Raw genomic sequence first — 62,358 nt, 5'->3', positions numbered from 1 at the left:
TGCTGCACAGAGCAGTGGGTCGCTATGCTGTGCAAACCAAGAGCAGCAAACTGCACTATCACCACAACCCCGCTATGCCCCTGCAAGCCGGGGCCCCAAAGGTTTGCATTTCAGGGGGTGCCTGTTGAGCCCATGCAAGGTCCCACCCCCGGCTCCACAACTCTTGCCACCTGTGAACAGCCCTCCTCTAAACAGGTCCAGGTTTCCACCCTGTAGCTCATGTCTCTTGCTAAACGTAGCGAAAGGACCAGCCTATGGCTGGCGCCATCTCAGCCAAAGCAGCTAACCACCCGAGGCCCCATACTAAATCCAAGCGAGAAACCATCATCGCCTCCTCTATCTCACCATCTTGGTCAGCCCTGCAGCCTCTTGGCCTGTGGAGCAACCCCAGCCCACAACATGCTCAGCAGTCTAGGCCAGCACCTACAATACAATATACGTGTCACCGGGAGGAACAGATCCAAACCAATACCACTCCAGAGAGCCCTGCACAGAGAGCCCAGTTGTGTGGTGCACTGGGTTGGGACTCAGGAGACCTGGATTCTGGAGCTAGCTCTGCCACTGGCCTGCTGGGTGACCTTGGGCAAGTCATGTTGCTGCTCCATGCCTCAGTTTCCCCATCTATAAAACAGGAATAATGATCCTGACCTCCTTTGTAAAGCGCGTGGAGCACTGCAGCGGGGGGGATGATCCCAGCCTATTTGTCACACCCACCTCCCACTTTCCAAACTCTGGGTTGGCGGTTCCTCACGTTGCCTCCTCCACCTCTTCTGCTTCTGGGTTCATGCTGCATTTGCCAGGTATCCTTAGGAAATGCCAGGTGTGCCCCTGCCTGACTCTGGGGGAAGGAGAGAAATAGCCCCGACAGCATCATGTTCTCGTCTCCAAGAGTCACAGACTCATAGGTCAGAAGGGACCATTGTGATCATCTAGTCTGACCTCCTGCCCTTCGCAGGCCACAGAACCTCACCCACACTCCTGTAACAGACCCCCTAACTCTGGCTGAGTTACTGACGTCCTCACATCATGGGTTAAAGAGGTCAAGTTATACAGAGAATCCACCATTTACACTAGTTTAAACCTGCAAGTGACCCATGCCCCACGCTGCAGAGGAAGGTGAAAAAACCCCAGGGTCTCTGCTAATCTGACCTGAGGGAAAATTCCTTCCTGACCCCAAATATGGCGATCAGTTAGACCTTGAACATGTGGGTGAGACCCACGAGGCAGACACCTGGGGAAGAATTCTCTGTAGTAACTCCAGGCTCTCCGCATCCAGTGTCCCATCACCGTCCATTGGGGATTAGTCACCGGGCAGGAGGGGCCGTTGCTGAGATGGGAGTCCTCGCCGAGCGCAGTGTGCGGGCCATGCTGGGTGGCTCGTCCCTGCCTCGGTTGCACACCTAGGGGCTCAGTCCCGTTTTTACAGCCTCCACACCTATGTTGCTGTGCTAATAAAGGCGTAGGATTGACTAGAACAGGGCTCTGCCTGGAGGTATCAGACTGTTGCTTTTTACTGCCACTGTGAGGCTAGATTGGGGAAAGCGATGTGGGTGCAGCATAGTAAGGAAAGAAAGGACTTGACTGCCATCTGCTGCGGAACACTTGTGTTGTTTTAAGCTAAGAAGCGCTCACCATCAGCTGGGTCTTGGGGGATATGGGCACTACAAGCGCTATGGCAGAACAGCGGCACTGCGTTGCTCTGGTGTAGACACTTGCTACACCGGTGGAAGAGGTTTTCCCATCGATGTAGTTAACCCACATCTTCAAGAGGTGGTAGCTGGATCGCTGGAAAAATTCTTCCATCGACTTAGGGATGTCTAGGCTGGGGTTTAGGTCAGCTTAGCTACCTCTCACAGGGTTGTGAATGTTTCACACCCCAAGCGATGTAGCTAGCTCAATTTAAGTTTTAGCTGTAGACTGGACCTAGTAACTTCTCAGGATAAGAGAAAAATTCAAAGTTAAGGCTCCCTGGAAAATCCCAAGCAAACCTCCACTGTCAACTGGTGATGGAGTGCTAATGCACCCCAAATAACTTTAACGCCAACCTCTTCACCATGGCGGAAAGAACAGAGGGGACAGGGCAGTGTCCCAGCCAGTGCATCTCTGCAATGTAACAGATTTTGAGGACTCCCGTGAGAAATTCACTGACTGTAGATGTAGCTGAGCACAGAGTCGGGCCTATGAACTCCAGCAAGTGTGCACAAGTACAGCTCACAGCAGAATCTGATCTTGAAGAACCCCAAGAGATTGCAGCCGCAGGGCTGACACATGGGGTGTGAAGAGATATTTAGAAGTATGGCTGATCTGCAGCGGTAGGTGTAATTTCCAGCTTGGGTGAAGGTACAAGCGCTAGTCTGATCAAGCTAGTATGCTAGAAAGATCAGCGTAGCCCCAGCAACGTGGGCAGAAAGATGGGCTAGGCCTTCATACTTAGAGTCTCTGAGGGATTTGTATGGCGGGGGAGGGGGGAGTAGCCCGAGCCACCCCAGCACTGCTTTAGCTTTGCTGCTATTTCTAATGTACTAGGTCAATCAGAGCTCGTGTGTGTATGTCTATTTGAGCTGGCTGTTACTGGCAGCTGCAATGTGGACCTACCCTAAGATACACGGGACCCAAACCATAAAGGGCTTTGTAGCTCATTGGGCCCACAGTGGGCACTGGAGCCTTGTGATGCCCTCAGAAACCAACAGGAAGCGGGAGCAACCCATGGAGTTTCATGTGTGAAACCCCACAGAGCCAGCCAGCATGGAAAGGTCAAGCTCTAGTCTCTGGGGGCTCCTCAGGCTAGTGCACAGCAGTTATCTAAGCATGCCTGGCCCACAACATTTTGGCATCTGAGGTGGGGAGCTCAAATGACATCCCCATGCCCCCTCGTTTGGGCCAAAACTTTGAAAGGTCTCAATTCTGCCTTCTTCCTGTTCTACTCCTCTCATGGTAATGCTCTGCTACCTACCCCAATAAAGGAGAACTAAACAACTTAAAATGCCTTATCCAAAAATTTTAAACACTTACATTTGCTGTTTAGGAGTTTGAAAGTTAACTTTTCTTATCTGCATAGTAAACAATGGCATTTTTATCTGTTTGAATAATCAAAGTGGTGCTTTCCACTTCTTGGTTGCAAAGATTTGAACTGCTTCCTGAAGGTCCACAGCCTGGGTCAGCTCATGCTCTATTGAGATGGTTGCAAGGCCGACTAGCATCTCCTGTATCATTGTGGACCATAGATGTGTTTTTATTAACTTCAGCTTGGAGAAGCTGCATTCTCCACTGGCAACTGTTACAGGAAGTGTTAGAAGTATGCGCAGAGCAACAAAAGCATTTGGAAAGAGGGTGGTCATCTTATTTGTGCACATATATTCCAGAACTGCCTTTGGAGTTGATCCTGCGGAAGTGTATCTTGAAAGGGCTTTCAGTTCATCACCTAAATCACTCGCATCAATATCACGTATGTCATCATGTGTCAACACTGTCTCTAGTGACCTGCATTGCTGGTGTAGGTCTTCTTCATGTATAGTGAGGAGTTTTGGAATATCATACAACATCCCAAATATACTGCTGTGTTCCTTGAGCTGATTGAAACGTTCAACTGACTGTATTGCGCAATCTAGCACCTGGTTAAAGAATTCAACTTTGAATTGTTGTTTGGGATCTATTATGGGATTATCCCGTGCCTCAGAATCAAAGTGTCTTCTTCGGTGACTCTTTTATTCTTGAATGGGTGGGAAAATAGCTTCAGTGTGAAGTTCCTCTGCCAACTTCTGTGCACTCTTCTGAACGTTTTGAAATCCCCCATCTGACTGGTAAGACTGTAGGTATGCCCTTTGCTTTGTCCAGTTGTTCCATTGCTCCAGATATATCAAGGTCAGCACCTTGGAGTCTCTTGCTTACAACATTTATTTCAAACCGTATGTCATGCCACAACACTAATCCACACAGAAATTTGAAGTTATGTAGGTTTCTGGTGATTCCATTTCCCTCTGCCACTGTTCTCCCACGAACAGTTCCTGTCATAGCATTATCCTCCATAATGGCAACTATGGGATCATCTATTTTCCCAATTTGGTGTTTGATAGGCTTTATCGCCTCCACTCGACTTTCCCATCGTGTGGCACTCAGTGATTTCAGTGTCAGAGAGGATGTTCCCAGATGTTGCTTCAAAATTTGCCATCGATGAGTTGATGCAGAGAAAAATACATAGATGCTTTGAATTACATTAAAAAATTCAGCAGCCTCACTAGAAGCTGATGCTGCATCACTGACCACCAAGTTAAATGAGAACTGCATGGGACAAAAAAAGCTCGAGGGGTTAACTCTCGGATCTGTGTCTGCACTCCTCTGTTCTTTCCTCTCATGTTGGCACCATTAACGTAGCCCTGACCTCTCATGTCAGCTATTGCAGTTCCCGTATCTTCCAGCTTTTTAAGAAGCACATTTGTCATACCAGCTCCTGTAGTGTCATCAATGTCAATAAATTCTAGAAAATGCTCTGACAGTCACCATTGCAGGGGCATTTTCACTAGGTTCTGTTGCTGTTACAAAACACACCATTAAAGTCATTTGTTCCATATGGCTGATGTCAGGTGTGCAGTCCAGAACAGAATAATATCTTGCTGACTTCTGATCTACCACAATCTTCTGTTTTACTGGTAACAAGTCACTGTATGATCTCATTTTGAACTGTTTTTCCAAGGTAGTGGTGTGTGTACATTTCTTGAGTGGTGACTCTTCTTAGATGCTCCTGGAATACAGCATGAAACTCAGCCATCAGCTCCACAATTTTAAGGAAGTTTCCATTGTTTGGCACATACAGCTGATCTGAAGTGCCACGCAGTGCTAGGTTTTGGGTAGCAAGCATTCTCACAATGGCAATGAGCCTTTATCAGAACATATTGCCAGTAAAGAGACTCTGATGCAATCTTCTCTTGATGCTGATCATCTATGGTGGCCTTTAACCTTAGTCTCATCTCAAGGGTCTTTCCACCCGTGGAATGCTCTCTGGTGATTTGCTGCCTTCTCATGGCATGCCAGATTTCTATCCAGATTTTTCCAGTCCTTTGTTCCTGTAGAACCCAGTGTGGCTGGAACATTAGACTGGAAGGGTTTGCAACAAAAACAATATGCAGCATTCTGGATTTTTGAGTACATAAGCCATGGCCTCTCCACTTTGTCGCCATTGGGGATTTCACACCAGTAACGTGTTGGATGGAAACTTCTATTTTCATTGTCTTTGGGGAACATGAAGTTTTTCATTTGCTGTGGCCCATGCAGTACAAGGAAGTCCCTCAGGTTACTGCTCAAGTGGGACAACAGTCCTGGATCACCTAGACTTAAGGAACTACACTCAGCAGCAGCTGTTTCTTGCGCCTCCACCACACTCTTCTCTGATCTATACTTTTCTTCAGGAATGTGCATGGTTACATCCATTTGAGATGGAGATATGGATGCTGCAGTAGCTGTCAGGACACCTGCACTCTGACTAACTGGAAGATCAGGCATCTTGTCACCACCCACATCCTCACTGGGGCCAGAAGGCTCACCATGAACATTTGTGTCTATGTATCTCAGAATAGCTTCCTGCTTAGATAAAAAAGCTTCCTTTACTTTCTTTCTTTTTCTGAACTCTGCCCCAGAGGGGCATGTCACGGTGCAGGACTCACCCCTGCGGCACCTCCTGCTGGTCTCTCAGGGAATTAGCTCTTCCAGCCTCCAGAGCGCCCTTTGCAGGCTGGTGTCTCACTGCCGCTGGCCCCCATGTCCCTCCCAGACCCTTGTGCCCCTTTCCCTAGGGTGCTGCCCCCTGGCAGTACCCTCACAGATCTGGGTCTCCCCTCCCAGGGGAACCCCCACCCACTAGCCCCACCTTGCCTCAGTCTTTGGCTACTACCAGTCACCATTTAGCCCCCACACACTAGGGCAGACTGTAGTGTATAACCCAATCAGCACTGGCAAGGCAGGTTTGGACCTGTTGCCTCTGCCTACCCGTGGGCTACCCTGTACCAACCCAGTACCCAGTCTTGGTCTGTCAGCTAGGCCTGCAGCCTGGGGCTTTTCCAGTCTGGAACCTCCTAGCTCCTCTGGCCTTCCCCAGCCCTGTTCTACCTAGGATACCCTGGCATATTCCCCAGCAGCCAGACTCATCTCCCTCCACAGCTAGAGGAAACTCTATCTGCTCCTGGCCCACTGCCCTCTTATAAGGGCCAGCTGAGGCCTGATTGGGTTTGGCCACAGCTGAGCCTTCTTCCCCCAATCAGCCTGGAATTGCTTGCTCCCAGCCACAGCCCTCTCCTGGGCTGTTTAAGCCCTTCAGGACAGGAGCAGGTGGCTACCCTGCTCTAGGAGGGAAAGGTCAGTCTGCTTAGGCTTCACTGCTGGTTGGAGCTTTCTCCCTTCTTGGGCTGCTGTTGGCTGGAGTTCCCTCTTAGGAGTGTTACTGAGTGTGGGGGGCATTGCCAGCCTGCCCCCCTTCTCCCTCTGGTGGGAGAAGCCAGGACCCCGCCACCATCTATGGGTCCCTCCTGCCTGGCCAGCTGATTGCTGCTTGCTGCTGTGGGAACCGTTGCTGCCCTCGAGGAGGAGAAAGAAGAGGACTCCTGCAGAAGGACATTGTGGAGGGGGTTTATTCACAAACTGAGTGACTTTTGACATCTTTGCTCCTGGGGGGGTGACTTTATTGCTGCTGTGGAGAGCAAGGGGGAGAGGCATGGAGCCTCTGCTCCCCCCTTATCACCACCCCCACCATCATCTCTGCCCCCTCCACCACCCCACATACCAACTGGACCTGCTCTTTGCCCCTTGACGTGGCTGTTCCCCCCCTTCACCACCTGGGATTGTTTGCAGCAGTGAGCGCAATAGACGGAGCTACACAAGAACATGTGGGCGCACGTGTCTCCTTACCTTAGACTTTACTACCCCCCAGCTGTGTTTGGCTGGTGGGGTCCCCTCCCTGCTGTGCCCCCCAGCCCCCCTGTGCTAGTTTGCCCCCACTCTGCAGCCTGCCCAGCCCGCTACTTGCTTTGCTCCCCTAGGAGTTCCCCTTCTGTTAGTTTTGCCTCTCCCACCCTGGCCCTTCAATGTTTGCTACCTGTCCTGCCCCAAACTTTGGGTTTTAGTTTGGTTGCCTGCCCCGCCCTTTTATTTGTAGCTTCCATTTGTGACTTGCCTAGCTTTTCCCTTTTCCCCCTGCCCTCTCCTCCACCCCGGTTCAGCTTTCCATACGGGCACCCCACGCTCACCCCATAAGCGCTTGTGTCCTTTTCAGATCCCCCCACCCACAGCCCTCCTGATGAAACTCTAGTCCCTCCCCCGCCCTGTGCAGCCAGAGGAGCCGGTATCCCTGCCCCATAACTGTGTTCCTTTTCCACCCCTGCTGGCGCCCTCCTCCCCTGCCTGCAGCCTAGCGGGGAGGAGTGGTTAGCGTCCCCCACATTCCCCTGCCTTTCCCACTGGACCCTCCTCCCCCGCATATTGCTTAAGCAGGGAGGAGCGGCTGCCCTTCGCGCCCCCACCTCCATATTAGGGCTTCCTCTTGCCATCATGGAGGAGGACCCTGTCCCAACCCTTGTCCCTGTTTCTATTCCTACTCCTGCTCCTGCCTCTGCTGACCCCGTGGTTCCCCCCTTGCCAACACCCCCTGCCCACCCCAGCGGATGCCCTCTCGACCACCATTAGCCTAGACTCTGCTGCTTTCCCTTCTACTGGCAAAAAGGGCCAGGGGAATAAAAAGAGCAAAGGCCCCACCCGGAAAACAAAACCTCCCGTTGGTGGGGCTGCCCTCCCTGCTGTGGCCCCGACATCTGCTGCGGCCCCTTCCTCCCTAGCTGTTTCTTCCACCAGCTCTGGGGGCACTCCATCCCTAGCCCCCAGAGTGTATGCCCAGGTGGCTACCACCCCCCCCCCAGCGTGGCCACTGCACCATCTGCCCTGACTGCAGCCTCTGGTACCATTCCTGGTGGCCAGGGTCCCTTCCCCTCGCTGACCTGGAGGCACGGTGTCTGCTGCCTCCTGGTGCCTGCCTCGCCCCACGTTGAAATGTACATGTCGGCGCTGGCGAGGGTGGTAGGGCCCACGGCCATCGTGGCGGCCTCCAAGATGTATGGTAAAGTTGTATTGTTCCTAGTGTCGGAGGCTGCCGCTCAGGAGGCGGTAGAGAAGGGCCTGTCGGTGGGGGTGCATGTTCATCCCTCTAGAACCCCTGGAGGACTTGGGTGTACAGGTGGTATTGACCTCCGTCCCGCCCTTCCTGCCCAGCACTGCCCTGTTGCCTGCCTCTCCACCCTGGGGAAGCCCATTTCCATCATCAGCCCTCTCCTGCCTGGCTGCAAGGACTCCGCCCTCTGCCACGTTCTGTCCTTCTGCTGGCAGGTGCAGATCCAAGTGCTGCCGGCGGCGGGTGGCGCTCGAGGGGTCCTTCTTGATGCCCTATTGGGGTCCATTACCGGGCCCATTATTCGATGAGGGAGGCCCGGTGCTTTCTCTGCCAGCCGCCAGGGCAGGTCTGGAGGGACTGCCCCCTGGCCCAGCCCGGGGGAGCGTTGGGGACCCCTGAAACCCGGGAAGGCGCTGGCCCTATCACCGCTGGCGACCCTGACAGCCCAGCTGCCGCTGCCCCTCCTCCCATGGAGGAGAGGGCAGCAAGACCCTTGCCAGCTGAGGGAGAGGGCCTGCCCCAGGGGGAGGTTTCCCTTCCCCCCGTTGTCCCGCCCTTGCTGCCGCAAGCCCTGGAACAATCGCCCCTGGCCCTGCCCCTGCTGACTGGCCCTCCACCTCTGCCTCTGAGGGCTGGGCGGTCGTCCAGGGGAAGCGCAGTGCCTGTAAATCAAGGGCTCGATCCCTCCGCTCCAACAAGGAGGGAGAGGAGGCCCCCAAAAGATGCTGTGGGGGGCTGATGCTGTTACACCTTCCGCCACGCCCTTGGATGGAGCCCAGCAGGAGGCACTGGCCATGGAAGCCATGGCAGTGCACGGAGGTGATCCTGCCCCCCTTGTCCAGTCCCCACCTGAAGAGGTCTCTGCACTGGTTCCTCCAGCCTCTGTGCCACTTGTGCCCCCCGCCGCTGTCAATGCTGGGGCAATTGCTGCCCCGGTTTCTGGCGGGGAGCACTCTGGGGCCCTGGGTACTGATTTTACGTCTATTTTTGAGGAGATCAAGATGCTGGGTCTGACCCCAGTTACCCAGGGAAAGGATGGCCCCCCGCCAGCTGGCCTCGATCTGGGTGGCGGCTTAGTTCCACCGCCCCCTCCAGCTTCCTGCCCCTCACCCCAATCCGTCGCTCCCGCTCTAGTCTTTGGGGCTCTACCCGGTTGCCCGGCTGTGGATGGCATCTCGTCTGAGGATGCTGAGGGTCCTCGGGGCAGCGGCCGATGCCGAGCGGCCGGGCCCCAAGCCTGTGGACGCACCCTCTATCACCAAGACAGGGCGGTTAGCCTCCCCTCCAGAGAGAGGTGCCACTGAAGACCCCAGCAAGCCTGACTCTGTATCTGTGGGCAACAAGCTCGTAGTAACGCCCATGTCCGGTGTCAGCAAAAGCCACCCTTCTGCCCTGAGCCCTGGTCGAGAGGAGCCGCACCCCCGCAACTCAGCTACTGGGGACCGAAATCCCAGCTCTATCCCCATTCCTGTCTAAATCCCTACCCCTTCTCCTGCTTCCGCCGCTGATCCTACGTCAGCCCTAGCCTCAGTCCCTGCTCGATCTCTACCCTAGATCCAGCTCCTGCTCCTTTTCCAGTCCCTGTTCCTGGCCCTGATCCCACTCCTGGCCCTGCTCCTGCCCTAAAGCACTGATTGCCCCTCTCCCCTCCACCTCCCATGCTATTGCCACCCCCGAGGTTGTCTCATTTCCTCTGTCTACGGACAACTCTCGGGCAGTTTTTGTGTCCCCTCTTCCCAATGTTATGGGGGCAACACTATTCCCTCCTCCGCTCCCTCCCGTGCCGGGGATGGGGATGGGCTGCCCGGCGCAACCACACCAGGGCTCCACTCCTTGCTTGCCTGTCTCCGCAGGTTGCAAGGATCTTTCAGGGGCTTCACTGGAGGATGGCAGCGGGTTGGCTGCCGCATCCCCCTCTGCGCTGAGGGAAGAGCTGCGCTGTTTTCTACTGGACACCCGTGGCTCAAAGGGCAAGGTGCAGCTCGCCCTCCCATGCTGGGGGGACTTCCATCGTGTCCTCTGGGCCATGAAGGCCCTTCTGGGGAAGGAAAGAGGAACCAGGAGGCAGGGCATCGTGACCTACCGGCGGGTCCATAAGTTCCACAACTCCCTGATTACCTTTGGGGTTGAACATGGGTTGTTGCGGGGCCCACTGGAGGCTGTTGATCACCCTGCCCATGGGGATTTGCCCCAGCCCTCCCGATGAAGGACACCATCTTTGCTACATTGAACACCAGGGGCTGTAGTGTGGGTCTCTGCAGGAGCCAGGTGCTCTCCTTCCTTCGGGAGGGGGGTACTCTGTGATCTTCCTGCAGGAGACCCACATGGCTCCAGCCGTCGAGACTAGCTGGCTGCTGAAGTGGGGGGACGAGGTTTATTTAGCCACCTCAGTGCTCGTTCAGCTGTGGTGGCCGCCCTGTTCTCCCCCGAGCTACTGCCCGAGGTGCTGGGGGTAGCCGATGTCGTGCCAGGTCACTTGCTGCACGTCTGGGCCTGTGTGGAGGGGCTGATATTAAACCTGGTCAACGTCTATGCCCTGAACGCGGGCCCAGAATGAGTGCATTCCTATCGGCAGACGTCGGTCTTCCTCGGCACCCTGGATCCTCACGAGTGGCTGGTCCTGGGCGGGGACTTCAACACCACCCTTGAGGACTAGGACCGCTCAAGAGTTGAGACATCCCAGGCAGCCGCGGGTGTCCTCAGGGAGATCGTGGACCATCACTTCCTGGTGGATGTCTGGCGCGACCACCGCCCAGACAATGATGTCACCTTTACCCATGTCTGGGTGAAGGAGGATCGGTTGCACCACTCCCGGTTGGACCGCATTTATTTTTTGCATTTCCATCTGGCATGAGCCCATGTCTCTGGCGTCCGGCCGGCCCTGTTCTTGGATCACCACTTGGTGACCATGACGGCCTCTCTCAGTTCAGAGAGGCCGGGGCAGACCTATTGGCATTTTAACAACAGCTTGCTGGAGGATGTGGGCCTCATGGCATCCTTCCGGGAGTTCTGACTGGTCTGGCGGGGGCAGCGGCGTGCCTTTCCCTTGGCGAGGCAGTGGTGGGATGTGGGGAAGGTGTGCGCACGGCTCTTCTGACACGACTACACCTGGGGTACCACCCAGCGAAGGGATGTGGTGATAGGGCAGTTGGAGCTGGAGGTCTTAGAGCTAGAGAGACATCTGGCCTCCGGCCCCAAGGATCCACCCCTCCGCACAGCGTACCGGGAGAAGCGGGAGGAGCTCTGAGCCCTGGAGGACCATCAAGCCCGGGGTGCTTTTGTTCGATCCCGCATCTGTCTCCTTCGGGAGATGAATCGCGGCTCCTGCTTCTTCTATGCCCAGGAGAAAAGGAGGAGAGCTAAAAAGCACGTCACCTGCCTCCTGGTGGAGGGCGGTATGCCCCTCATGGATCTAGAGGAGCTGCATGAAAGGGCCAGGGCCTTCTACGCTAGCCTTTTCTCCCCGGATCCGACCGACGCCAAAGCCTGCAGGGTGCTCTGGACCGAACTCCCGATGGTCAGCGTGGGCGACCAAGACCGGCTGGAGCTGCCTCTCTCTCTCAGAAGCCATTCACTGCATGCCCACCAATAAATCTCCAGGCATGGATGGGCTGACCGTGGAGTTCTACCGCGTGTTCTGGGACATCTTCAGCCTGGACCTTGTCCTTCCTTTCTCGGGCAGGTGAGCCATGCTCACCTTATTGCCGAAGAAGGGGGACCTCTGCAACCTATGGAATTGGCGTCCCGTCTCCCTCCTCAGCACAGACTACAAGGTCATAGCAAAGGCCATCTCGCTGCAGCTGGTATCCAGGCTGGCGGATGTGGTCCATCCCGACCAGAACTACACCATCCCAGGCCGGACCATATTTGATAACTTGTATTTGGTCCGGACCTCTTGGAGCTGTGGCGTAGGGATGGTCTGTCGTTCGCCCTCCTGTCCCTGGACCAGGAGAAGGGGTTCAACAGGGTGGACCACAGATATCTCCTGGGCACCCTGCGCGTATTTGGCTTCGGGCCCCAGTTCGTGGGCTTTCTCCAGGTGCTGTACACTGATGCAGAATGTCTGGTCAGGCTCAACTGGACCCTGTCCGTGCCAGTCAGTTTCGGGCAGGGCGTACAGCAGGGGTGCCCCCTCTCAGGCCAGCTGTATGCTCTGGCAATCGAGCCTTTCCTCCGTCTCCTCCGCTAGAGGTTGATGGGGTTGCTGCTTCGGGAGCCGGAGCTGCAGCTCGTCCTGTCAGCGTATGCCGATGACATGCTCCTCGTGGTCCAGGGCCCAGTGGAGGCCTGCCAGGCTGTTTACTCGGCTGCCTCCTCTGCCAGGGTCAACTGGGTCAAGAGCTCTGGCCTGGTGGTCGGGGACGGGGGCAGGCGAGCTCCCTCCCAACCACGCTTCAAGCCATCCGGTGGAGTGCGGGTCCACTGCTCTATCTTGACGTTTATCTGCCATGCATCCTTCTCTGCCAGAGAACTGGCAGGATTTGGAGGCCAGGGTGGATGAGCGGCTGCAGAGATGGACAGGACTGGTCCGGTGTCTCTCCCTGCAAGGGAGGGCGCTGGTGCTGAACCAGTTAGTCCTGTCCATGCTCTGGCACCGGCTCAACACCCTGAGCCCAGCCCCGAGGATCCTGGCCAGGCTCCAGAGGATGGTTCTGGAGTTCTTCTGGCCAGGGCTGCACTGGGTCTCTGCAGGGGTCCTGAGTCTTCCCCTGGAGGAGGGAGGACAGAGCCTGGTTTGCTTGCGCAGCCAGCTCCATGTCTTCTGCCTCTAGGTCCTGAAGAGGCTCCTTTACGGTGCAGGTAGTCGGGCGTGGAGCACCTTGGCACACGCCTTCCTCCGCTGCCTCCAAGGGCTCCAATATGACCGGCAGCTTTTTTCTCTATCTGAGAGGTCTTCCGAGAGACCTCTCCGAGCTGCTGGTTTTCTACCAGGACCTCCTCCAGACCTGGAAGCTTTTTTCGGCGACCAGGTCCTTTGGCCACCAAAGGGGTGCACCTCCTCGCGGAGCCCCACTACACAACCTCGATCTACATGTGCAGGTGGTGGAGTCTCCCTTGGTGTGTCGGAGGTTGGTCCTGGCAGAAATCACTGGAGTCAGAGACCTCCGGGACTATGACGGGGGGACTGGGTGCCGCCCTGCGTGCTCGGTCAACGCATGGGGCTTTCCACCCTTCCGACCCCTAGGCACGTACTCCTGGAGGTTAAGGCTGCCTTGTCACCCGATTCTCTCATTTTCCTCTGGCGAGCCCTGCGAGAGTGCACTCACCGCCCACCCCTCACCCCTGGCCCTCTGGACATTTTTCTTCAGCCCCTGTTCCGCTAGCCCCCCCGGCCTCCCCGCTCCCAGACTTCGAGCCGGCTGCATACCCTGCAGCTGGTCCAGTTTCGAACCGCACCCAGAAACCATCTGTACACACTCGTGCTCCACATACTGCACTTCCTCACTCTCGTTTCCCACCCTGACACCAATGGTGGGACTATCTTCCACCTAAAGAGGGTGTGGAGCCTCGGTGGGCCAGCCTTTATTCCATCTTGGTGCCACAGCCCACCGGGGACATCAGTTGGCGGTTCCTTCATGGAGCCATGAGCATGGGAATGCACCTGGCGCTGTTCACCCCTACACCCAAGGCCTGCCCCTTTTGCAGCGTGAGGGAGAACCTGGTACACGCCTATCTTGAATGCGCCAGGTTGCAGCCTCTGTTCCGGCACCTCCAGAACCTCTTGTGGAGGTTCTGGTTGCACTTCTCCCTGCACTTATTCCTCTTTGCACACCCTATCCGTGGCCCTACGACATCGCGAGACCTCCTTGTCAACCTCTCCCTGGCCCTGGCCAAAGTTTCCCTCTATAATATCAGGAGGAGGATGTTGGACGCGGGGGTGCTCTGCGACTGTGGGGTCTATTTCCGCTCCTTCCTAGTTTCACGTATCTGGGCAGAGTTCCACTGGGCAGCATCCACTGACTCCCTTGACGCCTTTGAGGAGCAGTGGGTGCTGTCCGGGGTTCTCTGCTCGGTGTCCCCGTCCGGTATCCTTGTTTTGAGTCTATGACCTTCACTCCGACCCCTGTGTTTCATTAGTTGTCCCCCACATTTACTTGGTCCCTGGGTCCAGTGGTCCGTCCCGCTAGGCTGGGAGAGGGGCCTTTAGAAGTGAACGGGCTTGTGCCCACCCATCTCCCGGGTTTTCCAATACGACCCCGCTACAGGGCGTTTTCTTCATTCACTCATGACTGCTGTTCTGTGCCAGCTATAGTGGCTCTCAACACTCAGTTAAAGGGGACAAATGAGCTGGCTGTTAGCAGGGCCTGAGTGAGGGAAAATATCAGCGTCTTAAGGGCCTAACTGGCTCCTACTATGGCAATTGACTGCCTGGTCTCCTCAGGTGGGTTCTGGGAAGCAGCAGGAAACAGGAAGCTCCCGGAGAAGCTGGTGTTAATCAGGCCAGGCTCCTGGCGGTGCTAGAGAGGTACATAAGAGGCTCCTCCTCTCTCTCCCTACATCTCCTGCAGCTTTCTGTTATTCCCTCTCACCTTTTCTCCTGCCTGCCTGTTATGTGTCTTGCGCCCTCCTTCCTCCAGCACAGCACTCCACCCTCTCTGTGCATCTAGAGCAGAGACAATACATATGCACCAGCAGCAGACACAATTTTCTACACTCTGGGTCCTAGTGGCATCCCCCTCCCCCCCCCACAGTCTGGCACCTGAGGCTGCCACCTCAGTTTGCCTCATGGTAAGGTCAGCCTGTATCTAAGCCAAGGAGAGTGAGGCCTATTTCCCCATTTCCTTCTGGCATGCACAATTCTCCATCCCTCTCAAGCTGCTCTTTAACTTTTATCACACACTGTAAAACCATGAATCTCCTGGCAGGCAGGTGAGTGACTTTCATTAACCCCAAGATTAAGTGATTTGCTCAAGGCCATGGAGGGGGGATGACAGCGCCCGGGCTCCTGGCTCCTTGGCCCGTGCTCAGGTCACTAAGGCACTGCCGCCAAATTCCCAGCACTGGAGAACTGCAAACGGCCGAGCAGCCGGAGAACACGAGTGCACTAGGGATGATCGGAGCAGGGCACTGAGGGGTTGAGAGGCAGCCAGGGAAAGATTGCAGCAGCAAGGAGTGCCAGTGTGTGCCCTAAGCTCTGGTCATTCCCCAGTTCCTTGCAAGCGGGTGGGCGTCCTGTCTCTGCTCTCTTGTGATCCCATGTCTGGCAGCCTGTAGAAGAGATTCTGCACATGTTGGGGCAGCTGATTGATTGGAAGCTCTTGGGGACAGGCGCTGTCTCTCACTATGGGTCTGCCCAGCGTCTAACACAGTGGGGCCCTGATCTTGGTGGGGGCTTGTCACAGGGTGGCACCTGGCCCTTTAAGAGGGAAGAGGCCAGAGTCCCTTTGACTAATTTGTTCACCCCCAATTGGGCTAGAGAGAGGGCAGCTGGGTGAAAATTGCCTGAGACCAGAGGAGAAGGGGAGCAACTGGAGACAGAGGAGTAGCAGAGAGCTGGTGAGACGTGCTTGGCAGAGACACGAGGGTGGTACAGGGGACCTGGGAGAGAAAGGGGAACCTGGTGGGAGCTGGAAGAGAATGGCTGGGCCCTCCTGAGGAGGGTCAAACAGAGTGCTGGTAGATGCTCACATGGGTGACCTGGAAGTGACCCCTCCACCTCCCGGCATGGGAAACTGCTGTGGTTCAGGTTACTGTGGGAATTGGAGACTGGTTTTACTACAAGGATTTGAGGGAACTATTGTCCTGGTGGAGATGAGTAAGTTGTGCCCAAAGGTGGGAGGTTGTACTGGATGCTGTGAGACTATGCTCCTTTCATGGGTGAATGGAGGGGAAACTGAGGCAGACACACCTGTTCTGCTGTAGCCTGCCACAGAAGGGCACTCATGGAGAAGCCACCAATGGCAGGGCCTCTAATCTACAGTAACACTGCTGGCCCAGGTCTCTGACAGACCATTAAATAGCAGTCTTGTGTTTTTAGCCTCCTGCATAGAGTGAAAGCTACTTGCAGATCTCACACACATGCTTCCTGACCATGTGACGATTAGCTAGACAAGGGCTTGTGGCTCAGGGGAGGGGTCCATTCACGCAGCTGCTTAAAAACAAACCAACCTTTCTCTTCAAGGTAAAAAAATAATGGCACATTAGGGGAAAGAAATGGCCGGCTCCTCCCACTAAACCTCAGTGGTCCTGCTGGCAATATACATTCAGCCATCCTCCTGTGTTGGCCAGATAGCTGGGCTGGGGAGAAGAGCCCCGATTGCTGACTCGCTCTCTGTATTGTGAGGGGAACTGCCAGATGTTTGCAGTTGATACGCCGGGGTCTGGCGTACATGTACAATGTTCCGGCCATGATAAAGCCTGTGTGAAAGGAACGGTAGCGTGGGTAGAGGGCTGGGGCGCAGATCAGTCACTGACAGGGGTCTGGCCTAGTGGACGCTGCTGAACTGAGCACTTCTTTGGAAGCAGCTCCAAGATATTCCAGTACCTGTTTGCTAACAGCATGGCAAAGCCCTGCCCTGGAGGTGGGGCTGCCCTGGGGTGAATCACAGGCTTACCTACCAGAGGCATGTTGCTACCCTAAGGCAGCAGCAGAGGCATGTGCTGGCTGTAGGGGATGACAGACCATGCTCCTTGAGGCGTGGTAGTCCAGCCAGTTTGATGCCCATCCCTAGAGGTGTCTTGAGTGCTCGGCTGGATTCCTGCTTTGCTGGAGCAGAGGACAAGAGGGACGGAAAGTCTCTCTCTCTCTCTGCACCAACGCACCTGCTCATTGTGGCAGGATTGGCGCAGGTCTGCAAGGCAGGGCAGTGGTTCACTGGGGCTGATTCCTGCTCTACCAGGGTATATCAGGACTAAATGCACTGAAGTCTATGGGTTACACCTCAGTGGGAGTGAGAGGATGACCAGGCCCGGGTTTAGAGAGGGAGTGGGTTGGGGGGTAGAGGGGGAAAGACCTATGGAAAACAAACTCCTCTGTGTTGCTGGCACAAAATGCCTGAGGCAGGCAACAGCTGGATCCGTTGCCCGGTGTGTGTCGCCCAATAATCACAACGGGGTGGAGAAATAGAAAAGTTTATTTGAAGCTTCAAGTGGTACAGGAACACAACAATCTCAAATCCTGCACACCAGTGCAAGCAGTTACACATATTTTATACATTCATTCTTTAGCATGCTTATCCAATAGCAAGCTGTCCTAAGTATCCATATAGCCAATCCGGTATACCGGGCAGTTCCCCTTTTTCCTCTTATCATCTATTCCCCCATATATGGAGTTGTTTGTTCAGCACTATCTAACATTCCTGTCCTGCGTGACCTAATCTTGCTCCAGCCAATCTGTGCCTGCAATACACTCTTGCAAATTTCTCAGCCTGAAGGCTGTGAGTATCTCCAGGCAGAAGAGGGAAGGGGGGGCATCTGGGCCTAGAGCGAGGGGGCTTCATCGACACTCGTGGTCTTCCATCCCCTTGAGTTACCTAGTGGCCATGCCCGGTGTCCCCAACATCTGTGTGCTGCTAAAGTCAGAATGGGTGCTAAGTGCTGGCCTCACTCTGCTCCCACTGAAGTCAATGGTAAAATTCCCCTTGCCATCCATGGCGCCGTGCTAGACAAATGCTGAGGACCCAGCCCTATTGTTAAACCAGAGCCATCTCTTCTGCTCATGGGGCCTGATCCAGCCCTGCCTCCCCCACCTCCCTGGGAACTGGGAGAGTCTGGGTGCAGAAGAAGTTGTGAAAGTTTGCAGCTCCTGGGGGAAGGGAACCTCTTATGCACTGATGAGCTCAGCTCCTTTGAGACGCCCTGCACCCCAGGGCATGGGACTGGGAGGGGCACAGTTGGTGGCTCTATGCCAATGCACACCACTGCAAAATCCCTGCAGGGCCAGTCTTACTCTGAATAGCTAGTTCCACCCTCCACTGTGGAGCTAGTGGGATCTCTATGGAGACATGAACTGTGTTAACCCTTTGGACCCTGGACACCCAACGAAGCACTGACTTGCTTGGAAAACACAGATGTTTCTATGGTTGTGGGCAGTATTGTAGCCATGTCAGTCCCAGGATATTAGAGAGACAAGGTGGGTGAGGTAATATCTCTTATTGGACCAACCTCGGTTGGTGAGAGAGACAAGCTTTCGAGCTACACAAAGCTCTTCCTGGAGAATCATTTTGACTTTCTCATTTCATTTCAATAAGCTAAAAATGTTTTGACTTTATCCCTTTGCTTAATTTCATTTTGACTCTTATGATACTAATTGTAATACACTATTATGTTATGCTGCTCATATTCAGTATTTTATACTGGAATATTCATTTTAATGCTATCTTTATATGGTATGTTGAAATGTAAATATACATGTAGATGGTATCAAAACAAAAAGATTCAATGTTATTTAAACAAAATGTTTCCACATTATCAAAATTAAACTTTTCAGTGTGTCTGAATCAAAATTTTTTGGGGAATTCTGTCTTGTGAAAACTGTCCAAACTTTGACTTTCTGTTCTAATTCAGAATGAAAACAAATGTTGGCATTTCCTGCAGATGGAAGTTCTGTTTTCCAACCAACTCTACTAAGTATAATGACAGGTTTCAGAGTAGCAGCCGTGTTAGTCTGTATCCTCAAAAAGATAAGGAGTACTTGTGGCACCTTAGAGACTAACAAATTTATTAGCGCATAAGCTTTTGTGGGCTACAGCCTACTTCATCAGATGCATAGAATGGAACATATAGTAAGATATATAGATAGATATACATACAGATAAGTTGGAAGTTGCCATACAGACTATCTGTGTGTCTATATATATCTTATTACTATATGTTCCATTCCATGCATCTGATGAAGTGGGCTCTAGCCCACGAAAGCTTATGCTCTAATAAATTTCTTAGTTTCTAAGGTGCCACATGTACTCCTGTTCTTTCTACTAAGTATATTATTCTGGGGGATCGACCAAACTCCTGTCAAAGCCAATTCCATGGCCACTCCATCAGTCACTGGAATCGTTCCCTTGCCTATGTGCTCAGGCCCTTGCGGAGGGGGCATGCAGCTGGAACAGGAGCATGTGTCCATGGAGCTGGACAGCTGATGGCATGGGGGACTGGCCCACCCCTGAATCCCCAAGAGGGTTAGTGCAAGTGCTTGGAAGCTTGGCCTGTGTTAGGGAAATGCTCCCTGCCAAGTTGAGCTCAGCACTTGACTGGCTTTGTCAGAAATAAATAATGAAAGGGGAAGTAACGAGCCAGAAATCAGACTGCGCTTGATACGGAGAATCCCTTGATCAAAACATCTAGGTTGCGTCGTCAGCAGTTCCGCCATCGCAGTGAGAGAGGATGCCTTGTGGCATCACGTTGCCGTGCATGAGGGGGCAGATTTGCTTTTATGTCTCTAACATCACAAGCTAATGGCCCATCAGTGTTTCACAGCCTGCCCAATAAATTGATTCCTGCACTTTTAGGCACTCTTTGAGCAACTTTAGTCTTTGTGAGAGTCTGAGGCTATTTGCCTTATTAAACAGGAGACTCCTGCAATGTGTCTGACACCAGGTCATTTGTTTGCTTGTGTGGATATTACCTGCAGGTAGTAGATTTGCACCTAAGGAATGATTCAGCCAGGGCTTTTACACTAGAAAGGTGGGCTACTGATCTAATATAACCCCTTACATGGCACAGTAATATCAGTATAAATGTGCTTCATACTGGAATAGCTGTTCCAGTATATGTCACTCTATACCAATATGACTGCATCCCCATTAGGACTTTTACCAGTATAACTATTTCAGTAATATATATATAATCACATTAGTAACTGATATATTTATGTCAATAAAACTTTCAAATGTAGCTTAGGACTTAGGTAGTGAATATATATTTTACTGGTGCTATGCACAGTTTCTAAGAAGAATTGCACTCCAACTGGCAACAAGCATTTCTCCAAGATTTAGCTGCCGATGAATTCTGTTAAATAGACTTAGTGCTATCCCAGAAAGTCTCACAATCTGGTGACTCTCAGTAATGACATGCTTCTGCCTCAAGGGGCTTTGTGTTGTCTATGCACCCGTTACAGACAGCATTCATGGTCCGCTTTGTCTCAGTCACCCGAATTTGACAGCTTGTTGAACATTTGAAACTTCATGGATCTCCAAAGTAATTGTTCTCTGCCTTGCTCCATGGAGCTACCCAGCCCTCTGTGACCTTCCTTCTGCAAAATGTATCCCTCCTTCCTTGTCCCTATCTCCCATGAAGTCCCACATTCAAGATCTAAACTCCCTCCTGCACACTAAATACCAGCCCTTAACACTTGGGCAAGCACCAGGTGCTAGTCTCAGCTGCCTGCAGCCTTAGGTGTCCTATTAATTCCCTATCCCCTCCCTCCCTTCAACTCCGGCAGTAATATTCAGTTTCCTAGCAGCCTCCTCTCCCCACTGTGGCATTCAGAGCTGTTATCTGTGCCGGGAGGCAGAGAGCATCCCCTGGACTGTAGCTGCACTCCAAGAAGAATAGCATTTACAGCCATTCCCAACAATGGGCTGTGCCACTCTCTGAGCCATGTCACCAGATGAGCTAGTATAAAAGAGAGAGAGAGACCGAGCCTACACGCATCCAGTGCTCAGCCAGTCAGGACTCTCCTGACAAAGGGGCTCCCTGACTCTGACAAGTTCCCTTCAAGTTACCCGTCTTCTCCAGCTTTGAATTTCTGTCTCCAGGCAGTTTGCACCAGCGAGTGAATTAAAAGCACATCACTCCCTGGTGAACCGCCATGAGCTCCTCCCGGTTAAACAACAGAGCAGAGAGCCACTTTCGAACCCAGGAGGAGCACGAGCTAGAGACCCTGGGGAAGAAAGCATGGGACAATCCTGTTTACAATGGCTCCCCCTCTGCCTCTCTGAAGATCCGAGCCATCTACAACCCCAAGACCATTCTGGAGAACCCCTACGAGAACATTGAGAAGCTGGGGGACTCCCTTCCCTACCAAGAAGAGAGGAAAAAGGCGGAGGATGTAAAGAAGAAACCCTTGTCCAGGTGCTGCTTCTATGTCTTCAAAGGCATCCGAGGTAAAACTTTGGGGTCTGGGTAGAATGTGTTTATCAACCCATATGAAGAGCATGAGAGTCATAGAGCTGGGAGCCATAGAGCAGCTGTGTAACATGGAAAGCTGCACATAGCCATACTGAGCACTCCTAGACTAACGTGCTCTGTCTGAGGTCAGGCAATAAATCTGTGTCAGCTCCAGGGACAAAACCCAGGAGTCCTGATCTCATGCTCCCTGCCTTATCTCTGAGGTGTAGCCATTGTCCCCATTTTACAGATGGGGACACCGAGGTGCAGAAAGGCTAAGGGGATTGCTCGGGGTCACAGCCTAGAATAGAACCTAGGTGTCCTGATTCCAAACCCTGACTCTAGGAATTAGACAATATGCCCTCCCTAGATGTTTTTATTCTGGAGGGGACAGTCATGACCCCTATATCAACACTTTCTATATATATTGTATATAAAACTGGAAGATGAAAAGCCACCACACTATTGGGCTGTGGGGATTAATCTATAGGGACTGAGCATAAGAGCTATATGTACATGGCTTTGCTAAAAGATAACTGAGGCGGGGGACACATAGGGAGAGAGGAATTGTTTAGGCTGGCACAGATGGAACAGGAAGGGGGCTAAAAGCTAGAAACACTTATTTAGGCTGCATCTTGGGTCAGCTCCCGGCAGTGAGATCTAGTCGATTTCCGAGTATCTCCCAACAGAAGGGGTGAAGCCCCATGGCTTGAGAAATTAAATACCAGGCTGGAGAATGCATTAAATTGTAGGGAAAATTCCTGCACTGGTGGCTAATGAACTGGCAACATAACCTAGCAGGTTTTCCCCCCACTGTAAATTCTGTGGTGTTCTAATCACAGTTTCTAATACAACCCTTGTGCAAATGTACTCACTGTAACATATGGGTGTGTAAATCATGGATATGCAGGGCTGGACGGGACCTCAAGAGGTCATCTAGTCCATTCCCTGCACTGAGGTAGGATTGAGTACGTCTAGAGCATCCCTGACAAGTGTTTGTCTAACCTGTTCTTGTCTAGACAAGTCATCTGATGTCTATAGTTTTATATTATCAAAGATTTCTGGGCTGCCATTTAGAGCAAGATCCAACACCCATTGAGTCTTCCCACTGATTTTGATTTGGATTAGGTCTCTAGAGCAATTGATAGCATCCCTCAATGGCACTGGGATTAGATCTCCCTTGGCCCAGTAGCACAACTGGAAACAGAGGCTGAGAGAGGAGGAATGTGCCTACAGGGGATGGTAGGCTAATGCATTATTTACTTTGTTTTATTATGAGGTCTGCAGTCCCCACAGGACTCCTCCTTTGTTCGGGGCGCTGTGACATAATTACAGTGTGATGCTTGAAAATCGAGAGATCAATCATTCCAAAACAAATCCATTTCCAGATACAATCTCTGTGTCATGCTGATGTCAAAGAAATGAGAATGAAAACCCCTATGGTACCATCATGTCCTTCCCTCCCTGACTAATCCAGTACTTCCCCCTGTAGGCAAAGATTACCCATGTACAGAGCAGTGCCATCAGGATCTGATCCAAAGCCAGAGGAAATCAAAAGAAAACCTCCCATTGACTTCAATGGGCTTTGCTCAGCCCTTAATGTATAGTCTAGTAATGACACTTGACCTGCACTTAGCCCTTTGCATCCTCACGGCACTTGCAGATACTAATTAATTAATTCTCAGTGCACCTTATACATGGAGAAACTGCTTATAATGCAGGGCTCACCTGGACTTGAGTCTCCTTCCATCCTGTCCCCCGGGAGGAAGCTGATGATGTGGAGAACAATTTAAATTTTTTTATTAAAGCTAATGTTTAAAAAATTATATAATACATAGGTTGGGAAAAGAGTGTCTGTACATCTGGGAATAGTGCTCAGATTATCCACAAATATAAATTTAGTTTTTAAAAGTCATATGATACATAGAGTACATAATCAGCAATAACCCAAATTTAGGTGACTAGATTTAACAATGCAGTTTAGATATTAGAATCCAACTACGCGGGTACATCACTCAAGAAAAGTTGTACAGGAATTTGGTTGTGGGAAGCAAAATATATCAATGAGTGGTAGTTGTCCCACAGTAATTGAGAATTAGGTTGGTTGTCTATTTAGAAAATACAATACACAGGAAAACAAAGTCCTGATAGAATTCAGTCCTGGACACAGCCATCTCGGCAGCTTTCCAGTCAGCAGAAGTGTCCAGAGGAGAGCTAGGCAGTGGGACAGGCCAGGTGGTGGGTGACTTTCCTGCAGCTGGGGAAAGGCGTGTTTTCTAAGCCATAGGTTAAAGTTGGGACTTCGCTTGGATGGCTTTAAAACTCGGGGAGAGGCCATATCCTTGAAGAAGCTGCTCCCATCAGTGCAAACATCGTGTGGGAAGGAGTTCTGCTACGTGGCTTTGTTCCAGAGAGGGAGGATGGGCCAGTGGTTTGGGGGCCAACCTGGGATTTTTGAGATCCAGTTTGAATTCCAGGTTCTCTGACAGACTTCCTGGGTGACTCAGGCAAGCCACATTGCCTCTCCAGGCCTTAGTTCCCCATCTGCAAGGTCGGGAGGGTGGCCCTGCCCACCAGGAAGGGGGAGGATTGTGAGGTGCTTGGACACTGGGCTAATAGGAGCCTTGGGTAAGTAGACCCCTGGGGATAGGAGCTGAGCCAATCTCCAAATCCTAGCTCTTTGGTTGCACTGGGGATCACGCTCATCTTTGACTTGACGTTTCTTTTTCTGGGCCATATCCTCAGCTGGTGTAAATCAGTGTTGTTGCAATGACTTCAGTGCCAATTGACCCCTGCTGAGGAGCTTGTCTTCTTTATCTCCCCACCTCTGCCACTCTTTCCTTAATACTCCTCTGTCTCTTCTCCCTTGTTCCCCACTGTCCCACGATTTCGCAGACTCCTGGGGGATCTCTTAGCTGACAAACGGGCATAGTGTTATTGACCTTCCCCACCCAAACACGCACCGGAAGGTACGTCATCCTGCCTGGGAGTTAGCTCAGCTTTTCCCCGTTGAGGGGCCCTGGCATGGGTTCTCCTTGCAGCTGCCATGTCCTGTGCACCCAGAACCCAGTGTTGGGTTGGTGGTGGTGTTTGCAGATGTATTGTTCTTGCTGAAAGGGGAGCTTTAGCGGAAGAATTACTGAGCAGTGCACAACCTGCTCTGGGATGCAGGGGAGAGAAGATCCCCAGCTGGTCTGAATCAAGGTAGCTCCAGTGAAGTCAATGGAGAGGTCCCAGTTTACATTAGCTGAGGATCTGGCCCATTGACTGAATGGGTTTTGGGGGGAGGTGAATAGCAGACTTTTGGGATCCTTTCTCTTCTACCCTGTTCTTAAGCCCCATGGCCTGTGCCCCAGCCTGTGTTTGAAGCCATGGCCACAACTCCGTACCGGACCCCTCAGGATAGATGTGTCATTGACTAGGGTCTGGTCTCTTGAGAGCAGTGCAAAGTGCTTCCATTCCCTGCTCTCCAAGGATGAAGCAGCCCACTGGCTTCTCCTGAACACTCATACTGCGACAGGTCCATTTTCTGTCACACCATCCCTTTCTGCTGAAGTCATTACACTTCACAGAAACATAGAGGTTTTGCCAAAATTTCCCCATGGGAGGGGAAAAGGGAGCAGGGTGGAAGAGTCTGGACAGTGTTGAAATGTCATGTTTTGATGCTTTCAGAGTGAAACATTTTGATTTTTCAGTTTGCAGAGAACTTTTGCTTCAATTTTTGTAGCGGGTACATTGTAGCCTACACATTTTAAAAGGTGACATCAAACCGGAACATTTTGATCAATTCAAAACAATTTTTTTCCTGGGAATTTGCGGGTTTGTTCCTAATTGCAACAAAGACAAATGTCAAAATCTCAATCCTTCGGGAAACAGGTATTCATGTCCTCGCAGCTCTACTTGCTCCTGTTATTAACATTATCTGTAGCAATCCTTTTGCCTCTGACATCCAAAGATTTCAAAGCACTTGAAAATCATTGAGTCACTTCCCTGTGAAGCCGCTAAGGGAGATATATGGACTGACACTTGGAAAGTGATCCAGAGCCCTCCATGGCAACTCAGGAGCTATCTCAGAGGAAAGACCAACCCTGTAGTCCTTATTCCAGCCCACACTGGTTTGAGGGGATGTTTAGCTTGAGTTAGGATGGAGCAAACCCCACATCCTGTGCACAGGAACCTGTTGTGGGTTACCAGAGCAGATTGAAATGCCCCACTGACCCTATTGCACTTCTTCACATGTGCACAGAACATTAGGGCAGCAAGCAAAGGCCTGGGGGTGAAATGAGGCCTTTAAGGCCCCTGGGGGTGAGATGAGGTGGAGATCCAGCCCTTTACTGCCTTGTGGTGTTTGTTGATTGTTACAGTAGGGCTTAGTGGCCTCACTGTGCTAGGTGCTGCACAAACACAGAAGGTATCCCAGCTCGAGGAGATATACCCATGCTAGCACAGTGAAAAGAGAGTGTGGCCACTGCGGTCCCAGTAGCTAGCTGCCCCAAGTACATGCCTGTGGTCTCCGATGAGATTGTACTTGGAGCAGCTAGCCTGTCCTGTCACTCATGCCACTGCAGCTACACCCTGTTTTTGGGGCGCTAGTTCCATCAGAGCTAGCACAGGGAAATTCCAGCTTGAGGAGACGTATGCTCCCAGCTCGCAGCACAGACATATCATTAGAAAGAGCCAGTCCCTGCTCTGAAGAGCTTGCAGTCTAAATAGACGAGACAGACACAGGGAGTATTGTCTCTATTTCAGAGATGGGAAACTGAGGCACAGAGTGACTTGGCCAAGGTCACACAGAGAGTTTAGGGCATAGCCAGGAATTGAACCCCAATCTCTTGAGTCCCTCTCCAGTGCCTTAAGCGCATAACCACTTTTCCTCCTTGTGGCTGAGCTGTTCCTCACATCCAGGGTTTTGTTTGACCTGGTAAAGCTGTGAAATTTTGCTCCGGACGCAGATTTGGCTTCCACTCCCTCCTCCGCCCCCCATAGCTCAGGGGTGTTCGCATGCAGGGTTTTGATGTGAAACCCATCTCTGGCTTGGAGACACCTCAAGACACTCGCAAGCACAGTAATTCCGCTGGCCTCAAAGCGCATGTGACCCTGTGAGGCAAACAGCAAACTGTCTGGGCTGCTGCTCTGAAAGGCAGAGACCAGCATGTGACGATGCAGAGCAGAATGCTCTCCACTCTGCTCAGCGGCCATGAACAGCAAGGAGCGAGTGCACGGCACTGCACCATGTTGGCATACTCCAGCCCGAATGCCAATCCGCTTTCTGTCAGAGAGCACTCAGGGTATTCAGGCTTTGATCAGGTGGAGCTGTGCCCATCTCTCTGCCCCAGGTGTGTACAAGGGCTGGGACCATATGAAAGGAGCGAGAACCATTGTGATTGCTGATTTGGATTAAGCCGCTCAGCTTTCAAGTGGAAGTTTAGACATGTTTGAGTGATCACACAAAGGACCCATTAGAGAGAGAATGAGCAAGTGCTTTAATGGACTCAGGCAGTTCATTAGCTGAGCGCTGTCAGGGTCCTTGGAGGAAAAAGCTCTATTCGTCCTGATCAAGCATTAGGCAATGCTCAGTGAGCTGCTTCCACCTTGTCAAGTGCACAGGGGCTCAAGACACAGACTTAGCTCCTTGGGGCCAGCCCCTCCAAGGTGTAAATGGCATTGAAGTCAATCGAGCCACATCAATTGACATCTGTGGAGGAGCAGGGCCTTGATTTCCTGCAGCCCCAGGATTTGGGGTCAAGGTGTTTGATTCAGGATCATCTCCTCCAGGGGCTCCTCAGGGTTTGTGCATTGCCCAGGCCCAGAGATTTTGGGTGTCGTCGGAGAGACGCAAGAAGGCCCGTGCTGTCCCTGGATGCAGTTCAGCTAGAGAAGTCCTGCCTGGATGGCCAGTGTCATCACATGGACATGTGAGGCTGCCTATCAGGTGCCCTCTTCCCACCCTGCCAGGCACTTGCTCTTCCACATATACAGACCTGGCAGGGCCAGCGTACCACTGAGCTGCCACCACTCAGACTGACGGGGCTTGGTCTGCCTCCTGCCAACCCCCCTACCTGTGTGCTGGCCATCACACAGGGAGAATATTCTCCTGCGGCCTTTGCGAAGTCCTGATGGGGAGGGCAGGGGACAGAGAAGAGGCAGGAGGGAGGGACTGACGGGGCCTGATGGAGACAGGGAGAGGCACTGAGGAGCTCAGTTGAATGGGCGGAGTGGTGTTGTGCAGACTGATGGTGCAGATGGGGACATGATTACCAGCAGGGAAGAGAGGGTGACTGACTAGACATGTCCCACTGGATCAGGGCTGAGGCATGCTGTCAGCATGGGATGGACAAGCTTGTCAGATGGCCCCACTTGGGCTGTCAACAGTAGGGCCTCAATGAGGCCCCTTCAGCATGAAAAGCATGAGTCTCCACCACGTGAGCTAAAGGAACAACCCCCTTCAGCTAGCACGTTAGTAGATTCTTATCCTCTTATGTGGACCAGCTACTAGATGAGCACAAAGACCCAGGCTGTACTGGGATAAGTGACACTTTCACCGCCCTGCCTGTGGTGCATCACTTTAGTCAGTGGTGATGTGATGCCAACAGTTTCCAAGGACCTTTCTATGGGCATTGAGCAGCTAACTCCTCTGACAATCTCACCCTAAATTCACCTGGTGCTGCTTTATGCTTAACAGGCCTCTGGGGGACAACTCTGACTGAGAATACTGCTGAAGACCGAGAGCTGTATGTAAAGACCACGCTGCGAGAGCTGCTGGTTTATGTCATCTTCCTGGTGGATATCTGTCTACGTGAGTAGCTGTCCAGATGGCTCAAGGGTGGGTCTGTCTGTGGGTGTAACTCTGTTTAGGAGGGTTTATGTTTTGGACATCTTGGCTCTAATTTATGGGATGTTTAATATCTTGTATGTGCACTTAGAGCTCTGGAGGGCACATTCTTAACTAAATCAGTAAATATCAACATCATATAATGGTAGAGAGAAAAATACACTAATTTATTTCACAGCTGGTCAATGCCAGATCTTGGTAATCTTTAGAACAGCTTGGAATTTTTTCATCAAAATGGTCAACATACAAATTTTCTTGTGCGTTGACCTTTTACAGGTTTTTTTTTGGTTGGAGGAGGAGAGAGAAACATTTTTGGCTTTCAAAAAACTGTTCAATTTTTGAAAAAAATCCTCACAGTTTGGGGGTTTCGCAATTCAGTTTTTCACTGACACAAAAATTCATAGGAAATTTTGGGGGGAAATCAAGAAAAAATTTACCTGGGGGAGAGGAGAGGGCATTTTTGACTAGCTCTAGTGGTGATTCTCTAAGCTCCCATGGCACCATCCATCCAGCGTTCCCAACGGCCTCTGCAGACAATTACCTAACCCTCACCAAGTTGCCTGCATGGGTGTTAAGTACCACCAGACCAAGTCATAGTTAGTAAGTAGTTAAGGGGTCTGAGTTTCAGAAGACTGAAACCCACATCTCCAGGTGGCTTCTGCAGGACCAGCGGTTGCACAGGACCTCTGAAAATGGTGGCCTAAGCACCGTGTCTGAGTTCAGACCGCAAATTGAGGACAGAGAACCCAGGAATCCTGGTGGCCACTGCCCCACTCTAACAACTCCAGTGCATTCACTGATGCTTCTTTCTGGGATTGTCAGAGAGGCAAACCCCCAGCTGGCTCCTGAGAGAAGCACATATCACAGGGGAGTCCTACACAAGATGAGCAGAAGGGTATTTCTTCACTTCAGAGTTGCCCAGGCTCTTACCCAGGTGTCTCCCCTAACTCCCATCCACACACAAAACCCTCGCACCCAACTTTGGTGGTGCTTGCAGTCAGGGCCGCCCAGAGGATTCAGGGGGGCTGGGGTCTTCGGTGGCGGGTCCTTCACTCCAGGTGTGTCGGCGGCACTGAAGGACCCGCCACCGAAGTGCAGCCGAAAACTCTTGTGGGGGCCCCTGCGGGGCCCAGGACCTGGGGCAAATTGTTCCACTTGCCCCCACCTCTGGGCGGCCCTCCTTGCAGCCTGAGCTATCTTCCCAGCCAGGGCTATTGGCTAAAACCCGAGTGAGGCTTTCATGGGGGCTGCTAGCCCGCCCACTTTGCAGTGCAGACACAGGCTAAACCATTGCAATGCTGATTAGTCCTTCCTTCAGCGCCTTCCTGCGATTTCCTCCATCTAGCCAGAAGGACCAACACATTCTCCCACAACTCACTGGGAAAGAATCAGAGCAGCTCAGATAACTGCAGCACAAGAAGCTATGGAGTGTGCCGATGACACATCCAGGGAAGCACAACCCCCATGAGGACACAGAGTCTCGGGTATGGCTTTGAAGTGTGACTGCTCACACCCAGGTGCCACTTGCCCAAGAAGACATACCCTGAGTGAAGGGGGCACTCGGCATCTGAGACTGCACAAGGCCTCTGCACTAGGTGACTTGACATCTGTTGCTTTAAAGCCATGCTTCCCAGACCTCAGTGCAAGCTCTGGCCATTAACCTCTAACAAGCCACTGGGGATTTGCACAAGAGCCCCTCCTCAGATTTGCGCCAGGAAGCTCTGTAAGGGCAAAGGACAAATGGAAACAGCCAGGTCTCGAAGCTTCCTGGAATCTGAATCACATTGTTCAAACACACACAGGGAGCTGATGTTTCCCCTTTAAATCTCAATGGGCCATGCGGGAAGGGTGGTTAGGATGATAACGGGAATGGCAGCTCACATTGTCCTCCGGGTGGATTTAATGCAGCTCTGTACCAAATACTAATGTACTTTGTGTGGGCAGAACAATTGCTGTTTGCTTTGGGAATGTTCATTGTTATCTCAAAGGAGCACCTGTGGCATTGCATGGTGCAGTGGATTATATTTCATGCACCCCATGACAGAACAGATAGATACACAAAGGTACCAAACGGGGTGGTTATCGCTCAAGCGCAGGGGCATCCCAATCAGTCTTCCAGTGTGACTGAGACATGCACCTATTCTGAGTCATGCAGAAGTCAGTTGTTGAACATTGGTGGCTTTTTTAGGAAGCCCTTTCATTGGGGGACAGGTTTTAGGATTTGCAGTGTTTGATTCCTTGCCTGGGAGAGAAGTGTGCGTGTGTTGTTTGTGTTAGATCCCATTCAAAGGTCTGGATCCTTGTTGAATGAAAACTAATCTAAAGCTTCCCACCAAGGGAAGTTCCTTGAAGTCTTCAAATCCAGGCTGGATGCCTCTCTAGCCAAGCATAAGTTCTTGGGCTCAATACAGGGGAAACAGGGTGAAATTCTCTGACCTGGGATATGCAGTAGGTCAGACTAGATGATCGAACAGCCTTGGAATCTATGCACTTATGACTGCTAGGACTTGAACGATGGCTACGCACAGCAAAATGTCTGTGTAAGACAGTGGATGAGTAAGCAGAAAGAAACAGACCTGTAATCAGCAAGGTTTCTCCATCAACGTATAACCACCATCTACTTAGTCATCACCAGGGATTAAACCCTGGTTCCTCAAAAAGCAGAGACCATGAGCCTCTGCAGCGGGTGCTAAATGTCTATGCCACTTGGTACATATGTAACCCTAAGGAGGTAAGGAGTCCCTTTGACTTCCTGGGTCAGAAGGTGGAGCAGGTCCCTGGAGCAAGGCCAGGAGAGCTAGAAAGGAATGGTGACTGTGTCCCATTTCCTTTCCTGGGCTGCTTTGCAACAGGCTGCCCCTTATTCGGGGTGAGCTGTAAAGTCCCAGCCCTGCCCACACAGCAGATAGTTTGGCTGCTGCTATTTTCAAGCATTGTCACCCTTTAAAAGTTTAGGTGCTTCTGTATAGTAAAAAGGAGGCCCTTTTAAAACTGTCCATCTGGGGTGCTTGCATACAATCTGCTGCTCTGGAGAAGCCCAGCAAGTCAAGCCACTGCTGCTCTGAAATAGATTTCATCCCCAGTGAGAGAGGCCTCTCTGAATTAAGAAATATATTTGCTGAGGACTTTGGAGAATCCCTGAGCATCAAATTTTTCTCTTCCTTTTGCATTCTCTCCTCTTTCCTCCCAAACTCACCTCTACTAAGGTAGAGCTGATATTAATGTTAGTCTCTAATATTTATGTGCAAGGGAACCATTCTCCTCTCTCCTGTTTTCTCCTAGTGACTTATGGAATGACCAGTACAAATGCCTATTACTACACCAAAGTGATGTCCAGCCTCTTCCTGCATACCCCTTCAGACAGCGGGGTCTCCTTCCAGTCCATCGGTAGCATGGCTGAGTTCTGGGGGGTGAGTACAACCAAGTACGATCCCCAGGTTCTGGGAAAGGGAAATTTTCCCACATTGATGCCATGTAATCCATTCCTGTGCTGGCCCATGTCCCTCTGGGCAGTGTGTGGTTGCTCCATTTGCTTTTGCCTGTTGATTGACTTCTGTGACTGTCAATTTTAGTTCACTTCCTGTGTGAACAGTAGAAATTTCACTGTCATTTGCACACATAAAATTCACCAGCCATTTCTAGCTATTTGAGTACAGGAATTATTTCCATTACTGTGTTGCCTAGAGGCCCTGAGATCAGAGCACCATTGCACTAGGCACTGTACAGACACATGGTGAAACAGTCCCTGCCCCAAAGAACTTGCAACCAAAATAGAGAAGACAGACAAAAGATGGGAGAAAGGAAGTGCTATTATCCCCATTTTACAGATGGGGAACTGAGATGCAGAGAAGCTAAGTGACTTGTCCAAGGTCCCACAGGAAGTCTATAGCAGAGCTGGGAATTGGACCTAGAGCTTCTGCGTCTTTCCCCAGTGCTTTAACAAGAAGCAGGTTCTGATTTATGTGTGATAACCACATGCCTAACCAGCTTGAAAATCAGGCCCTGGCTCTCAGCCTAGGTAGACAGCTGAGGGAATTTGATTGCAAGTCCCTGCAGCTTTCATCAGAATAATGAATAACGATGGAATAGGTGCATAGGATCCATCGGATTTCTGCTAAAGAACAAGCTGAGAAATGAAATGGCACAAGCAGTGTGAATGCTGGTGAGACACCACAACCTCTTGTGCTGATCAGACAGCTAGAAATAGCTTGTAACGAGTTGCCTTTGTCTGTCTCTGCCATTTAAAAGCCTACTATGAGCTAAGGATCTGCCTTTCCCCCACTGCACCCGGGCATTGGTTCACCATTTCCCATCCTATTCTCCCCTTTTCCAAAGGCATCCCCCTTCCATCTAACCACGATACAGCTGATACCACCCCACTATTTAGCAATACGGGGAGGGCAAGGGCATCATGAGAAGCTTACACCTGGTTGTGACCCCCAGGTGAGGACTCCTGCCCAGGGGCATCCCATTGGGTGGTTGCCTTGAGCCAGATGTCTGATTCCTTTTCTTTTGCAGTATGCCCAAGGCCCATTGCTGGATAGTTTGTACTGGACCAAATGGTACAACAATGAGTCACTAGCTCACAGCACCCAGTCCTACATCTACTATGAGAATCTGTTGCTTGGTGTCCCACGTCTGCGCCAGCTGAAGGTAAAGAACAACTCGTGTGTGGTGCATGACAACTTTAAAGAGGACATTTCAGGCTGCTATGATGTGTACTCTGAGGACAAGGAGGAAAGAATCCCCTTCGGGCTCATCAATGGAACTGCGTAAGTGCGCCCCTCCGACCAAACTCCTTTGCACTGGAAAATCTTTGATTGACTTTTGCTGGCACTTTGGCCAACTTTTGCTAAAATACCATGTGAAAGGCTAGTCCTATGGGCAACAGGATGTTGGGGGTGAGAATCCCGTGTAGGCCTGCAGAGTTCTTTCCCTCTGACTCCTGCTGGCAGCCAGACCAGGTGGGTCCTATTGGCTCCAGACCAAGGATATTAAGAAAATTTCAGTGTCTCTCTGAGGCTGGAGCAGAAGAGGTTCCTGCTGGGAAAAATCCTAGGAACTGCCATGCTCAGGAGAAAACTTAGATTGAGACTCTTGTTTTTGTAGTTTTAGTTGATGAAGACACAGTCCTGGGAGAGAATATTTTTGGACCAGATGCAGTGAGGTCACAAAACCCACTACTTCCCCTATAATATCTGTGACCCATGAGAAAGAACCACGTCCCATAGGTCTTGATAGCCTGTTCTCAGCCCAACCCCAGATGTTAGGATCATTCAGTTAAAAAATGGGACTTCTGGATGCTTATCTGAACTGAACCAAACCTGCAAAACATTTTGAAGTTCACCTGCTATTAGACTAATTTCCTCACCCTTGGTTCGTATAAGGATACTGGTTGTGGAGTTGCCGTGTTATTGTCCTAGAATATTGAGATGTGATCATTTTGATCAATACTGTACGTGACTAGGTCAGTAAGGTGAACTTGCTGTATACTGGGTTATGAGACTTGCCTGTCTGAATGCATTGTTCTATCTTAAGACCGTGGGAGAAACAAGCAGGGAAGCCACACAATGGACCCAGGTAAGCAACCTCTGAGCAAACACTTACAGGGTAATTACAAGACAGAGGGGGAAACTATTAGTTTTGGGGATTCTATATCCTGTCTCCAGCAAGTTGCAAGGCTTGTTCTGCCAGTGCTGGGATTAGCAGGTCAGTGAGCCAGACACAGTTAAAAAGTAACTTGGTCTTTGGGAAGCAGAGTGATCAAAAGGACTTGACCCTTTTTTTTTTTTTAAAGAAAACTCTCCATGAAGGGGAGGAGTCAGGGAGAACTGGTTTGTAAGTTACAGGACGAGACTGTCATGCACACCTGAACAGTCTTGGGTGGCTCTGCTGGAAGCTTAGATCTGCCAAGGTCCCCATGTGGAAGACTAATAGATCCCTGGTACGCTAGACACACGCATTGTCTGTTTATTGTTTTCAGGTCTATTCTCTCTATAATGCTGTAGTTCTACCTAAATCATACTTTGTTTTAAAGAAGGCTGTCTGGTCATTGGGCAGCACCACTATCATTGCTGCTGGAGGGAACAGAATGGCAGGCGCTGAAGATAAATCAGGCCTGCTGCCTAATTGAGGGTAATCACAGGGAGCTGCAGCCAGGGCCCAGTCTGAGAGTGGGAGAATCACATGATTCCACCCTGAGAAAGGTGACAGTTAAAGGCCAGCAGAGGTCAGAGGCGTGGCTAGCCCTGTGATGGCCAATGCCTTGTAGCAGTGTCTGTGATTGGGGGTCCCTCTTGTGCTAGGTGCCAGATAGCAACACAACGCGAGATAGCCCCAGCCCTGAAGAGCTTGCAGTCTAAATACTCCAGTGTGGCAAAGGACAGGAGGAGAAGTGGTTTGCCCCAGGCCACCCAGTGAGACAGCTGGTCCCCTGAGTCCTAACTCTGTGCACTAGCCATTGGATCACGTTGCCTCTCAAGGGTCGCTTGTGGATTTCCCTGTGTAGGTGGAGGTACCATTCTGAGGAAGAACTGGGCGGCTCATCCCACTGGGGTCGACTAACCAGCTATAGTGGGGGAGGATATTACATAGACCTCAAGCTGACCCGGGAGGAGAGTGCGGAAGCCCTGCAAGTCCTGAAGGAGAAGCTGTGGCTGGACCGGGGCACCCGAGTGGTCTTCATTGACTTCTCAGTGTATAATGCAAACATCAACCTGTTCTGTGTGCTGAGGTAGGTGGAGAGCTGTGGAGATCCTTTCATCCTCAATCCCACTGCGTAGCACTGAAAATATGACAACCACACCCTGCCCTGCCTAGGTGCCTTTAATCGAAGGCTCTCCAAGCACTTTACCACATTAATGAATTCAGCCCCTGTGTTCCACTGGCGGTAGGCCCTTATTGTCCTCCAAGCCTGCAGCAGAGACATTAAATGACTTGCCCAAGGTCATATAATGAGCTAAAGGCCGGGTTGGGGAGAGAACCCAGGACTCCTGGCTCCCAGTCCTCTCTAATCAGAAGGGACAGAGGAGGCATGAGTTCTGACTTTGGGGGGGGGTGACATAGATTCATAGATACCAAGGTCAGAAGGGACCATTCTGATCATCTAGTCCGACCTCCTGCACAATGCAGGCCACAGAATCTCACCCACCCACTCCTACGAAAAGCCTCACCTATGTCTGAGCTATTGAAGTCCTCAAATCGTGGTTTAAAGACTTCAAGGAGCAGAGAATCCTCCCTCAAGTGACCCGTGCCCCATGCTACAGAGGAAGGAGAAAAACCTCCAGGGCCTCTCCAATCTGCCCTGGAGGAAAATTCCTTCCAGACCCCAAATATGGCTATCAGCTAAACCCTGAGCATATGGGCAAGATTCACCAGCCAGATACTACAGAAAATTCTTTCCTGGGTAACTCAGATCCCATCCATCTAATATCAAATCTCAGGGGATTAGGCCTATTTACCCTGAATATTTAAAGATCAATTAATTACCAAAATCACATTATCCCATCATACCATCTCCTCCATAAACTTATCCAATAGAATCTTAAAGCCAAATAGATCTTTTGCCCCCACTGCTTCCCTTGGAAGGCTATTCCAAAACTTCACTCCTCCGATGGTTAGAAACCTTCATCTAATTTCAAGTCTAAACTTCCTGGTGGCCAGTTTATACCCATTTGTTCTTGTGTCCACATTGGTGCTGAGCTGAAATAATTCCTCTCCTTCCTGAGCCCCTTTGCCTTTGGTGCCAGCTACTGCCATGATTCAAGCACTATAAAGACCTGCAGTAGATGACTGGGTGTACGATGAACCGAGCTCAATCTCTTCCTGGTGGCTGTGTCCAGGGCAGACAGAATTATGAGTTCCTACTGTAACTATTGCCTTGGGGAAGTATCATTTAGCTGGTAGCAAAGCACTGCTAGGGAAGTGCACGCTGGCCAGCAATAAGTAAACAGTCCATTATACAGATGAAAATTGGACACAATCCAAATAAACTCCTATTACATTCTCATCCAGTCTCCCCAGGAGATCCTTCACCTGCCCAGATCCCACTCCCTTCAACGGGCCAGCAGTGCCTCATTTTATCAGATTGGGGCCACACTGTGCTAGGTACTGTATGTATCCCTCATGAGAGGCAGTGCCTGGGAGCAGTGGGAGCTGCTGCATGTGGAGCCACTTTGAAAGTCTGGCCCCACACAGGCTAGGGACTCAGGCCCAGGTCTTCATAGATGTTTAGGGACCAAGCACCCATTGAAATCATGGGACCAGGCCCCTAAATACGTTTGAGGATCTGAGTGTCAGTATTATTGGTAGCTGCCATGTGGTTAATAAGGAGCCTTTATCTTACCACCATAACCACCAGCATTTCACTGATCCCTGGTTCCCTTCTCCATGAGCAGTGAGGCAGCGGAGATGAGTGAAAAAGCCACATATGTGTGCCTGACTCTCCCACACCCATGGGTTGGCAGGTGCATCAGAAGGAGGGGATGAGCCCAGTGCATCTCAAGAACATACAACAGTCTCATGGTCATTCTGGTTTCCTTCTCCCCTTCCAGGTTAGTAGTTGAATTTCCAGCCACCGGTGGTGCAATCCCCTCCTGGCAAATCCGCACGGTGAAGCTCATCCGATACGTTAGCACCTGGGACTTCTTCATTGTGGCCTGCGAGATCATCTTCTGTGTCTTCATCTTCTACTACGTGGTGGAGGAGATTCTGGAGCTGCGCATCCACAGGCTCCAGTACTTCACCAGTGTCTGGAACATCCTGGATGTGGTGGTCATACTGGTGAGCAGGGGTGGAGGTGGGGCAAAAATGGAAAAGCAAAAGGAAAGTTAAGAGCAGGGGAACTAGCCCAGACAAAACAAGAACTGGCCCAGACCTCTGCTCTAATCTCAGACTGAACCATTAGAAGGAGACAATCGCATGCACTAAGGTTGTGACTTTCAATAGCAGTTAGATGCCTTTGCAGCCCGTTGAGCACGTGCATGGCTGGATGAGGGGCTAAGCCAGTGTGTTCCTACCACCTCCCTGTATTGCCCGTGCCTCAGTGGAATAGCCCCATGGACTGATATCAAGGAGTTCTCTGACATTTTTAGCCCCAGTCCCCAGTGAACCTGGAGGCCTAGCGGTAATGCAGGCCGTTTCCTCTTGTCAGCTGTCCATCATTGCCATTGTGTTCCACATCTTTCGCACCATTGAGGTGAACAGGCTGATGGGAGAGCTGCTGAGGCACCCTGACATCTATGCAGACTTTGAGTTCCTGGCTTTCTGGCAGACCCAGTACAACAACATGAACGCAGTCAACCTGTTCTTCGCCTGGATCAAGGTACCGCATGGGCTCCTGTGAGAGATTCTGCCACCTGAACAGCACGTGGGGAAAGAATCTATCAGGCCACAGTTCAGGAGCTCTAATCTCCCCTCCCCTGGTGTGGACAGAGAGGAGCAAATGCAGGTGGTAATGGGGTAGGCTAAAGGAGAGGAATATCTCTGCCTCGGGTCCCATTCTCTGCATGGAAGCCCAGCACACCATGGGTCTGTGCACCGGAGAGATGGGGTGAGCTGGGAGCTGTGGCATAGAAAAGGGGACATTGCGGTGTTGAGCACCATGTAATTTTATCCCAACTACAGAAAAAAATCCCCCAACATGGAAATGTTTAATTCCAATGTTTTGCAACAAAAGGTTTTGCTTTTCGATTCGAAATGACTTTTCCTTTTGAAATGTCCTTCAATTTTATTTTTTGTAAAAAATTACACGTTAAGACCCTCCCCGCCTCCCCAAAAAATTCCCCACTCAAAATCTGCCCATTAGAAAAGCCAATTCCCACAGGTGGGGGCTGGATGGAGAAATCAGAGCCCAGCCTTCAGTCTTTCTCCTGGAAAGCTCTGCATCCATAGCCCTGGAGAGACAGGTCGTCTTATCCGCACAGCAGACAAGACGTGCAGCATGGGAATTTTCCGCAAATAGCCCGACCCTGCCCTGCTAGGATCCCCTCTAGGACAAAAGGGAAGGCCAGTTTCCAGACCCACTTGATCTTGGCACCTCTGCTAACATTGTCACGGATGATAATTGGAGCCGATTTTTGTGGTGATTTTCCTGGCATGGACACACTAGGAGCTGGGCTGAGACAACCAGTTCCTTTCACATCAGTCCACCAACAGCCAGCGGCTGGTAATGACCATCGGTCAGTGCTGATCTTGCTAAATGACCATTTCAGACTCAGGCAGCGACATGCCTTTGGTACAAAGCCAACAGGTTGTACTCTGCATTTTATGCTTATCTGGCCCTTGTCGCCTCAGTCTGTAATGCATTTATCCTCACAACACCCCAGGAAGGTAGGGCAGGGCTACTATCACCATTGCACAGATGGGGAAACCGAGGCATGGGGAAACTAAGTGTCTTGCCTAAGACTCACACAGGAAGTCTGCGGCAGGAATTGTACCCAGTCTCCCTCCTGGACACCCTAACCATTGGACCATCCTTCCTCTCTACCTTCTCTTCTGCCCTGCTGCATTGTTTCTTGCCGTGATACTATTAACTTGGTGTGTGCATGTATATGAGAGATGTCCACATCTTACCTTACCCCTGTCTTTTTCCCCCCTAGATATTCAAGTACATTAGCTTTAACAAAACAATGACCCAGCTTTCCTCCACGCTGGCTCGCTGTGCCAAGGACATCCTGGGTTTTGCCATCATGTTCTTCATTGTGTTCTTTGCCTATGCCCAGCTGGGCTACCTTCTCTTTGGGACACAAGTGGAAAACTTTAGCACCTTTATTAAATGCATGTAAGTGTGTTTCTCTCTCCTTTTTCCTTCCCTGCTCACCGTTTCCCGCCACCCTTTCATTCTCTGGCATCAAGTGCAGTTCTTCTCTGTGAAGACACAAATGGGCAGTATCTTCTCAGCAGACTCGTCCCTGTGTGGGTTCAGAGTCACAGCTGCTCGTTTTAGTGAGACATCTCAGTTGTCACTGCATGTCAGTTCCTGCAGAGCCCACGCAGCTCTTGGAGAGTGAGCTGGCTCCTATTCCTTCTCATTGGTCATCAACAGAATTATCAACTGCATTCCATTTAATGGACATGAAACTTTTTTTTTTACCTTCTTGAAAGGAAGCATTTTGGTGGCCCTGAACTGAAGTTGTTTGCAATTTTCAGTCTTTGGGAAATTTCATGATTTCAACTTTTCAGGGCAGAACGAAAACAGATTTAGAGATGTTAGACTCCCCCATGGAATGGAAATTCCATTTTCCAACCAGCTCTGGCTCTCCCTAGCCCTGCTGGCCCCAGCACACCCAAGCACAGTGGGTAAATTTCCCTCTAGATCCATACTGAGCAACTCAGCCCCAGCTCAGGTGGTGTGCACTGAGCCTCCTGGCTGTGTGGGTTTTGTAGCAGGTGGGTCCTTACTTGCCTCTTAGCTATGTCGCTTAGGGAAAAACTCAGGGCCTGATCCAATGTCTGTGGAAAGACTCCCATTGACTTCAAAGGGCTATGGATGAAACCGTTAATGAATGATCTAACTGCACTAGTTCAAATGAGGGATCCCTTTATTGTCCCCCCAGCAGGATGATCTGTGCTGCACATGACATGCACAAGGGCAAATTCAGCTCAGTTACACCCAGGCAGCCATACTGCAGTCATGAGGCCGGGAGGGTGCAAGTGACAGCAGCCTGAAGCTCAGTGTGTGGACAATCACCACAGGGATTAGGCAGGGAACTTGGCTTGGGAACTTGTTTGTGGGGCGGGGAGAGAAAGAGATACAATGATCACAGAGCAAATCCCCTCTTCCTCACACCCCCTAAATAAAATGGGGAGGAGAAATTACTGATTCATGCTAGAGCTGGAAATCCAGGGGCTTCCTCCCATTAAAATTACTCAGGAAATGAGGGAAGAAGTAGAATATTTCACTTATATTAGGAAAAACTAACCCCTCCGAATGGATTCCTTTGCATCCACTTTTTCTACGTCCCTTCTTGCTGTGGCTCGAAGACTCCAATTCTGTGGCTTCTAGTTTAAAGCAAAAGTCACAGCTTTCACCTCTAGGGCTCCACTCCAAATCCAGTCCAGCCAGCGGCCTCTGCCAGCTGTGTCCATCTCACTGGACAGCTGCTCAGCCTGTGCAAAATGCGTTTGAGGGCCTCAGTTCCAAGTAGCCAAATGTCCACAGGAGAAAATCCCCCAACCAGACTTGCACTGAGCCTCTGCTGGCTCCAGGGTGGGCTTGGCTAGCATGTGAGGTTGAATTGGAACATGACCTCAGTCATGTTAATTCACATGATGTTTGCAGTCAGCGTAGATGGAGATGTATCTAACATCGTAGCAGCGGCTCATGGTTAGCTCCGGTTCCAGTCGGGCTTACCCCAGAGCAGATGACACGATGCTAGACAGGATGGAATTGTAGGTGAATCGTGTTACTTCACTTGACTCTTCAAGGTCCTGTTCTAACACTAATGTCTAGTGAAAAGCTTCCCTCTGTGGTTGAAATTGTAGACGGGTTTTTACACAGAGCCATGCTATGCTAGCCAAACACTGCTATGGACTCCCCCTTCAGGGACGCATAGCAGAGTTTTATTCCACAGACCTCAAGGGAGGGGAAAACCTTGTCTGTAACTGTCAGGGACCCAGGGCTGCCTGGCTGTGGCTAGTGAAATTTCACCTGCATGTTAGATGGGGCATCACTTGGCCTCTTGTCGGTTGCTTCAATAAGCCCAGCTGTAGGAGACTGATCTGGATTGTCTTTTAGCTCACACATCATCCACAGCATTGCTAATCATATGCCTGTTGCAAAATCTTTGAGTCACAGTCTACAGCTCAGTTGCACCTTAACTGCTGTCACCTACACCCTTCTAATCTCATAATATTGTTCCTAGAGGCATGAGACCTACACACGATCACCATGGTTGAAATTTTCAAGGCCAGCTATGGGAAAACAGTGAGAGGCAGTGTTGCTGGTGGAAGAGGCACTGGACTGGGGTTTGGGAGACCAGGGTTCTATTCCTGGCTCTGCTACTGGCCTGCTGGGTGACACTGGGCAGGTCATGTCCCTGGCTTGTGCCTCAGTTTCCCCATCTGTAAAATAGGGGTAATGATACCAACCTCCTTTGTAAATCACTTTGAGATCTCACGCTTTTCAGCAGCAGATCAGAGCTATTAATATATGTATGTAAATCCATCATACAGCTTTGACAATCTCAGGCCAATCGTAGCGCTCCATTCACCATGCTGATCAACACAGTGTGGGCACCTCCTGTGAAACGAGACTAAACTCAACAACTAACATGTTGGCAGAACAAATAGTTTGCTCAGCTCTCGCTAGCACTGTAGACCCGTCTGATGCAGAAATCTAAAGGCAGGAAATGCATGGACAGCCAATGTGATGGAAGGCACGCAGATAAGTATGTTTCATGGGCTCAGTCCTGTGAAAACGGCCAGTGAGTCATCTTGAAGTGTATGATCTCTAATACTTGTCAAGCTGTGTTGCCGATATACTGCAGGTGTAGTGCTGACCTTGGGCTCTTTTCGTTCCTAGTTTCACTCAATTTCGGATCATACTTGGCGACTTTGACTACAATGCCATTGACAATGCCAACAGGGTGCTGGGGCCCATTTACTTTGTCACCTATGTCTTCTTCGTTTTCTTTGTGCTGCTGGTAAGCAAAAGGGGCTAATCTGCCTGCAATGATGATTATTGTTCCATGCGTTGCAGCAGTGCAGACCAGACTGAGATCAGGGCTCTGTTGGGCTAGGTGCTGGACACAGAAGGAGACAGACAAGCACATTATTAACCTGCCCATTTTGCACATGGGGAACTGGAGCCCAGGGAGATTCAGGCCCAGATCTACAAAGGGACTTGGGTATTGCCAAGGTGATATGGCAATCGCTGGAATCCATGAATCCTGGGCTGGGTGCCTCGGCTCCCTATTGAAGGCCAGGGGGAGAGATCCCTTCTCCTCAGCAGGTAGAGGGGGAATTGAACCAGGGTCTCTCACATGCCCAAACCACTGAGCGGAAGGTGCTAAGGGAGCTGCCAGCTCCTTAGCTCCCCGACATTATGTGGCATTAGGCATGCTCAGAGCATGCCTATCGGATTGGACTCCAAAGGTGAGATTGGCAAGAGTGCACTTATCTTCACCTGGCCTGAGGCTCACGCTGGGGCCTGGACATAAGAAGGGCACCCAGGCACCTGCCTGCGGCAGTGGTGTGCACACCCAGAGGCAGAAACGTAGGCACCAGCAAGGTCGGGTGGCAGCTAAGTTGGGGGTTCGTGCATCGCAGGGCTGGGGTGTCTACGTTTTTGTGGATTTGGGCTCAAGGGCACACAGGGAATCCTGCAGAGCCTGGAATTGAATCTGGATGTCCTGGGTCCTAATCCAGTGCCATAAGCATGAGCCCCCCTTCCTCCCTAGAGAGCACTGTGCTGGTCTATGGTCACCGTCCCCTCACCCCAGGCCCTGTGTTTTCAGTGGGAGCATTACCGGGTGTGAACAGCTCCATTTGTCTGATCCCAGTTGACAGATACCGTGCTGAGCGGCAGTGTTGCTGTCTGACTACGGAAAGTCACTTACAAACTGCTCCTTCCATCCTCCCCACCCCAAACGTTGCCACTACCCCAGGGCCATAAGGGAAGAATAGAACTGGTGCGGGCAGGCCAGATGGCTCAGTCTGCTTCAGCTAGTTTCTCCTTTCTCTAGAACATGTTCCTGGCCATCATCAACGACACCTACTCAGAAGTCAAGGAGGAGCTTTCAAACCAGAAGAACGAGCTGCAGCTCTCAGACATCCTGAAGCAGGTTGTATAGAGCCCCATCACTCCCAGCTCGCTTTGTCCTAACACACCAGAGAGCGAATGCGAAGCCACAGGTTCCAAATTCACATGAAATGTACTAGAGAGGGGCCTCTGCCAAGCCTCCAGATCCATCCTAGGGGGCAGGAGGAGTTCCACATCTGGAGCCAAACACGACTGGCCCTATTGGCCAAACTCCCAACATCCCTGAACTTTTGGGGTCTTTGAGAGCTGGGTCTGCATTTTGTGGCTTGAGCCTCTCTCTCTCTCCAGACTCCCAAATTCCCAAGCAATAGCTGCCACCAGTGCTGATCTCTTTCCTCTGTAGCATGCTCATGGCCACACCCCGAAATTCACAGCACATTTGTTTCGTTCCAAAGGAAAGATGGTTTTCTTCCACCCAAGTGAAAGAGAAGTTTGGCAGTGAAAACAGGGACTGTAGGAAGGGGCCAAGGGAAACTTATTCCTCAGACAAAGGCAGGCATGTGCGCTCCAAAACCACCTTCCCTCCAGTGCCCAACTGCAGTCAAAGTGCTTCCAGATAGCCTTGAGGTGATGCCCTCTGATTAGATCCAGGGGAGGGGGCAGACTCCAGACAGCTGATGTGAGAAGGACTCTCCCCTGGGGGCAAATCCTGAGGTCTTATTCAGATTCCACCTGGGCAGAACTCCCTCCCCCCCATCCCATTGGAATCAATGAAGTGATGCCCCTTTCTGCCTATGCAGTGTCTGCACTGGGCGGGCACCCTGTGGTGATCACAGCAAGACTCTGACCTTGGATGACTGCGCATCAGCAGCCGCAGCTCTCCCAGCTGAATCAGATGGAAGCCTCCTCAGCTGAGGCTGTACGAGGTGCTGGGAGTCTGCCCTGGCTGGAGCTCTGTGTTAAGCAGTGATGCTCCCGGCTTGGGAAGGAAGGTGGCTCAGTCAGTGAAAAAAGTCTTGCGTACACGCAAGACTAACATATCCCAGTGTTACCTGTATCATCTGGCACCTGTGCAGTGTTTCATGGCTATCCCTGCTTTGCTTCTGTCTGCCCTGCATCTCCATTAAACCTCCATGTGCATCTCTGACCCCAGGGCTATCACAAGACACTGATGAAGCTGAAGTTGAAGAAAGAGCGGATTTCGGACGTTCAGAAGGCTCTCCAGAATGGGACAAAGGAGCTAGAGTTTGAGGATTTTAAGAACAGTTTGAAAGAGTAAGTTAGTCAGTTCAAGGGCCCCAATTTCCCAGAATGACTCTGCTTCGCTCTTTGTGAGCTGCCCCCAACGTTCATTACATTTCTGCTGCAATGCTCAGACCTGAGGTCTTTCTCAACCCTAGTCATTTAAGGGCCAGATCCCTGTCCAGTGTAAATCAGCATGGCTCCATTGCTGTCACTGGAGCTGCACCGATTCAGACTGGCCACGGATCTAGCCCTAAATGCTAGGCAATGCAGAGTGATACCTCCAGAAGCGAGCAGGGCTGTGCTGTGGTGCATGGGCCAGCTCTGTAGCTGAGAGATGATTGGGTTGTGTCTGTGTCCTGTGCCTTTCCATGCAGAGGAGTATGCCTCTGGGGAGTGGGGTGAGGTGGTGGAGGGCAGCTGCCTCATTGTGTGTCAGTTCAGATGCAGAACGTTATAAAGGGTGGCACCGTCTCTTTCGCAGGGGCTCTTTACATTGGTTCTTTCTTTGTCGTTTTCCTTAATGTGTAGTAAATCTAGGCAGAGAGCTACCTATTGCATCTTTTATGTACAGGAAAGTACATAACAGCTTTCACATGAGCCCATATCCACTACCACTTCCCCTTGCTCCTCAGCCAGCGTGGCAGCAAATTCCAGCTTGCCATGTTGGTTTTCAGTGTCCTCCATGTGAACCATCTCAACCTGATCTGCCCAACCTTCTAGCCACCTCTTCCCCCACCCACTCACCTTGCTTCTCCAGCCTCAGCTTTCCCTGACTCTCCACCCTAAGTGGAAGAACAGTGCATTGCCTTGATCTGTCCCACCTATCTGGAGCTCACTCTGCTACCCCCATTAGCTATTACCTCACTATCTCCCTTCAGTCTAGGTTAATTGATGAATTTAGATTCTAAGATCTTCAGCCTACTACCCGTGAAGCAGTTATACACTTTTGGGCACTGGAAAAGTCCAACGTTAAATTCTCACCAGCAAACCCTTCCTTTCCCCCTCCATTTAAAGCTGTATAATATATGGGATTTTCCTGTCATTCTCATTCTGTTTAGCTGACTTTGGGTTGTGGCTCTCATTTGAGTTGTGCAAATAATGGATTTTTCGGCTCACAGGTGGTTCCGAAAAAGTGGAGCAGGGGATTGTTTTGGGTTGACCCAAAACTTCAAATTTTTGAGCAAATCAGAAGGTTGAAGCAAATTTGGCTTGGATTTCACATTTTTACATTTTTTTAAAGAACCTATACAACTGAAAAACTTCACAACAGTCATTTTGACCCCCCCAAAAAGTCAAGAAGTTTCATCTGGAAAATGTCAAAACAAAACACTGCAACTTTTTCAGACTTTTTTCCCCACCACAATTTGGCAAAACAGACACGAATTCTCGAAATGTTTTGGGTGTTGTCAAATCTGTGGCTTTTTGCCAAATATAAAAAAGTTCCTGCCGTAAAATGTCACCCAGCTGTGGTTCTTCTAACCTGCATTTACCCACAATGCACTGCTCTTATCCCAAGGCAGGTACCTCAGTGGCACTCCCTGGTTTAGAATCTAGTAACATACTGAACTGCTCTGCCTTGTATCTTCTTGGATACATTCTCTTTGTCTCCTGTCTTAGGCTGGGTCATGCTGAGCATGAGATCACAGCGACCTTTTCCAGATTTGACAAAGATGGTAACCAGATCCTTGATGAAGAGGAACAGAAGCGAATGAGGCATGACCTAGAGGAGAAAAGGGTAAAGGATAGGGGTGCGGGCTGAGAAGGAACCCTTTTTTGACACAGTTCAATCTCCAAAATTCCTTGGGTCTGATCCTGGGGCCGGCATATAAAATAAGTGGATCTCTGCATACACCGCAAGGGAAGATGACTTTTTGACAGCCTGTGTCATTATGTATTAAATATACCTTGGTAAGTCTACAATCCAGCTTTCCGTGTGTGTGTCTCTCTCTCTGTCTTCTAGGTTGCTTTGAATGCAGAGATTGAAAACTTGGGGAAATCCTACGGTGATAACAACCTGGATGAGAATTTGACCCTTGTGGATGCAAAGAACAATCACACCAATAAGTCCAGCTGGGTGTCTGAGGAAGAATTCCAAATGTGGGTCACTGCTGGTGCTAGTCCAGCATCTGAAAGCAAAGGGCTTGGTTTCCTGCTGCCCTGCCCCCCCATGGAGCCACATCCACCTGTGCCTCACGGGTGTGAAATCTTTTTCCAGCGTCCCCTGGTCATGTTGTTCTCCCACCGCGCACAGCAAGGCCACGCCGTGTCCGGCCCCTTTTGTGATGGAGTTCACTTATTTTGTGAACGCCTTGCTGGGAAATTTCCTGGCATGTGTCTGCATTAATCTCTCCAGATGCTGCTGCAAGGGGAGGTCATGCTACAGACCCAGGTTTCAGGTCAGAGGGTAGAATGGGCACCCTCAGCCCGTGGAACCAGAAGGATTTGTGTAGGAGTGACCCTGATTTACACCAGCTGAGGATCTGGCCCTTATTCTCTGGGTGTGAGGATGTAGGCAGGGCAGAACTATTTCTCCCAAAGAGGGAGCACAGGCTAGAACTTAACGCACAGCACGGGGAGTCCGGAGATCCTGGTTCTGCCACAGCAGGCAGGAGCCTGAGCCAGGCATGTAGGGCCATACTGAGACAGAGGTTGGAGCAGGACAAGTTGGCTCTGGGAGGCTCAGCTAACCATGTGGGGAAATAGCTTGGCCCCATCCACATTACCTGGCCAATGGTTAACCTGCCTGGGACATAATTTGTCTTAAGCATGATCACTAACCACAACTGAAAGCATAGCCATGGACCCAGAGCCTCAGCTGGTATAAATCAGCAGAGCTTTATTGACTGGGCTGAAGCTCTGCCAGCTGACACCTGTGGGGGGATCTGGCCAGGCTCTGTATGTTCTCTGCTGCTGACCCTGTCCTGTGTCATAGGGGAAGGTTCACAAGGGCTCGTGCTCTCTTCCACAGCCTCCTGCGACGGGTCCTGCAGCTGGAGCACTCCATTGGCAGCATTGTGTCCAAGATCGACTCAGTGGTGAGCAAGCTGGAGACGCTGGAGAGAAACAAACTGCAGAGGAAAGACCTGGTGGGCAAGCTGCTCGACAACATCAGCAAGGTCAGTCGTCCTCAGACAGACACCCCAGCCAGCTCCCCTGCAAGCATGCCGTGTCCCCATCCGACTGGCCTGGGGGTCTCTCCCTGCCTCAATGCATTGAGTCAGTTAGTGGCTTGTTTTCCAGGCCCTGCTCCTATAGGAGTGCTCAGCGCTTTGAAAGAACAAGCTCTTTGCATTAAGGGTCGATGTGACACCAAACCTCTTGCCTGCAGGGTCCCAACCCTAATGCCCAGACCACATCCACTAGTGGCACCTGGCCCATTAATTATCACCTGTACACAGACCTCTCTCTCCTGCAGAGCACTTTCAGATCCACTGCCAAACCCACAAAGGACTCTCAGCATAGTCGTGTGAACACAGCTGCTGGGAATGCTCCAGTGAATAGACATTGGCCTGAGCATTCCTTTGGAAATGTGAATTTGCAAGACATTCTTGCAAGCAGCATTTTGCAGAAAGGAATTGCACACCTTTAAACAAGACTCTGATGAGGCTAATTGGGGCAAGCCCTTGCTGGCCCCTGGAAAGTATATAGGGCTTGGAGAGGAGACCCCAATGAAAGCGCACAGCCCAAGCAGTGCATGGCCCTGGCTCTCTCCATCGCCGCAGTTGGAGCCTTTGGTAGTGTTTGTGGTAAATTGTTGACAGTGCAAACGTCCATTTCTTCCCCTCGACAACAGGAGGAACAGCCCAGCCAGGAAGAACTGCTCCAGCGGAACCTAGACCCGCTGGTGAAGGAAAACCAAGAAGGCTGGGAGACAAAGCACATGCTGGGAAGCAACCTCAATGGGAGCTCTCCCCAAAATGGTAACAGCATCTACCCCAACCTGCCCAAGTCGGGGTTACCGGGCTCTCAGGCGTCCAAGAACACCCGGCCTCAGTCTAACGTGCACTTCTGACACCTATCAGAATGCTCCCATCCCACCTTGGATCGCAGGGTACTAAGTCAGTCTCAGCTGATTCCCTGTTGTTAGACTAGCCATTAAGAAGACAGACTGTACCAAAGATGTCTGTCTCAGCTGATGCAGTGCAGAATCATGGATGTTACTGTTTTTATTTGCCAAGTTGTGTAACACCATAGATCTAGAACTCCAGGTTCAAACACCTCTGGGCTTCAAGGAAGTGTTCAGACCTGGATCCAGACTGTGCTGCTGGCTCCTATATCTCTAAATGGGTTGAACTCGTCCTGTCCCCCACCCCCTGTCTCCCCAAGATCTGAACACCCCTCACCCCACCACACACAGAGTCCATTACAGGTTACAGTTCTGGGGGGCTGGTAAACAAGGTGGGATATATGTGTCTATTTAAGTTGCAAAGAGAAACGTAATAATTAACCTCAGGCCCGCCAACAGCAATTGCAGGCCCCAGGGCAGAATAGTCATTGGGCCCCCTAGAAAGGTCCACCTGACATTTGGGCAGTGCTGCACCTGCACTGGCTGGTGCCCAGTGAGCTGCTGGGCGTGCTCTTCTGGCACGGCCAGGACTTTGACATGTCCACCTGGCTGCCTTCGCTGCCACCAGTACCACCCCACACATGCCTAGGAGCCTTGCGTCCTGCCTGGGCAATTTAAAAGGGCCCAGGGCTCCTGGCCGCCACTACCACAGTAGCGGCAGCGGTCAGGGGCCTCAGCACCCTTTTAAATCGCCCAGGGCCCTGGACAGTTGCCCCCTTTGCTCCCCCCTGCCATCCCCGTCAGTGGGCCTGGTTAACCTTGTTCGTCACTTCTACTTTTCCTCTGTCCCAGTCCCTCTGACCTCATGGCGATAACCATGCCTTCACCCCCGCACTCAATAGGCACAGAGTTGAGCTGAGAGGAGTCTGGCTGAAGTAAGCAGGTGCTCTGAAGAATAGGTGGGCATGGGCTCTGTTGCTGAAGGCAGCGTTGAAAGTGGGCATGGGGAGAGGATTGCAGGGGTTGCAGACCATCGAGCAGTCACTGCGGGGCACCTTTAAGCAATTTCTTACCAAAGCTGCTGTTCCCAGAATCTGACAGCTCGTCCCGCCGCCCCCCCCCCCCCGCCGTTTTTTCAGACCGCTTTAAGCACCGACTGAAGGAGATCTATGGCTGGGCCATTAACATGGTTTCCAACTCATCTGTTAACCCTCGAATTCTCACCATTCCCCAAAACTGCAGATTGTGAAGTTTCACGGCACCAGCCATCTAGTTGTGAAATGACGACATTTCCCCTGGGTTTTGCCATGGGAACAATTTTGCTTGAAGTTGAGCTGAGAGTGGCCATCCAGTGGAAATGTGGTGACAACAGGACCTTTGACAGCATCTCAGTGCAGTGTAAAAATGTTCCTATTCTGAGCATTTTACACCTGACTTGAGACTATTTTAACTATCAACCCCCCTGGAGCTGATGCCACCAACTATTGATGCTGGGCCAGATTCTCAGCTGGTGTGAAGTGGCAGTGAACTCAGTGGGGTATGCTCATTTACACCAATTAAGAATCCAGCTGTTTCTACATTCCAGATTGTCCATTTCATTATTTTGTATGTTTCTGGTCACAGCAGTAAACTCTGACACCAGCAATTAAATATCTTTAATAAGTAACATTGCAGGAGATTGTTCAATGAAATTAGCCATTATGAGATTTTAGATTTCAGTTATGTTAACTTACATTTTATATAGTAACTTTCATCCCAAAGTTCTCTACAGATTTTTTTACCTGTATGCAGTATAAAGAAATCACTTCACCCACTGCTGAAATGCAGCCACCTTTGGGGTGGAAGATGGCAGTTGTTTAGTAGCAGTACTACACAAAAGTTCAGTACAGGAATAAAGGGATTTGAAATATCATAATCACAAATGCACCACAGAGAGGTAAACTGTATTAAACTCAAATGTCCTCTTCAATCTGTGTATAAAAATGGTCTCTGATGTATTTGGGTGTTGTTAGACTATGGTTACCCATTCACTGCAAGCTGTAATATTTATCACACTCTGAAGTTATTCTTCACTTATTAAAGTGCAAAGGGACCATGTAAGGGAATTAGAATTTCCCAGGATAAGAAATGTAACAGAGATCCTCTATAAACTATAATCACACAATGGTACGCGTGCCTCTTTTGAGAACAAGAATACAGAGTCTTGGCAAGCCCACAGAGGTCCAGCCAGAGTTGTGTGTGCACAGCAGCAGAACCTACAGACCTTTGTAAATACATGTTTTACAGCTGGGTTTCATTGCTCAGATCAGTAGCTGACTGTGGGTGCGAAGGCTTAATTGTAACAAAAATGGTTCTATTTTTTAAAAGATCTTTTTCGTGTGCATTTCATCTCCTGAGTTCAGGCTCCTGGATTAGCCCCTGAACTGATTTTCCTGCATACAATTCAAGCGCACATGGGGCAGCATTTGCTGTCAGAACTGGGGAGATATCCCAAACACCTAAAGTCAAGCAGTCCACTTTGAGGCCTTGATCTTGCCCCAATGGGTGTTATGTCATTGGCTTCTGTGGGAGCAGGACTCGGCCCCAAGCCAGGGAAATGGAGGATCCTGAACTCAGCTCTTGGCAGGAACTTGAGGGAGGAACAGATTTTCCAAGGTCTTGTACTGTAAAGTTGTTTGTTTCTCGTTCTGGGTTTATACATTTCTTGTTCTCCTTGGTGTGTGTTTGAATACTTTTCCATTCACCTTCCAGGATGATTTAATTCAGATGTATTAGGATGGGGATTCACTGCAGGGGAAATTCACCCAGCAGTGCAGAGATGGAGAAGACCTACCAATGCAGCAAAGCAGTCATGGCTCCACTGCACTGGGGGCTTGGGGAGAGGGACTCTACACTCACCCTGTGGTAGAGCTGGCTCTACATCAGCCGCCATAGAGTGAGGGGTTGGGGGCAGGATCATGGCATGGCCAGCGGGTCCAAAATCACACAGGGCACTGGTCCCAAATCCCAGGCTCAGGATATGTGTGGGAATCATGGCTCCTATTTCAACCCAGGAGTGGAGTCATGACCCCAGTGGGGCTGCAGGGATTCCCTGTGCCCCACCCGTAGACTGGAAGGTGGATTCCTTTTTCCCTTCATCCCTGTGTAACTCGTAGCAAAAAGGCTGCTTCTCTGGCCTTGTGTTGTGGTTCTGGATGTGTGAATTTCACCCACAGTGTAAAGCACTTCCTGTAGCTAGTGTCTGCACCAATGCTTTATATGTTCCCTGTATGACTCCATGCAATCGTCTCTTGTATGTGCCTTTGCTGAACATGTAATCATGTATGTGACACGTATGATAAACATCTCTCAAAGATGATCGTGTCTTAGGCTATGGCGGATCAAACCTATCGCGCATCCCCTGAACTCCGGTGTCCTTCCTAGCACCTATTAGTGTTTGATGTGTAGACTGTATCTGCTGACCAGCTGAGAAATAACATAAATTAATTGCACTGAATGGCAGAATCATTCCTGCTGTATTTTCAAATGTGGTATTTTTGGCCTTTTGTCATAGCAGGAGGTGACGACACTGCTGGTGTGACAGGGCCAATGTGGAGTGAAGGGTTTTCCCGCACAGGCTGTGCATGGCCTTATATCTCAGAATGTACAGAGCTGGCTTCCTGGCTGCAGCACGTGGTTTGTTGTCCCTAACCGTTAAGGAGATGGCCATGCATCAAGCCTGTGAAAATCACCAGTTAGATGGTTCAAAGAATGGTTTAAATAAAGGCTGCTCTGATGAGATGTCCTTATGCAGAATCTCTCTCCTTCCTTCAGAGAGAGTATGGGCTGTCTCTGGATCAGTGCTTGGCAGGTCTCCCACACAAGGGACTGTGCAAAGCCTTAGAAGGAAAGTCACCAGAGTCCACACTAGAATGACACACATATTTCAGTGTTGTTGTAGCCATGTTGGTCCCAGGGTATTAGAGAGACGAGGTGGGTGAGGTAATATCTCTTATTAGACTAATGGGGGGCATGAATCACCATTCACGTCGCATTCATCATCAGTACCCGGCCCCCGGCTAGGGAAGCTAATGATCCAAACAGCAGGCCAAATTTGGTGATGAATCCTGGTCACAAGCCACCTGAGGCACCTTGTGCATACGCTAAGAAGAAGATTGGACCAACTTCTGTTTGTGAGAGAGATAAGCTTCCAAGAGCTCATCTTCAGGTCTGGGAAACTAACTCAAAGTATCCCTGCTAAATGCAAGGTTTGAACAGATTGTTTTGCATAAGTGAAATTTTTCATTGGAAACTTTTTTCAGCAAAAAAATGCAGATTGAGATCAATGAGGTGAGCATTTTGTGAAATTGTGCTGAATTTGCCAAATTGTTTGGGCCAAAACCAAACCAAAAAAAAATCCCAATGTTTCATTTGGACATTTTTTAAATGAAACATTTGGTTTTTTCCATTCAAGATTACATACGAATTTTACTTAGATTTTATTTTAAAAGGTTAAGCTCAAAAATGAATCAAAATGTTTAATTTGCGCCAAAACAATCCCCCCCCCCAATTTTTCCAGTTCAGCCAGGGAACAGAATAATCAGTTACTTGTACAGCTCTACTGCTGAGTGACCTTGAACAAGTCACTTCCCCACCCACTGCCTCAGTTTATTCATCGGTAAAGTGGGGCCAGTGACACTAACCTGCTCAGGATCTACTGTTAAAAAATGCTAGATAAGAGGTAGGCGTTATTATAATTGTGTCAGGTTTCAGAGTAGCAGCCGTGTTAGTCTGTATTCGCAAAAAGAAAAGGAGTACTTGTGGCACCTTAGAGACTAACAAATTTATTTGAGCATAAGCTTTCGTGAGCTACAGCTCACTTCATCGGATGCATCCGATGAAGTGAGCTGTAGCTCACGAAAGCTTATGCTCTAATAAATTTGTTAGTCTCTAAGGTGCCACAAGTACTCCTTTTCTTTTTATTATAATTGTGTGTAGTGTTGGGGTATATACTGGTGACACCTAGTGGTTAATTAGAGAAATGACAGAATAAGGAAGGAGGACTCCAAAATGTGCGAGACAAAGTGGGTGAGGTAATACCTTTTTATTGGACTGTCTTCTGTTGGTGAGACACAAGCTTTTTGAGCTACACCGAGCTTGTCTCCAAGTCCAGGAAATTAAGGCTTTGTCTACACTAGCACTTTTGCTGATAAAACTTTTGTTGGTCAGGGATGTGAAAAAAACACACTCCTGACTGGTGTAAGCAGGAGAGTTCTCTCCTGCTGGCAAAGAGCGGCTACACGGGAGACCTTGAAGCTGCAGCAGCTTTAGTGGCACAGTTGTGTTGCTGTAAGGCCCATAGTGTAGTTAGTAGGTTACAGAGTGTTGTAATAAGCCATGAATCTAGTGTGTCTATTTAGGGCAGGACTACACTACAAATTTACATCATGCAGCTGTTCTGCTGTAGTGTGTCTGGTGATGACACTCTAAGCTGATGGGAGATAGTTCTCCCATTGCCTTAATAACAGCACCTCTGGAAGAGGCGGCAGCTATGTTGGCAAGAGAAGCTTTCCCGCCGACCTAGTGCTGTCTACATGGCGTAGGGTGACCAGATGTCCTGATATTTGGGGCTTTGTCTTACATAGGTGCCTATTACCCTCCACCCGCTGTCCTGATTTTTCATACTAACTATCTGGTCACCCTAACATGAGGGGGTGGGGGTGTTAAGGTCAGTATAACTATGTCGCTCAGGGAGTGAAAAATCCAAGCCTGAGTGCACAATTTTTAGTGCCTAGCAGAGTTATGAGTTTAAGCTCCCAGAAGCAACTTTTGAAAGTGTTGTGCAGATTCCCTTTGAGGATGAGGACTGATCAATCAGAGATGGAGTGATCGCTTTGTGAAAAGCATTCGCCCACAGGTGATGGGGGGTTTTGCTATCTTATTTTCCTGTGAGAGTTCATTCAAGAGCCTAGTGATTCTCTGGTTTCTCCCACATAGCTGTTGTTGTTGGGACATTTAGTGCACTGAAGGAGGTACATCACATGTTGTGATAGGCAAGTGTAACCCTTCTGCCAGGTGGAGCCAGCAGCAACAAGGGCCGGGTTCAGTATCTAGCAGTTCCTCTTCAACACAAAACCAGCTCGAGCTCCCACCCAGCGACCTGGGACAATTACACACCACCCCCTGGGTGCCTCTAGGAGGCAATATTTCCCCTCTCGCAAGCACAGAATCTGAGTGTAGCAAAAACTTTTTTAATAAAAGGAGGGAAGTAACTCAGCATTAATTTGGGAAAACACCACAACTAGGGCTCAGAAACACAAACCATGAGCAAAAGACCCACCCCCAAGTAAGTAGTGTCCTTTTCCCCTCAGGTTCTTAAATCCAGCAACCCAAAAGTCCCTTTAACGTGCCCGTCCCTGCTCTGTACCCCACTCACAGTTGCTGTCCTTGGCCAGTGCAGCCCCAGAGTTCAGAGGTTCATCCTCAGAGTTCACCTCCCATGCTGTGTGGAGGGTGGGAGGGTGGGCGGGGGGTAAGGAAGCACTTTATATGCTCCGCTGCTCAGGCACTCACTCGTTGCTCCAATGGCCGATTGCCATGCCTCTGTGGGGCTCTGCTCTGCTCTGGCCCTCTCCACCAGCCTCCCTGCTGGCCGCTTGCCGCACCTCTTCACCAGTTGTCCATCTGGCTACTTGCCAAGATACCTTCAGGGTTCCCCCCACTTAACACAGCTCTCAGTGATTTCAGCTATTAGTGGGGGAGCCTCACTGCTGGTGCACACTGGGCAGTCTCTTGCAATAGAGACACTGTCCCAAAATAGGTCTAATGCGTAGATCTACATATCATGGAGTCACCGGGTCAATGCTCTGGAACTACTCCCTATGAAGCCAGTCAGGACTCTGGGGAAGCATGCCTCCTCTCTCTGAACATACTGTCTCCAGGGCAAAAAGCGTACACAGCTTTGACCTTCCTGGGTCTGTCCTCGGAGCATTCAGCATCCCCTTCCACACCGTGCACTTCCGAAAGCGAGTCCACCCAGGCGGTGCCCTTGGGGAAGTCAGAGTGCCCTGCACCCCAACTCCACTGTCAGACATAACTCTCAGCCAGCTGGTAAAACAGAAGGTTTATTAGTCGACAGAAACAGTGTAGGGCAGAACTTGTTAGCACGTCAGTGACTTTCAGCCAAGTCCATCTTGGGGGGAAGGGAGCCCAGAGCCAGGGCTCTGGTCCTCCCTCTGAGCTCCAAGGCAGCTGAGACTGACTTGCTTCTAGCTGCCTGGCCTCTGCCCTGCCCATTGCTCCTCCTCGGGCCTTTGTTTCACTTCCCAAGCCAAGAGTCACCTGGTCGCATCCCCTTCCTAGGTCTCAGGTTACAAAGAGCATCCATGCAGGCAGCTGGAGCAAGCCCCACAAAAGTCACACATGTTTATTCCCACCACCTAGACATTGGTGCAATATACAGAGAAACTGAAGCACACATCGCATTCATGCAGAACAGTCAGACTCACATACAACATAACAAGAAAAAATCCCTACTTCATCACACTACGCATCAGTGATTTCAGCTCTACAGTATGTAACAAGACTCTTAATTGAATCTAAATGAGCTCTTTTATTAAACCATGAAGAGAAACAATAAGCCCAAATCCACCCAACTTGCTGGGTTTTGGAACCCATGTCCCCTGCTTAAGGAGGGCCTTTCAGTTGAGGGTGAGTCCCTCCATTGGAGTATGCCAAGTACAGTTCTGCTGCCCTCAATTCACACAACAAGGATAACAACCCTTTATTTCTCCTGCCCCAATAACAAGGAGACTGGGGATCCAACACCCACCACAAATGATCATTTGGGCAAGCAATCCCATCATGCTGAGCACCTAGGCAGGGTGGGTATGTACATGCAAACAAGATCAGCTTCTGAAGTCTTTTTCCACAGCTCACCACTAGATGTCAGGGGAGAGCCATTCAGACCCTGCTTACATTCTCCTCCCCAGCCAAGAATTTGTCCTCCCGACAAATCACAGTCCATATTATATCAGATTCATTAGTGCCCCGCAGAGGGCCTCAGAAAACCCACTATGGCTTCCACAAGCCTGTGAACTAAGTGTATTTGCTCTTCACTAGCCACCCCAGATGCATCATAAATTAACCAGCTTACTGGCCTTATAACCCTGTCCTGCCTATTGAGAGTGGACATTGCAGGGGCAGGGGGACATCTTCTTGGGCAAGGGATGGTGAGGGTTCCTTTCAGGATCCCTCGGCTTGGGCATAGATCCCTGCATCTCTGATTCTAATAGGGAAGGTCCAAGGCATCTGGGACACCTTCCACCTGTATGTCTCCACTGTCCAATAACCTAGATGTGTCATCATAGGGCGGTCTCATAGGTGGCATGGATGTGCCAGCAATGGGCCTAAATACCCATAGGCTTCCAACCGATCTAGAACTTTAAGAAGTCTTTCTTCATGTTCCTCCAAGTCTTCTTTCTTCATGCTCCTCCAAGGTTCTTCCAAACACAATCAGGTCACCCAAATAAACTAATGCAGTAAATTCATGTTTCCCACAACTTTCTCCATAAGATGCTGAAACATATCAGGTGCTCCAGAAAGCCCTTGGGGAATGTGCTCAAATTGATAAAACCCTAATGGACAAATGAAGACCATCTTCTCATTATCTTCTTCTCCTAGAGGGAACTGGTAGTATTCACTTTGAAGATCCAACACAGAGACCCACTGGCTCCCCAACAAACAGTCCAAAGCATCTTGTGTATTGGTCAACTACATTGTGCCTGTTTAGGGTGCAGTAGTCAATACACATTCAGATTTTCCTGCTCTTCTTACAGACCACCACAATGGGAGAGGCATATGGGCTGTGGGCCTCTGTAATGATACCATTCACGATGAGCTCTTGAAGGTGATGCCACATGTCTTCCATCTCAGAGAGAGCAATTTTCCTAGATCCCTCCCTGAAGGGTCAGGAGTCTTGTAGCCAGATGTGGTGTTCCACTCTTGCACATCTTGGACAAGCCCCCAAAAATGTAACCCTTCTGCCAGGTAGAGCCAGCAGCAACAAGGGGCGGGTTCAGTATCTAGGCGTTCTTTTTCAACAATACAAAACAAAAGCGTCTCAAGCCAGGGAGAGCTCATTCAGACCCTGCTTACACAAGTGTAGGACTCGTGGATCCTGAAAGGCGTGTTGTGGAAGGTGTTGATCATTGTAGAAGCAGAGATATGTCTGCAGGTTTTGAATCTGTTGTTCTGGCAGGGTCTGGTGCTGCTTTGAGTTGGTGGGTCCTGGTCTGTGGGGAACCTGCTTCTGATGATGAGCTTGGAGAGGTTGGGGGTTGTTTGTAGGCCAGGATGGGGTTTTCACAAAGAGATCACTCTATATCTGACCTCTCAGTCCTCATCCTCATAGGAAACCTGCACAACACTTTTAAAAGACGAGCCTCGGAGCTTAAATTTATAACTTTGCTAGACACTAAGAATCATGGACTGAACAGAGAGACCCTGGATTCTTAGTGTCTAGCAAAGTTATGAATGCCAGGTGTCATTTCTTACCCCCTCCCCCAGCCCTCTCTTCCCCGTTATGTTTAGTAAAAGTCACGGACAGGTCAGGACTCCTGTGAATTTTTGTTTATTGCCCGTGACCTGTCCGTGACTTTTACTAAAAATAACGCTGAAAAAATCTCAACCTTCACTATGAGTAAGTGCTCTGCAGGAAATCAGTGAGGCACATGCTTCACTATAGGGGGTGGCCCACCCTACATGGACATGTGCAGGGAGGAAGGGAGGGCGTGAGCAGACGGGAATGACACTGGATGCAGTTCTCCTAGGCTCCACCCTGAGCCGTGACATGAGAGAAATTAAAGAACCCCTCCTCTATTGGCCTCAGCTAATGCAGATCAATACAGCTCCAGTTGAAGTCAATGCAGATTTACACCACTCTGATCCACAGGTGTTGCTGGCATTGGCCAGCGGCAGCAGATGCCCAGAGCTGCTAGTAGCTAAACCAGCACTGTACTGTAGCTTCTGTGAGCAGATGCCTCAGGCTGTGGTAGGTAACATCAGAGCAATGTAGGCACTGTCCCGGAAGGGGTGTGGGGCGCACCCACTGGGCTGAGCCCTTGTATAAGAGCCTGGCAGGAGAGAGGTATTTAATGAAGCTGACGGGAGTGCATGGGTTTGGTGACAGGCATTCGGCACGAGGCCCAAGAACAAAGCCATCGGTAACCTTGCAATGCTATAATTACACAAGGACACATCATCCCATCCACCCATAAGGCCTGCCTGGTACAGCTGGGCCTGCAGGGAGCTACAGGAGCAGAATGCAGGGAAACCTAAAACTATCCAAAATTGAGGAAAGGCCTAACTAAAGAACAGGAGGCAATCAGAATATTCAGGTGCTATAACCCCCCTGCCATTGCCATGAGGCTAACAACAGTTCATTGCTAATGGGCCCAGCCAGAAGCTAAGAGAAACCATAGCCAGAAGCCAACAGCCTCATGTCAGAGTCCTGTGCCAGACTGGAGTGGATGCACCACTCTGCAGGGGGTTCAGCTGGATAGTAAAGGCGGAAAGCAGCATGCTTGTGAGGCAGTGTTGCCTAAGGCATAGAGCACTAGTCTGGGACTCAGCAGATCTGGATTCTGTTCCCAATTCCACCACTGACTTTCTGGGTAACCTTGGGCCAGTCACTTCCCTGCCCCGTGCCTCAGTTTCCCCTTCTGTAAACTGGAGATAATTATACTGGTCCCCTTGGTAAAGAGTTTTGAAATCTACTGATGAAAAGTGCTGTATAAGAGCTAGAGCTTAGCATTAATAAGGGTGGCTGGTTCTGTTTGCCAGGAGACAAGAGATCTGGGAGAAAAGGACTAGGAGGGGATGGGGGAGTCCCCCCTTACCGTAGGGTGGCTTATTAAAAGTTGGTTCTGGAGATTTGTCTCAATAAGACATCACAGAAGATGCTGGGAATTCAGGAGCATGCGGGAACTTGGTACCAACCAGCCCTACAGACATTCCCAAAGCATCACTTGGTTGATCCATAGTGCAGCACATGTTGCTGATAGAACCAGCGATGTAGGTATTGTGATCAGCAGACCATGCTTGGGTCTCACAATTGCCTCAGCCACAACAGCTAGCTAGATACAAGGAGAGTTTAATATGTAAAGGGGATTCTCACCAGATGCTGAATGCAGACAATGCCATTCCAAGCTGGGCTCTGACCAGCTCAGCCGAGCTGACCAGGACCTTGTCACCAATCAATGGAAGAACCCAAAGGAAACCCACATGCTGTAGGAAATGGTATACCTGCCCTCCAAGTCAGACGTGACACGATGCCCCAGTATGGCGTTTGGGGGTGCTCCACTATTGGCTTGCACATGAGATATCTGGCTGAGATCCAGGACCCTGGTGGTTATTAAAGATCCACTGTCCGTTTTTTGTCTTAACTCAGGCAGGGTGGCCAAATCCCAGCATGGGCGATTATATTCTCCCTACCCAGTGAGACTCCCCAGGGTAGCTTCAGCAGGCTGTTTCTGTTCTGAATGGATGCAGTGGCCTGTCAAACAAGTGCCAGCTCCCACCCTCAAAGGGGCTGCATTTCAGGGTGGGTGCAAGGATATATGTATCTTCCCATGCAAGCTCAGCCCAGCCCTAAGCACAGTTCAGCAATGTGATTCCACTTTATCTTTTAAAAAAGGTGTGACCTTTTCCCTCCTGACTTGTGCAGAGTATAGGCACAAGAGCCACGGGTAACAGGGACAAGACCTGCATGAGGATAACGTAACCAAAGCCAGAAAAGTGTGACAGACCGGCTGTAACTCGGGCTGTCCTAAAAATAACCCATCCTCTTTGTGGCGGTGACCTCGGGCAGCAAGTCCATGTGATGCTTTAATTCAGGTGGCTGTTCTTCGTTCACTCTGGAGTCCCCTCTCCTGATTGCCCAGGGCCTCCCACCCACTAGTTGCTTTTCTATATTTTTAAAGACAATTTCACACTGGTGGATATTGCCTGATTTGCAGTCCCTTAGGCCTCCGCTTAATCACAGAGCAGGAGCCCTGGAGGGTCAACATCTGAGGGGAAGAAGGGAGTTCAGGTCCCCTCTGCAGAGATAGCCAGTAATGCCAATTACAGTATTGGGTTGATAGAATCATAGAATATTAGGGTTGGAAGAGACCTCAGGAGGTCATCTAGTCCAACCCCCTGCTCAAAGCAGGACCAATCCCCAATTAAATTATCCCAGCCACAGTTTTGTCAAGTTGGGCCTTAAAAACCTCTAAGGATGGAGATTCCACACACCCCCCCTCCCCAAGTAACCCATTCCAGTGCTTCACCACCCTCCTAGTGAAATAGCTTTTTCTAATATCCAACCTAGACCTCCCCCACTGCAACTTGAGACCATTGCTCCTTGTTCTGTCATCTGCCACCACTGAGAACAGCTGAGCTCCATCCTCTTTGGAACCTCTCTTCAGGTAGTTGTAGGCTGCTATCAAATTCCCCCTCACTCTTCTCTTCTACAGACTAAATAAGCCCAGTTCCCTCAGCCTCTCCTCATAAGTCATGTGCACCAGCCCCCTAATCCTTTCCGTTGCCCTCTGCTGGACTCTCTCCAATTTGTCCACATCCTTTCTGTAGTGGGAGTGAGGGGACGACAAAACTGGACACAATACTCCAGATGTGGCCTCACCAGTGCAAAATAGAGGGGAATAATTACTTCCCTCGATCTGCTGGCAATGCTCCTACTAACGTAGCCCAATAAGCCATTAGCCTTCTTGGCAACAAGGGTATACTATTCACTTGTATCCAGCATCTCATCCACTATAATCCCTAGGTCCTTTTCTGCAGAACTGCCGCTTAGCCGGTTGGTCCCTAGTGTGTAGCGGTGCATGAGATTCTTCCGTCCTAAGTGCAGGACTCTGCACTTGTCCTCATTGAATCTCATCAGATTTCTTTTGGCCCCATCCTCCAATTTCTCTAGGTCACTATCCCTACCCTCCAGTGTATCTACTTCTCCCCCAGCTTAGTGTCATCCGTGAATTTGCTGAGGGTGCAATCCACCTCATCATCCAGATCATTAGTGAAGATGTTGAACAAAACCTGCCCCAGGACCAACCCCTGGGGAACTCCACTTGATACCGGCTGCCAACTAGACATTGAGCCATTGATTCATCCAGTTCATCCAATCCATACTTTTTTAACTTGCTGGCAAGAATATGGTGGGAGACCATATCAAAAGCTTTGCTGAAGTCAAGGTATACCACATCCAATGCTTTCCCCATATCCACAGAGCCAGTTATCTCATTATAGAAGGCAATCAGGTTGGTCAGGCATAACTTGCCATTGGTGAATCCATGTTGACTGTTCTTGATCACCTTCCTCTCCTCCAAGTGCTTCAAAATGGATTCCCTTGAGGACCTGCTCCATGATTTTTCCAGGGACTGAGATGAGGCTGACTCGTCTGTAGTTCCCCGGATTCTCCTTCTTCAAAGATGAGCGCTATATTTGCCTTTTTCCAGTTATCTGGGACCTCCCCCAATCACCATGAGTTTTCAAAGATAATGGCCAATGGCTCTGCAATCACATCAGCCAACTCCCTCAGCACCCTCGGATTGAATCCGGCCCCATGGACTTGTGCATGTCCAGCTTTTCTAAATAGTTGGTAGGGTTGCCAACTTTCTAATCGCACAAAACCAAACACCCCAGCCCTGCCCCTTCCCGGAGGCCATGCCTCCTGCCCCACTCCATCCCTTCCCTGAGGCCTCGCCCCCAACTCAGTACATTCCCCCTCCCGCGGTGGCTCACTCTTCCTCATCCTCACTTGCTTTCACTGGTCTTGGGCAGGGGGTTGAGATGCCGGAGGAGGTGAATGCTCTAACTGGGAGTGCAGGCTCTGGGGTGGGGCCAAAAATGCAGGGTTCAGGATGCAGGAAGTGGCTCCAGGCTGGGGCAGAGGATTGGGGTGCAGAAGGGGTGAAGGCTCTGGCTGGGGGTGCAGGCTCTGGGGTGTGGCCAGGGATGAGGGGTTTTGGGTGCAGGAGGAGGCTCCAGGCTGGGGCAGTGGGTTGGGTTGCAGGGAGGGTGAGGGCTGCGGGTTGGGTTGCAGGCTCTCGGGTGGGATGTCTCAGTTCCCATCTGTACAATGGGGTTGCCAGCACTGCCCTGCCTGCCAGGAGTGGTGTGCAGATACCGTGATAACCGGGGGCCGTTGGTAGATGATAGACCACGCTGAGGTGAAGGGGGATGTTCACTGTCAAAGGCCTTGTCCACACTACCAGCGCTGTGCCAGGATAGCTCCACTGCCAAGTCCCCTAGTGTAGGTGCAGGAGGTTTCTTGCTCAGCATAGTGACACCAGATGACACTGACTCTCCAACAGAAGCACTCTCCTGGGGGCATAGCTGCATCTACA

The 62,358-nt window shown here is 50.5% G+C and overlaps 1 protein-coding gene across 1 annotated transcript; it reads left to right on the top strand.

The window, feature by feature from the left end:
• The first annotated feature begins 17,578 nt into the window (after window positions 1–17,578).
• Window positions 17,579–51,608, top strand: PKD2L1 (polycystin 2 like 1, transient receptor potential cation channel). The gene is made up of 17 exons (XM_043519139.1): window positions 17,579–18,218; window positions 20,842–21,189; window positions 27,876–27,989; window positions 31,308–31,435; window positions 32,544–32,797; window positions 34,534–34,758; window positions 36,578–36,806; window positions 37,177–37,347; window positions 38,624–38,805; window positions 41,548–41,668; window positions 42,710–42,808; window positions 43,880–44,001; window positions 45,589–45,706; window positions 45,932–46,167; window positions 46,940–47,087; window positions 47,765–47,891; window positions 48,830–51,608. The coding sequence occupies exons 2-17, from the start codon at window positions 20,895–20,897 to the stop codon at window positions 48,850–48,852; spliced, it is 2,592 nt and encodes an 863-aa protein (XP_043375074.1). The 5' UTR covers window positions 17,579–18,218; window positions 20,842–20,894; the 3' UTR covers window positions 48,853–51,608.
• Window positions 51,609–62,358: the final 10,750 nt, after the last annotated feature.

Source organism: Dermochelys coriacea, chromosome 7, assembly GCF_009764565.3.
Source record: "Dermochelys coriacea isolate rDerCor1 chromosome 7, rDerCor1.pri.v4, whole genome shotgun sequence".
NCBI lineage: Eukaryota > Metazoa > Chordata > Testudines > Dermochelyidae > Dermochelys > Dermochelys coriacea.
Note: the sequence above shows the minus strand (reverse complement) of the source record. Positions and strands in the feature narration are given on the sequence as shown.

Bases quoted from the DNA above. Each gene is read 5' to 3' on its own strand.
- PKD2L1 (XM_043519139.1), top strand. From the start codon at position 20,895: ATGAGCTCCTCCCGGTTAAACAACAGAGCAGAGAGCCACTTTCGAACC. The intron at 34,759-36,577 runs GTAGGTGGAGAG...CTCCCCTTCCAG, and splicing joins AACCTGTTCTGTGTGCTGAG to GTTAGTAGTTGAATTTCCAG. The intron at 46,168-46,939 runs GTGTGAAATCTT...TCTCTTCCACAG, and splicing joins CATCCACCTGTGCCTCACGG to CCTCCTGCGACGGGTCCTGC.